Source organism: Lynx rufus, unplaced genomic scaffold (genome assembly GCF_022079265.1).
Source record: "Lynx rufus isolate CCGP_SWC_20201006 ecotype Redwood Valley unplaced genomic scaffold, mLynRuf1.p SCAF_2, whole genome shotgun sequence".
Taxonomy (NCBI): Eukaryota; Metazoa; Chordata; class Mammalia; order Carnivora; family Felidae; genus Lynx; species Lynx rufus.
Genome location: NW_025814834.1, coordinates 58065417 through 58137505, shown reverse-complemented (window position 1 = coordinate 58137505; position 72089 = coordinate 58065417). Strand labels below are relative to the sequence as shown.

Here is a 72089-nt window from a genome sequence, read left to right as displayed (position 1 = left end):
TGAACATATCAGCAGAACCTCACGGTTTATCTTCCTCAGGGTAACACAGGCAGTATCTTATTTAGATGCTCCCTTAAGACCTGCTATAGCTTCCTATGCCTAAGCCTCCCACAGCAGGCATTCAGGATTGGGGACCACTAGTTTACCAGTTTAAATCAGGTGTTTAGGTGAAACTGAGTTAGTTGGAGCTAAGGAGGGGCCACAGTTAACCACTGTGCGCTATTTTCTCCTGATGTCGGTGTGAACCCCAGTGGCCCCTGAACCACCACATGTGCACAAGACTGCTTCATCCTGGCCCACTTCACTCATGCCTGCCGCGCCCCACCCCGCCCCCGCCCCCCAGTCCCCACTCCACCCTAGACATCTGCTCCTTGAGCACATAAGAGCACGGACTAGGGCTTTCTTGTGGAGATCTCAACCCAATATGTAATGTCTGATCAATGATTACCAGGAATGTAAGGGAGCAGGATGACATAAATAGAAGAATTATCAACCCATTGAAACGGACCCAGAATTGACCTAGATGTTAGAATTCGCATAATAAAACATTAAAACAGTCATAACTGCCTTTCAGACATTTAAAAAGTAAGTAGAGGCAGGGTAGATACAAAAAGGATGCAAACTGAACTTCTAGAGAGGAAAGGTACAATGTCTGAAATGGAAAATATGTTGGAAGCAATAACAGCAGATTAGAGATTGTTGAAGAAAAGAGGAGCGAACTTGAAGGCATAGCTATAAAAACTAGCCCAAGTGAAACTTGCAGAACAAAGAGGACCCAGAAAAATTAAAAGAGCAACGGTGAGCTGTGGGACGACTTCAAGCTACTAAAAGTGTAGTGCCCAAGGGAGAGAAGAAAGGAGGAGAGAAAGAAAAAGAAAAATATTTGAAGAAAACATGGCTAGAAAATGTCCAGATTTGATGAAAAAAGACTCACACACCTAGGAAGCTCAATGGACAACAAGCGCAAGAAACATGAAGAAAACCACACCAAGTCACACCACAATAAAATCGCTCGAAATTAGTGATAAAGAGAAAATCTTCAAAGCAGCCAGAAAGTCTTAAAAACACTTTATGCGTAGAGGAATAAATACAAGACTTAGAGTAGCTTTCTTGTCAGAAAGAATGCAAACAGGAAGACAGCAGTGCAGTGTTTTTAAATTTCTGAAACACACACACACTCACACACATGTGCGTGCACACACACACACACACACACACACAGGTCAGCAAAAACTAAACCCAGTGAAAAATCTTTTAAAAAATGAAAGTGAAATGAGGAACTTTTAGACATACCAAAGCTGAACTATTTCATCACCAGCAGACCAATTAAGAAATGTTAAAGAGACTCCTTTAGGCAGAGAGAAAACGATGCCAGGTGGAAGTATCGACCTAGATGAAGCATTGGAGGGTGCCAGAAAGGATGTCTACACGGACAAATAGGGAAGATGCTTTCCTTATTAGTGAAATCGCTTTCAAAGACAATTGACCGTTTAAGTAAGAGATAATACAATACACTGTGCAGTTTATAACAAATGCATAAATAAAACACATGGCAAAAACAGCATAAAGATTGGGAGGGTGAATCTTGAAAACTTTACTGTAGTGTATGATTCTACTCTCGTGAGTTGTCCAGAATAGGCAAATCTACAGAGACAGAAAGGAGATTAGTGGTTGCCTAGGGTCGGCAGGGATGTGGGGATCGGATAATGGCTAAGGGGTATAGGCTTCTCTTAGGGATAATAAAAATGATCTTAATTTGAGTATGGTGATGGGTATACAACTCTATGAATACACTAAAAGCCATTGAGCTGTGCAATTCAAATGAGTGACGTGTATAGTATGTGAATTATATCTCGATGAAGCTGTTTCAAAAATATTTAAGAAATAATAGCAATTCCATGTAAGTAATGAAAACCCCGTGAGGTCATTATCTCTCACAAGCATAGATGAAAAAATTCTGAACAAAATGTTAGCAAATCAATTCAATAATATACAAAAGGATAATACATCATGATTGGGTTTATCCCAGGAATGCAGGGTTGGTTTAACATTAGAAAACCAATCACCATATAAGAAACAAAAACAAAACAAAAACAAAACTCACATGATCATCTTAATAGACATAAAAAAAATCATCTGACAAAATCCAACTTTCATTTCACACAAGAACTTTAAGCAAACTAGTAAGGGAAGGGAACTTCCTTAACCTGATAAAAGGCATGTACAAAAAACCTACAGCAAACATATATTTACTGGTAAAGACTTAATCCTCTCCCCTTAAGGTCAAAAACAAGACTGGAATATCTTTGTTTGCCACTTGTATTCAATATTGTAGTCAAAGTTTTAGTGCAGTCAGTCAAGGCAAAGAGATAAAAGGCATCCCAACTGAAAAAATAAGAAATAAAATTACCCTCATTTACAAGCCATGTAATTGTTTACAAAGAAAATCTAATAGAATCTACAAAAAGCTGTTAGAACTAATAACTGAACTTGGCAATATTGCAAGATATAAGACCGACATATAAAAATTAGTAGTATTTTATGTACTAACCACAAAGATTCAGAAATCTAAATATAAAGCAATAACAATAATTTAATTCATTGATGTTAAAAATCAGTACAATTTTTGGGTGCCTGTGCCTCAGTTGGTTGAGCAACCAACTCTTGGTTTCAGCTCAGGTCATGATCTCACGGTTTGTGAGTTCAAGCCCCACAATGGGCTCTGTGCTGACAGTGAGGAGCCTGCCTGAGAGTCTCTCTCCCTCTCTCTGCCCCTCCTCTGTGCGTGCTCTCTCTCTCAAAATAAGTAAATAAACTTTTTCAGAAAGCATTTTAAAAATCAATAACATTTTAAATGGATACAATTTATAATTGGTATATTTAGGGATAAATATGAAAAGATGCAAGATCTGTACACTGAAAACTACAAAATGTTACTGAGAGAAAACAAAGAAGACCTAAATAACCGAAGGAAGTTACCTTGCTCATGGGTTGGAAGGCTCAATATTGTTACAATGTTACTTCTTTCCAAATCGGTCCATATATTCAACAGAACCCCAATAAAAATATCAGCTTGCTTTCTTATAGATAGTGGCAAAAAGAGTCTAACATTTGTATGGGGCTAGAAATGACCTAGAATAGGCAAAGTACATTTGAAAAAGGAACAGAGTTGGAGGGCTAGTGGTGTCAGTTATCAAGACCTACAGTTATAGGGTTACAGGAATCAGACAGGGTGGTATTGACGTAAAGTAGACAAATGGATCAATGGAACAGGACAGAGAGTCCGAAATAGACCTAGCGGTATATAGAGAACAGATTTTTGACAACTGGGCAGAATACTTGAACAAACACCTCACTGAAGAAGATATATGGATGGCAAATAAGCACATGAAAAGATGCTCAATATCATCACTAGTCATTAGGGGAATGAAAATTAAAACCCCAGAGAGATATTGCTATACGTCTATTAAAATGGCTAAAATGAAAACCACTGACCATATCAGGTGTTGGTCAGGATGTGGAGGAACTGGAATGTTCGTACACTGTTGGCAGGAGTGTAAAAAGATAGGACAGCTTTGGAAAACACTTTGGCGTGTACTCCAGTCATTGTATTCCTAGGTGTTTATCCAGTAGAAAGAACGGATATGTCCATACCAAGTCATGTGTGAACGTTTGTAGCAGTTTCATCTGTAATTGCCAAAACCTGAAAACAGGCCAAATGACCATCAGCAGGTGACTTGGATAAATAAACCATGGTATATACCTACCATGGAATGTTCCTTGATAACAAAAGGGAGCGAGTTACTGATAAACGCAAAAACATGGATGAATCTCAACATCATACTTTGCAAAAGAAGCCAGATACACAAAAAAAGAATACACAATGAATGCACCTACTCATATAAAACTCTAGAAAATGGAAACCAATCTATGGCGACAGAAAACATTGCAGTGGTTTCCTGGGAAGGAGGAGCAGGGAGGTTGGGAGGAAGGGCTTACACAGGGGCATTAGGAAATGTGGGGGCCATAGATACGGCCTCGATGATTAAGATGGCTTCACAGGTGCGTACATAAGTCAAACTCAAATTGTATACTTTAAATGGTGCAGTTTTCTGTATCTCAGTTATAGCTGCTTTAAAAAAGTGATAACAAAGTTGGTAGAATAAGGAAAGACTGAAAAGAAATGCATCTCTTATCCTGATTTTCATGATAGGCGTCGGGGTTTTCCTGGATCCCAGCTGTGCAACATCACAGGGGACCCTGGTCCCCATGCCCTCCTGTCGCTCCTACCTGTGCTGCTCCATTCCTGCTCCCTCTGCACTTACATGTCTGACATTTAAAGAATTTTATAAGGAACTGTGAATGAACAGCCCATTAAGTGGCTCATAAAAGTGATTTGTATAAGAATAGCTTTTCCTGTAACCGGAAGGTGGGGAGTGGCGAACTGATAAGTTTCTCGCTCCTGGTCTCAGCTGGGAAGGTCTTGGCCCTTTTGGGGGTAGCCTAAGGAAAGCCAGGAAGTATCATGTCAACTTAACCCAAGCTAGGTCATGTTTACACCCTTTTATGGTAAATTCACGATCAGGTGATCAACTGTTACAGACTTGCGAAGAAAGTTCTAGTTGCCCCGTGTGCCCTGCCTACCATGTGTGAATGTCAGACATTCTCCTAGTGGTAGTCTTTTTAAAAAATACATCGTAAGCACTGACGCTGCATCCGATCCAAATGGGAATGCTGTGCTCTCATTTCAGAGAGTTTTCCATATCATACCATTCCATTGCCTTGCAGCCATGACTGTTGGTCTTCAGAGAAGGCCAACCCACTGTGCTCCACAAATAGCCAGCCACCTTTGCCGAGGAGCCTCTAACGCGAAAGACACGAAAGCAACGTTAACTTACAAAATAAAGAACTACTTAACAGCATGGAACGGTGCATAAAAAAGGATGGACTGGTTTGAAAGTAGAGTTAATTACGGAACACCAATGGCGACCAATATATGCCAGGCTTTCTTGAACGTACGTTTTATTTTTAGCTAAGAACAAACCCCAAGTGTCCTCATGATATGCATACTATTTCTGCTAAGCATCTAATCTGCATTTTCTTTTTTCCTCTTTTTTTTTTTTTTTTTTTTTTTTTTTTTTAACTAACACGAGAATGTCACAACTGTTCCTATTCTGCACCAGGCTCTGCTTTCGCAGCAGAAACAGGTTTTATGCCGGAGCAAGTATTGATGTCTGTGAGAGCGTGCTGCCTGCTGCAGTGTTTACCTTCGCTGGGGCTGCCTGGCTATTGTCGAGCCAGTTGAAATGATTCATGGGTCTGACAGATGTCTGGTACAGCTGGATGTGTCCTTGATTATCCCAAAAGTCTGGACAGCACTGTCATTCACCATTGCCCAAATTATCTTTGTATTGACTGTGGAACCCTCTGTGACAGTACTGTAATGGCTAATTACCCAAGATACCTTTGGTACTCACTTCCTAATGGTTTCGTGGAAGAAGAAAAAGACCGTAGGAAAATGAGAAAAAACATACCGAGAAAATAACATCCTGTTCTTTGCAAAGCACGCGGACTCTGGCGGGACACAGAATATATATTTATTTGCTATCATGCAGTTTATGCTAATGAAATCCAGGGCCACAATAGTGAAAGCATAGATTTCTCAGGAAACACATAAGGAGGAAATAAAATGTAAAGAACCTTGACAGTGATAAATTATGGACAATAGAAGGAGCTATTAGCTGTGAGAGAATTGTATGTATAACATACTTGAAAAAGGAATGACGAGTGGCCATTTGCCTACCTCATATGTTGCAGGGGAAAAAAGAACATGTTCTGTTTAGCAAATAACCTCCCCAGAAATAGAGAAGAGGGAGGGAGAAAGGAGGGGATCCTTAGCAAAGCTGCCCGAAGGAACAAGAATTGAAAGCTGAGGTTTCATTTTTTTCCCCATAATGCCATAAATTAGCACATTTTGACAAACATAGCTCCCACAAAGCAGATATATATTAGGGGGAAAAAAGATAAGGGAATAGAGGGTGCAAAATCCCATTTTGACTTTTAGTGGAGATGATGAGATCCCAGGAGGGCAGACAAAGCAGACTGGGAACAGCTTTTCACACAAAGAATACAGTAATTTGCCACGTCCTGTCCAGGCTGTGTTTGAATGTCACTCCTGTCTTAATTACCAGACTAACAAAGCTATTCTGTTATTCTGGAATCTCTGCCACGGTCCCTGCAATGCAAGACAGCGGTCGGGAAGCATTGCTCATGGATCATTACTAAGAGAGTAGGCGAGGCAGGAGGCTTCCAAGGCAGTGGGAACAGTGGGGCCACCGGGGGGTAGGGAACAGTACTCTTCACGGAGGACTGTACTCTCGCTCTCGGGTTTTGGAGTGCGTAGGTGGGCACAGCTGGATGCGTCAGCTTGTGCCGAAGTCTGGGACCAAGTCTGGGACCGTAGTGCTTCTGCCCCACGTGCCCTTTGGGTGAGATGAAGCGTCCCACTTCTCCCCTCCCTGTCAACCTCATGCCAGGTACCCATAACACCTAAGACGTAATCCACCTGACCGCGAAGCCTTGGTTACTGAAATTCTAACTCAACCAAACTGTCCTTTTAACTGAAGATAAAGAAGAAAGCCCTTCTCGTTTCAACCCGTTGCTGAAAGCAGTACATAGACATCATGGCACCCTTCTGGGTATTCCTTGGGCTAGTCTTCCGTGTTTCGGAGACACCTCAATCATTCTCACCGAGGACCACGGGGGTGGTTTAGGTGAGGAAGGTGCAGAAGTTTGCGCTGTATGTGCCCTGAGCTCTGGGCTGATGAACATCCCGGGTGGTGATTGTTTAGACACAGCCTAACAATTCTGTACCCTGTTGGCACCCATCACATCTTCCTCCTTGAAAACAACTTAGAGTGAGACAATTTAGCGCATCGTAGGCTGGTTAATTGAAGTGTTTTGGACTTAAAAAGAAGCTTGCTGCCTTTTGAAAACATCCAGATGATGTATTTACGTTTCTTTTTTCATTAGGATTGGGGAGTAATACAATGATGACACATTATAGAAAAAGAGAGGGAAGTGAAACATAAATCTTTGGTTCTACGCCCATCCCCAGGGAATAGTTCTCTGTCTTTTACACTCACTAAAGTTATTATTTTTTAAAAAATTTCTAACGTTTATTCATTTTTTTGATAGAGACACAGCGTGAGTGAGGGGGGCAGAGAGAGAGGGAGGCACAGAATCCGAAGCAGGTTCCAGGCTCTGAGCTGTCAGCACAGGGTCCCAAGCGGGGCTCGAACTCACAAACCGCGAGATCATGACCTGAGCCGAAGTCGGACGCTTAACCAACTGAGCCCCCCAGGTGCCCCTATATTCACTAAAATTATTAAACACAGACAATTTCCTGATCACATTTGATCTATAATCATTAGGACTTTACTTGGAGAAGCTGGACATTGACCCAAAAATATTCTACAAAGTATCAGAATGATTATTTTGTCAACCTTTAGTAAGTAAAGCTTACTAAAAAAGTAAATCATTCTTATTTCTTCTCTGTACTTTTAAAAGAGTCTAAGAAAGGGAAGATTTCAAGGCTACAAAACCTGGCTTGTCTTTCATACAAAGGTGCCATCCGTCCTAAGACAAGGCATGACAAACGTAGCTAGAATGGCAAATTCTAGGTATAGTGTGGAGCTTGTGTGGAAGTTACTTCTCAAAAGGAAATAATGGTTTCAGGCTCCTAAAACCCCTGCTTATCTGAATAGGATTTAGGGAAGAAATGAAAGGAGGGTCTGAAAATAAAGCAGGTTGCCAAAGCTTGGAGAGAGGCCTATCTCATTATAAGCAGATAATAGAACTTCTCTGTTACGTTGGGCTTTGAATTATTTCATAACTATATTAAAAACATGTCATGTAGTCACCTGTTTCTGTTTCCGTCTCTCCTTACAGATGTGATACACAAGTTAAAGTTAAAAGTATAATCTCTTAAAATGCCTTCGGTTATAATGACTTCTCTGAAAGATGGAAAACTCAAAAGTGAAACCAGAAAAAGGCAGAAAAAACATACTGATGCATTGTTACGAAATAAAAGTACTGTCTTATGAATAAAGCTGTAAAAATGTATATTTATAATGGTCAGCCTAGAACTAATTATTGTGGATGTAAGGCACACATGTTGTATTCACTAACTCACTCAGTGACAGCGAGAGACCAAAATTCTAGAGGGGGAGAAAGACCGTTATAAAAGGAAGAAAATAAAAGAGAGAGAGAGAGAGAAGAAAAAGGCAGCTCTGTGTGCTGACTTAAGAATTTGCCATTGAAGATCTGAAAGCATTTCCTGGGTGCGATTATTAATCAGTTATGTTACAAATAAAAACCTGTGTGACGGAAACATCTAGGAGGAGATGCAAACTCAGATACTTACAGGGGCCAGGCGCCAGGCAGGAACGTAATGGGCTGGCTGGTGGAGGTGTGACAAACGAGTGTGCCCAAACTAATGAGAGTATTTCCACCAAGTATCGCCATGTGGGAACGTAAGCCTAATTTTGCCGGATCTCTGACCTTTTCAGGAAAACCTGAAAGTCCAAATGTTTCGAGGTTATGAGCCCCTGTGGCCCCACAAGCTCCTAGTCTGCACGAACTAGCCAAGTTCAGGGGAAGAGAGCTGGGTTGGGGGGCGCTTACTGTGTTCAGTGGATTATTATTATTATTCAATAGGTAGTGAGAACCATAGAGAACAGACGCTGTTTGATATTAAGTCCTACATGGTTGATTGCAACAGGGTGCTTACATGCAGATACTTTAATTCCGTTAGTAGCACTTGTCGTATCATACCATCTAATTCACATGGTCACAGAGATGAAGGTCTGTCTACACTGCCCACTTTATAGGTTCCTCCTGTCACAGTGGTCTTTGCCTAGGCTCTCCTTCCCGATCTTCGTCATCTAGAAGACCCAACTCATTCTTTTCAAAAAAATTTTTAACAATGTTTATTTATATTTGGGGGGGGGGGAGGAGGGAGAGAGAGACAGTGGGCGAGCAGGGGAGGGGCAGAGAGAGACAGAAAGACAGAATGTGAAGCAGGATCCAGGCTCTGAGCTTTCAGCACAGATGTGGGGCTTGAACTCACGAGCCATGAGATCATGACCTGAGCCAAAGCCGGATGCTTACCCGACTGAGCCACCCAGGCGCCCCAGCCCCAGCTCATTCTTCAGGGCTCTGAGGAAGCTTTCGTCATGTCTTTAGCTGGGCTGGGGCCTTGTGTCACTACCCCTGGACCTCTCCTCTGCTGCACTATGACATATACGAATATGTAATTTTTATTGTTGGTATTCCCTCCTAGACTCTAGGCATCGTGAGGACAGGGAACGACGTCTTTACTCTCAGCACCTGCTTCAACGTCCAGTTGTATTTATGGTTTGCAGAAAGAGAGACATTTCAATGAGTCACGTAAAAATGTACATAGGTGCCCATGGGGCGCCTGGGTGGCGCAGTCGGTTAAGTGTCCGACTTCAGCCAGGTCACGATCTCACGGTCCGTGGGTTCGAGCCCCGCGTCGGGCTCTGGGCTGATGGCTCAGAGCCTGGAGCCTGTTTCCGATTCTGTGTCTCCCTCTCTCTCTGCCCCTCCCCCGTTCATGCTCTGTCTCTCTCTGTCCCAAAAATAAATAAACGTTGAAAAAAAAAATTAAAAAAAAAATAAATAAGAAAAAAATGATTTAAAAAAAAAAAATGTACATAGGTGCCCAAAGATTATTCTTGTCATTCAGAATCTTCTCTGCAGACCCTAAATGAAAACTATATTTTATCTACTGTCAGGTGAACTTGTTACATATTTCTGAGAGCTCTTCTGAATCTCTGTTCAGCTGGAGACTCCTTAATCTTTCTGGGGTTCCCGTTTCTCTTTTTCTGATATGTATACATCATGGAGGTTTCCTTAAAATGTCCTTTTAGAACACATGCTCTGCTTTGTCCAGATGACAGGAAGGAAGAAAAACACTAATTGCGGTAAATTGTAAAAATAGCCACAAATTGTTTCCCTCTCTGTATCCGTGCTCTCAGATGGTCCCCTCACACAAGACTTGGCTATGTGGCTTGTTTTGGCCAATGTGACAACTCAAATACGATGCAAGCAGAGACTTAGGCACTGGGAGATCTTCTCGCTGGCTGTTCTTGGAAACCCTGTGACCGCCATCATGTAAATAGGCTGGGCTACTGAGGATATGTAGGCCAATTATCTTCATTACTGCAGCCAGTAGCCTGTAGACAGACAGGTCAGTGAGGTCATTAGACTAACCAGTCTCCAGGCGACCTGCTTGTCCGACTGCAGTCTGTATGAGTAAACCCAGGCAAGCCCCGCCTCTGTTGCTGGACCACAGAATTGCGAGTTAATAAATAACTGTTGTTTCAAGCCACAGAGTTTTGGGGTGGTTTGTTATGTAGCAAAAACTAACCGATACACCATTTTTCAGGGTTGTGGCGCCGTTTCCACAAGACCAGACTGGAAAATCTGGATCCCAATTCTCCCTCCCCCTCCCCACTCCACCTATGCACGATTACGGTTAGCTTCAAAACTGCAGAAGCCATTCAACGTGGGAGAGCAGCTGATAGAGATAGGGAATGTGAGCGGAAGGGACAGAGTTCAATGCTGTTCTCCCAACAGCCCCTCTCCAGGGCTCATTAACACCAGAATGTGAGCAGCCAGCGATCTGACAGTGTGGAAAGAAGAGGAAGAAGAGAGTGGGAGGTAGAGAGAGTCAAGCCGCCTGCTGCTAAAATCTTACACAGAGAAAATAAAAGAACCTAGTGTTCTGGCATTGGATCACAATGTCCTTATTATATTTAAAAAATCCAGTTAAAATTTCTAGCCCCTGAAGGCTAAAGAATAAAGCCAAGCAAATATGGGGACTATGCAGTGTATCATTTTAATGTAGAGAAAACATACCCATTAGATGTGTAAGCCTGCCTTTGTGTGAGGCCCTTAAGCCTTTCTTAGCATTTTTAGGAAAACTCGTTGAAAGTAAACATTTGTTACTTTCTAAAATGCTGCTCTGGAATTTTTGTTTTTGTGCTGAATCTTGACATAGTCATTTAGCAAAGCAAGAACCACACAGAATGTAGCATGTTGTTGCAGAGTTAGGGTAGAAGAGGGTGAGTGTTTACTGAGTGCTCGCTATTTGCCAGGACTTTAGCTCATGTAATCTTTGCAACCACCCTATGGAGATTCTGTTTTATCTTTTATTAAAGAGATGAGGTTCCAAGAGGCCTCTTGGAGGTAACTTGGCCAAGAGGTAACTTGGCCAAGGGCGCACAGTAGTTGGTAAGGTTATAAATTATAGACACAGACGTCAGTTGGAATCCACTGGCCATGTTACCTCAGCAATAATATGGTACTTAATCATTAGCAATAATAATAATAATGATTATTTTTGTCAAGCCCTTAATTATAGAACATTTTTCATTAAAAAAATAATAGCTGAAAATTATCGAGAGTTTACATGTCAGCAATGTTCTAAGCACATTACGCATAATAAATAGTTTAATCGTCACAAAAACCCTATGAGGTAGGTGTATATATTGTCTCCATTTTCGAGATAATGAAACCGAGGCACAAAGAGCTCAATTTGCCGGAAGTTGCATAATAAGCGAGGGATGACGCGGATACTGAATTTAGATCTGTCAAAGCCCAACACTTTCTATTAAACCATGCATCTTCACTTTTATGTTTTCCCCCAAATAACTGTGATATATTTTCAGCTCATTGCTGTAACATCTGCTGGGACTCTGGGTCTCCAAAAGAAAGGGTGAGTGGTCACTACTTAGAAAGTCTCAAAGAAAGCCAGCCCCCTGGAATATACCCTCAATGAGATTACCCGCCCCCCCCTCCCCCAAATCTTGTTCCAAGAATCGAATCCCTCTCCTGGAGCACAGTGTCTGACAAGTGGTAGGAGCTCAATTCACATGTGCTGCATGGATTCAGTTCTCCTCTACAAGTAGTCGTAGAAGGGACAGAGGACGTAATGCTAGACGGCCCTTTGGGCTTTTGGTAAGCAGATACTATATTCGTGTCCTGGGACTTCTGTAACAAAGTACCGCGGTCTGGGTGGTTTAAAACATCAGAAATGTATCCTCCCCTGGTTCTGGAGGCTTAGAAATCTTGACATCAAGGGTCTGGCAGGGCCATTCGCTCTCCGAAAGCTTTAGGGAAGGAACCTTCCATACCTTCTCCTTTGCCTCTTCCACAAACCAAAGAATGCCACACAATGTGGCTTATGGCGCCATAATTCCAACCTCTGCCCCTGGCTGTATTCCCTCTGTGTGTGTCCTTGTCCGAATTTCCCTCTTTTTAGAAGCACACCAGTCATGTCAGGTTCAGGGCCAACCTTGAATCTAGTATGACCTCATCTTAACTTGTTCACATCTGCAAAGACCCTATTTCCAAATAAAGTCACATTCACAGGTTCCAGGTGAGTGAATTTGGAGGAGAGGGAATAATTCAACCCAGTATGGTTTATAAATGTAAAATATGTTGATGTTTGCAGGGCTAAACATAAGAAGAGGCAGGACCAAGCATACCTGGTCAAGGCTGGGAATGGCCTCACCCACCCCCAACAAACAACAGCCCCAAACTCCTTTTGGCATAGGTTTGATTTTTTTTTTTAATGTTTATTCATTTATTATGAGAGAGAGAGAGAGAGAGAGAGAGAGGGAGAATCTCAAGAAGGCTCCACACCCAGCCCAGAGCTCGACATGGGGCTCAATCCCACGTCCCTGGGATCGTGACCTGAGCTGAAATGAAGAGTCAGGCACTTACCCGACTGAGCCTCCCAGGAGCCCGTAGGCTTGATTTTTAATTTCAAACACCCATGAAAGCGACACATGGCAGACTGTATCGGCTAACTGATATCTAACCGCAAATAAATCTCTCTGAGAGCCAATCTGGGTGACAGAGAAAGAAAGAGAAAAAAAAAGCCCAGAAACTAAGGTAGGGAAGTAGGGAAATGCCACTGGACACGAAAGAGACCATAGCCTTCGAACAAAAGGCAGCTGAAAGAAGAGAGCTTTCTGCTGGTCACTGGCAGAGGCATCTGATTAGAGGCACCAAGGCTAATCACTTTCCAGGAGGGGGTATAGAGGGAAGACTCTGAAATGTTACAGAAAAAGCAAGGAAGCCACTGGGAATGAGTACCCTAGAATTCAGGACCTAAGGCAGGATGATAGGAGTCTACAAAATGCGTGCGTTTCCCGAGAAAAGATACCATGTGTTACGTGTTTTCCTATTTCTTTCCACTCATGCCTGGCACCCATCGGAGGGTCTGCATCCCTAGCAGACCTGTACTTACTTGGGAAGGCAAAAAGGGAATGTGAAATAATCCTTCTCCGAAGCTCTGCCAGTCAGCGTGAAGAATGTCTACATGGTGAGTGTATCTGGGCCAGTGCCATGGCCCCGGGGGGGCCAGGTGGGAGGAAAGAGGGCTCGCCTGGCCCCCAGGGGAGCCTGCGAGGGACAACTTCTCTTGGTTGGTGGTCTCGGCACGTCTCTCCAGGGGGTCACAACAAGAACATGGGGAGGAGTTGGACTAGCTGTGTGGCCTTGGGTAAGTTACTCGCCCTGTCTGAGTTTTCACTAAAACAACTAAGTGAAATACTCATGTAGCGCCCACCATTCTGGGCGCACAGGATAAGCTCAAAAATTGTTGTCCTGCTTTCTTTCCCTGATCATTGAATTCCTTCTTCAGATAAACCCGTTCTGTGATCTAAGTTTCCTTAGCTGAGTTCAGAAATGTTAATCTTAATCATAACTTCATTTGCTTTGTAAGAACCCCCTAGTCATCTGGGGCCTGAAGTTTCATTAGGATTTTAATGCCAGGACCTAAATTGAGTTCCTGGCAGAGGTGGAGTGAAACATGCACGCGTTCTACACCTGACTGAATGGAATGCTGCTAGGGTTTAAATTTTGATAAATGCATAGCTTTCTATGTGCTTCCCAGTTCAATTTTGCTCTGTTGTGTATTGTAGGATTTATTTTAAACGCTCCATTTTAAAGGAGAGTTTCTCTTTTGCTGCAGGGGAATGGGGCAGGGCTCTGGGTGTAGGCTGTGAGGCAATCCCCTAGGTAAATTTGGTGATACTGTTAATGAAGAGTTTTAAAAAAATGCTAATTAAGCTCTTTATTTAAGCACTCCAAACTTTCCTCAGAATGGTTACCATCCCAATGATTCAAAGTTGCAAAGGTATTGTAAACTTCTCTGGAGGGTATTCTTTTCAATAATGCAAATGATCTCTCCAGCTCTTGTAACATCATTTAAAAATGAATTTTGATTACTTCTGAGCTTGTAAAAAACCGGAATCATAAATGTGCTCATTTCCCACAATGAAGGGGGACAGGGAAAGAGAAAAGCAAAAGAATACATCACATTTCTAAGTAAGCAGTCACAAAAGACCTTTAAATAACTCAACTTCCTACCATATTTTATTATCTTCTCTCAGTTTTACAGCATTATCTACCATAGAAATGCAGGGAGATTTGTAAAACACTATAGCATTTAAGTCATTACATTTTATAGCTAATTTCTAATGTGGATTTGATTTTTTATGAGCAGAAAAAGAATCTAATTTGCATTAGTGACAGTAACTAGAGAAATTTAACACCTGGCCCTGGTTGTACTAGAAATTGAATATTAGGTACTTGGGTGCTAAAAACCCATTCAGATCTTCAAGGGGGATTTTTCATTTATTTATGTGCTGCTCTCATGTTTGTCATTATAAAACTGTTCATATTATGATGGCAAAAAAATCTCAGTGCCTACAAAAATTCTGGATATGCATTTTTCATCCTCTGTAGGAGAACAGAATTATTTCCCCATTAGCAAGAACACACCCTGCAAAAAGCACCACCATTCCCCTCATCTAAAAAATACCACAGCAGCCTGCGTGAGAAGCGCTTTGATTCCTCCTGGCCTTTCCCGTCTCCCCCCCGCCCCTCCCCAGCTCTGCTCCCCCAAGCTGCCCTCTGTTTTCTCTTCCTCACTTCTCCTCCCAAGCCCCCTCCATGTCGCCGTTGCCCAGGGAGAAGCTTGGGTGCAGTGTATCCAAGCAAAATTAAACCTCTGCTAAGAAGATCACATTGTTGTTACACGAGCAATCCATATGTTTGTAAAGTGTAGAAAATTAGGAACTGCAAAAGAGGCGAAGCTGGTGTTAAATGATATGGGAAGTGACACTTTACATAGCCAGTTACAATTAACACATTGATGGCATTTTGCTGGCTCCTTGCAGTGATAATGCTGTTGTCAAATGTGTTTAGTGCACCAAATCTCCTGGAGCCTTCAGCCAGGCAGCGAGCTTTTGACAGATTGAAGGTTCGGAGATAGGCTATCATGACAGATGGAAACTGGCACCGATGTTCAGCTTTCGCCGATCACAGGGGACCTGCCCCCCTTATTCTGCAGGGCTCGGCTCTGCAACCTTCCCCCTTCTGATGAAAGCAGGGGATGGCATTGTTAAATAGTGCATCTGTGTGAGTTAGACTCCTCTGATGAAAGCATAAGGCAGACGCGCCGTGAAGCAAAAGACAGCCTCTGCTCTAACTGCATTTTAGATAGACTTGAGGAAGACCCCAGGGAGCTGGGAGAAAACTTTGGTAAATTTCAGACAAAAATGGAAAAAGGACCACCTATTAATCTCTTCTCTTCAAACGATATTAAAAATGCACCTCTGACGGTAAAATCCCAATTAATGACTGCCATAAATGGTTCCCCAAGCTAGCAATCTTTATGGAGTTGGGTTGGATGCGCATTTCTTCTCTTACGGTCCTTTTCTTGTTACTCATCAATTAATTCCCAACCAACCCAAGGAAATCTGTAAGGAGGTGCCCAGGGGCAGTTGTGAATAGTCAACTTGTCGGAAACTAATTCAATTACTCCAAGTCACTCTTCTTGAGATCGGGCTGGGTTCTTGAATCTAGGTTTTAAAATCCAGGGTAGGGGCGGACAGAGCTTTACACAGCTGGGTATAAACGGGCAGATAATATAGTTAATTAACCTTTCACCCTCTCCCACCAACCCCCTTTTAAAGAAAAGCATTCGTCATTTTATTTCCAACGCCCATCTACTTTAAAGGCTTTCCCTCCAGCTCCTGCAGTTCTTTCTCCCTCTCGCTGACAAATTCCTCTTTAATTTTCCTAAACTGCCTGAAGAGCCCTCTTTCTTTCAGTCTTAATCTTCGATTCTGCTCTTGCCCGTACAGGTTGGGAGCAGCAAGTACTGCAGCCCATTTGAGGTATGATAATCAGCTGATTAGCTAGTGGAGTCGTTTTCCCTGAGGCTCTTTTGTGTGAAAAATCCTCACGCTCAATTGACGTGTGGACATCATAAAGCTGATGAAATGCAATTGTAATGAACAAGAGGGAGCGGCATCTGCAGCCATCTAAATGAAGGACCCTTCCCTCGCGCCATGCTAATTCAGAAAATCTGCTCTTAACGTGTACTCCCCGTGGATTCCAAATCGAGGCACATCTCCATGAATGCATATTCAAGAAGTGAATTAGCCTCCGTGGCAAGTGAGTGCCTAGCCTGGCCAGACTGATTCTAATTTCAAGACAGATTATACCGTATCAACTGTGGTAATGATCTGACAGTTCATTTGTGACGAGCGTCCTACAGTCAGGTTTACTGCACAGACAGACACAGGTGCATAGACAGAGCCAGCAAAACCTCTCAGACAAGACCAAAGGTTACTTTACTGTCAAATTATTTCAGCCAAAATAGCCCGATGAAGGAGAAAAGAGGCAATGCATTGAAAAAACCCACTCTCTTGCCCTCATATTTAAACCCCGGTTGTAATGGTGGCCAGTGGATGTTCCCTGCCCTATTATAGGGTCATGTCATTAAATCAGGAAGAGAGAGGTGAGATTTTCCTCCCACACCCCTTTTCAGAAAACTACGTTACTTGCTAAGAAATTTCCAAGCGAATGAAACTTGGCATACAAGTTTTTTTTTTTTTTCCTAAATTGAATTTCACATGAATCAGTTTGTAGGAAGAAAAACTCTGCAGTATTAGGGAGAGAGGCTGTTCATTTCCACTGCTGGCTCTGTGACAGTTGCTAATATAATATGACAGGTTTGTTCATCACGATTTTGGCTCACCTTTGGGTTTTCTGTGCTATTCTTTCTATTAATACATGTTAATTAATGATGGTAAGGAGTGCCTGCCTTTACATCGACAAGCTCAAAGCACTTTTCAGACATTGATTTATCTTTGAGAGTTGGAAAGAGGGCAGGCATTAGCATGTTATTTTTACAGAGGTGGAAATGGAAGGGCGGTGACGAAGTGACTCGTACAAGGTCACACTGCAAGCCGGTCCCGGAGCTCTGCCTTGAACTCCCTCTCACCCCTCTCCACAGCCTCAGACACAGCAAATACTCCAGGGAGAGGTGTTGCTAATCCAACATTAAGGAGACTCCTTCATAAGCATTGCTAATAAACACGGCACATGCCTTAAAAGCAAATGAACAAGACAAGCTTAATCAGGACTGTTGTTACCACCGGGCAAGCTACCCGGCATCCGCACGGTTCACACGGAGGTCCTTGTCAAGGAGCCACGTTTCCGAGATTACAAGGACCACTCCTTGGTCTCTTTCTGCTTCTCTTTGGCGCTCACGTGGACCCTGATCTGTAGCCTTTCAATTCAGTGTAGCTCAATAACAGTGCTGCACGTGCCCGTAGACACGAGCGTAGATTACTTTGCTTCCTCCGGTACGTTTGGAGGCAAAATTTGGGGAGGCTGATGAGAGCCGTCATTGTCCAGCCCTGTGCTCCAGGGCTCAGGAGTTAACCAGCGGATCGCTGGCTGTCCACCGTGGGCAAAGCAGTATAGCGGGCCCTTCAGGGAGCCGAGCGGAGCGACAGAAGTCCGTACCCAAAGGCCAGAGCGCCTAACACTCAGCTACAGGAAAGACAGAGTTGCATGGAAGCAAACAAACCAAAAAGCATGAACCTCGTTCTGACTGTGTCGAGACACGTATGCAGACACCAATTAATTCACCAACTAGCTGTTTTCCAAAAGCTGCTTGCAAATCAGTTGTTTCAAACTCACGACCCATTTTCCCACTGGAAGCTGACTTCTAAGTGGCGGCTAGGCGCCCGGGCCAGCTGTTAAAGCCCTGTGTAACTTATAACATAGCTGACTGCATTATTAATAATAGTACACATGCAAATATGGCTGAAAAAGTGCACTGCACGAAAGGTCACAGTTGGGCTCTGAGATCAGGTGGCTTGAGTTCAACTACCAACCCTGCTACTTGCCATCCTGGGGCCCTCCACAAGCTACCTAAGCCTCCATTTTCTCATCTGTGAAAGGGGCTGCCGACAGTACTCACTTCACAAAATTGTGTTAGAAGGATTAAATGGGATAAGACAGAGAGTAAAATACCTGACCAGATATATAGTAAGTGCCCAGTAAGTGCCAGGTAGGAATAATGGAATCATTGACATCATCTTGAGCTCTCGTTTCTCAAGTTCACGGCTAACATTCCTCACGCCCCATTCCAACGATATGAAGAGAGTTGCGCGTATGTGCGTTTCTTTGTTCAAGAAGGAATCTTTCTCATTTGTTTAAGAGAAGGTATTATATGGGGCACCTGGATAGCTCGGTCGGTTAAGTGTCCAACTCTTGATTTTGGCTCAGGTCATGATCCCACAGTTTGTGGGATCGAGCCTCAGGTCAGGCTCTGCGCTGACAGGACGGAGCCTGCTTGGGATTCTCTCTCTCCTGTCTCTCTCTCTGCACCTCCCCCACTTGTGTGTACATGCATGTGTTCTCACTCTCAAAAATAAATAAACATTTAAAAAAAGAGAGAGAGCGAGAGCGAGAGAGAGAGAGAGAGAATGTATTATAACCTAAAGGTTAAGAGTCGGATTCGGAATCCAGGATGAGTTCAGGTTTTGCCCCTGCTATTTACTCAACTGAGTGACCTCGGGCACATTACCTAATCTCTTCATTCCTCATCTGTAAAATGGGGATATTGTTAGGATATACGTCACGGGGCTGTTGTAAGGATTAAGTAATTTAGCATATGCAAAGTGCCATGCTTATAAGCATAATACAATGTGGCTATAATGAGGATACCATCCTGTTGTTGGCAATGACAAATGATCCGGAAACCGTGGCCCAGTTGGAGATTAATGACTGTCTTCGGGTGACTGTTAGTAAGTAATGATTTGGGACTCCAGGTTGGTCTTCTAATCCCTCGTCTCATGCTCTCTCCAGATCACAGTTTTCCCTTCACCACGTACCTACAAGGCACCCCGGAGTGTTAGCTAACATTTATTGAGTACCCAGTGGGTGCACAGCACCGGGCTGATTCCTATAGAGTTCCCTTAGAAAAAGCAAGTTATGCTCTAGACTCTAAACCAAGGGTTGGCAAACTGTGGGCCAAATCAGACTGCTACCCGTTTTCGTATGGCCTGTGACCTAAGACGGGCTTTTGTGTTTTTAAACGGTCGAAAGCCGTTCAAAAGAAGAATAGTGTTTTGTGACACATGAAAATTACATGCAATTTGCATCAGTCTCTGTAAATGAGGTTTTACTGTAACAGAGTCATACGTATTGTCTGTTGGTGCTTTTGCCCTAGAGCAGCAGCAATGACTAATTGTATCAAAGACCATGTGGCCACCAAGCCTAAATTATTTACTACCTGACCCTTGATGATAAAGTTTGCCACCCCCTGTCTGGTCCCAAGATCGATTCTGCCCGGCTGTTGCTGAGAGGGGTTAGGAGGTCCGATGATCTAACTCAAGGCATATACACCAAGCCTCGAACTGGCTGAGATGAGATTATAATTGCCTTCCATGGCCTAAATGAGGTTTTAAACGTTATGTTCTGCAGTGCATTGGAGGCAGAGCCCCGGGGTGGTGGAACTCACAGACCCAGGAACCAGGCTGCCTGGATCCAAATCCGGTTCGACGACTTGCCAGTTGTGTGACCTTAGTCAAACTACTGAATTTTTCTTGTGTCACTGCTTCCTCACCTACACAGCGGGATCGCGTTAAGGATTATACGAGTTTTGACACCGAAACCACTTTGAAGAGTGCTTTGCGTGTTGCCGGCACTATGCGCATATCCGCCATTATTATTTTTGAAATCTCACGGTTCGGAGGACGAGAGACGGATGCCTCCCTCAGAGCAGTGGGCGAGTGTCTGCTCCAGCTCCCTGTCCCCACTGTCTCTCTGGGCCAGCACCCACTCATTCGTTAGGCCAGTGCAAATGGCAGCATTTTTCCTGCTATACTTGCCTTGAGTTGTTTACTTCTTCCTGCTTTCGTAGAACATTGTACCTCCCTCCTTTAAGGCTTATGCTGAATTAAAAAAAAAAAAAATTGTATACATTTTTGCGCATGCTAGATGGTGAGCTCCCGGAAGGAAAAGTTTCTCATCTTTGTCTCACAGTGCCCGGTACGTGGAATATAGGAAATGTAGGAGCATCAGTAAATATTTGCTGAATTAGAGAAGGAATAATAGGCCAGAAAACTGCAAGGTTGAGGTGCCTCTAAGTTTTGTTTTATTTTGTTGGTTTGTTTGTTTACCGTGTGAAAGCCTTCGAAGTGTGGCAATTATTTTATCCCTTCAAGGTGCAAGCTCGTGATGCAATTAAATGAGAAATTTTGAGGCTTAAAATCAAAGGCACAAGGATGCCTCTATTCACTAAATTTAGAGATCACAGGACAGAAATTTGGGGTTTTGGAGAAGCTTTGTATGCGTGGGCTAAGACACCTAAGTGACTCTTTGATCTTAGGCAGGGTACTCACTGACTTTGGACTGTCAAATATCATTGGACAACAGGGAAAATGCACAACAGATCATCACGAAGTCGTCTTCCCCTCCCCAAACTATGATGTCTGCCTCTCCCAGATGATATACCCAATTCTGCTCATCTGTGAGCGGGGCTTCTAGATAATGCTGATAGGTAAGCTACTTAACTTTACTGACCTGAGCTTGGCAAATAAAGAGCGATGTGATCACTGAAGTAGACACATAAGGATGAGAGGCAAAACATGAACATACAAAGGAGGCTGGGGCTGCACCATGACAGGCTTCAGGTGCCGTGCTGGGGGATCTGGGCTTGAAGGACAGTGGACAATAGGAGGCTACGGCTGGCGTTAAGAAGTGGAGAGATGCTTTGTGTTTTAGCTTAAGAACTCCGGCCACAGTGTGGAAACTGGGTTGGAAAGGAGAAGGAGAGCCAACGTACAAGAGTGCTCGAGGAGGGATGGGCTAAGAGGGGTGTTGGAGAGGTTGGATTTTGGATTTGGGAAGGTAGAGAAAGCTGTGTACCTGTGCAGACAAAGTGCCATTTATGTGACAGGCAGCAGGAGAGATAATGCTGATGGTCAGCTTTGATTTCTTGGGACATATTCTTAATTAAGAAAAAGTCCTGGATTTATATATGTGTGCACTCACATTGGAGCCAATCTAGGGTAGTGGCTGAGAGCTCAGGCTCCACATTTCACTCTAAATTCTTAATTAGCTCTGAGATCTTGGGTAGCTCATTTTACCTCTTTAAGCCTTAATTTCCTTGGCTGTACCTCCCAAGGTCATGGTGAGGATTAATGGCACGACACATGTGAGGGTGCACATCCTGGGGCTTCGTAAGCAGCAAGGAGTAGATTAGCATTGGCTATTATCACCAGAGAGCTTTGGGTTTGCTCCAGCGGCCATCTCCTCAAACCTTACGACTACATTTTCATTCTAGAAAGATACATTTAGAAGACTCAGGCTTAGACTCTTTGGCCAGAGCTGGATTTTTAAAAAAGCTAGATGACGAAAATAAAAGTTAAAAGCCACTATTATAATAAGAGTTTAATCCTTAGAAACCCAGAAACAATTAAATGAAGCTATTTGGTTAAGTTAAATGCAGTTCTTTGAAATGAGCTTCAATGCACGGCTCACTACTCAAAGGTTCCAGAGAACTCCACTTGCCTGCTTGAGAAGCCGCAAACAAGGTCAGTATTGATAGCTCACGCTTCAGTGAGTGTATCAATTTAAAGCTTCATCAGTGATTCTCACTCATCTGCAGCCCTGCGTGGCTGTTGTCTTGTAAGAACGGGGTGACTTACGAACCTATTAAGTAACTTCTTCACTTGTGCTCTAATGAGCTTATTGTTTCCCTGGAAGAACACAAACACCTGAGAACAAGCCACAAATAAGAGGGCACAGACTTCCGTGCGCCTTACCGAGAGGCAGTGTGTGTTTTGATTCTCTGTCCTTCCAAGTTGCTTTGCCAGCCTCGCCCGGTCGGTAGGAGTTTTGTAACAGGTCCTGAGAAGGGCTGTCAGGGTCCCGCTGTCCACTTCAAAGGGCTTGGATCATAGCTGACTCATCTACCGTGTAGGGCACACGTGTGGAATTTGAATATTGGACACTTGCTTATCTACTGTTCCCCCTGCCGCTGGCAGAAAGCCCACCCACAAGGAGGGCATCCTGGGCACGTCAGCCAAGAAGTTCTCCTCCACAGCCCTTCTCAAGTAGGAAGGCTCTGGCCCTGTTTCTCTGCTACCATAATTCAAATTGAGTGTCCCGGGTCCTCTCTACACAGTATCATTGGCAAGAGATGAAGGATTGAAAATCAGACCCTTAAGGTTTGGGCCCAGCACTCTCCAGGGAGGGACAGTGGGTAAAGAAAATATTATATATATTGATACTTGGCACTCTTTGTTTAGGGAACAAACCTGATCAGGTTTGAGGGCCGGGGGTTGGAAGACGACAGAGAGCAGCGAGCTAAACAGTTCTATTTCGGAAATGCAGAGGAAGCTGGGGGGCGGAAAAGGGCAGATAGGAAGGGGTAGAGAGCCAGACACGGGAGGAGCCTGGCGCCTACTCAGAAAGAGGGTCGTTGAGAAGCCTTTTGAGGTTATCGGAGGATTTTTAGGAATATCTAATGCTCAACTTCAAGTGTCCTCCCTAGCTCACGTTTCCAACGTTTCAGAAGTTACTTGCCTGAGTTCAATAACGAAGGCGATGGGCGGGAGTACCCAGAGTCTGGGGAAGGGGAGAAGAAGCAGATGGAAGAGAAGAGCCCAAAAAGACAAGGAGTGAGGGCCGTCAAGAGGACCCAAAAGTGGCCATGGGAACATAAACCCTTGGGAATTTTCAGAAATCATGGGAAGGATCTAGACCTTCCAGAGGATGTGGGATAGAAAGCTAGAAGGACTTTCATTTAGTGTACAGAGTAGCCTCAGCTGAGACACGGGTCCATACGCTGCAGGGAACGACAGCCATCTGTCACTAACGTCCTCCAACTCGTTGATTCTCTGTGTAGGTTTTCACATATCTCGTCTTCGGTGAGTTTCCTTTGTGAAGATCGACCCCTCCGTGGGCCTTGAAAGAGAAACCGGGTCAACGGAACACTGGGAAAGTAGGAATTCGAACAGTCAGGGCTTCTTACGCTTATTGGAACTCATTTCCTGCTTTGTATCCTCCATATGGCCATTATAGGGGCGGGAATGGGAACTGCCCCTGGGGGGGTAATGAGACCCCTCCCCATTACTGGAGGGCTTGCGCGGCGCCTGAGTGACCAGTTGACCCAGAGCTGTGCAGGGGATTCACGTCTCAGGTAGAAGCTGGACAGATAGGCCTTCAGGCCCTTTAAACACTGAGCTTCCACCAGGGGGAGGACTTAAAACTTTCAGAGGAGTTTGAAATATTCCAAATGTCTGTGGCCGTTTCTAAAGAATGTATATTTAGCCCTTTCTACGGCTCCAGGTTAATCCGTTCCAGCTTATGCTAATTATGTTCTCATTATTTGGAGGAAGGAAAGGAGACTTGGACCCTCTCCAAGGGGTGGGGGTGGCAAGCAGCTCATGCTATACGCCGGCAAAAGGGAACATTTGGCATGCTGGGGGGGACCCTCTGAGTGCCCACGGGACTGGGGAGCTGCAAGGGACCTTTTGGTCCATGCGCGGATCCCATGGCAATGTGGGCGATTCTGAAGGCACATTACACCTGTTTGCAGAGGTTTAGAAGGCGGTGGCTGGGGCTGAACCACAGCCATCAACCCCCGTAGGGTTTCTTCTGTGGGGTCTCAGGAACTCTGGAGCCTGAGGAGCTAGGAGGAGGGAGACAGGAGAGTGTGGCTTCACCAGTAGGAGCCGTCATAGTGTCTCTTGATAACCTACTATTCTCTCTTCTGTTGAAAAGTCGCTGCAGGCAGGTACGAGGTGGGGAATCACAGCTCGCTCACGTTGCAACCGAGCCGGGCAGAGAAAATGCACGTTTACAATTTGGCCCTTCAACTGATTTCTTTTCTCCGCGAGCCCCCGCTCATAGTGTCAGGGGGAAAGACGTTTTTCACTCAGTCCAGTTTAAGGCTTAGTCTGATCCAATCATTTGCACATAGGTCGTTCTATCTGCTTCTTCCCTAATGTGGCTTCTCGGTGAGTATACGTGACCCCAGGGCACCGGGGAAGACAGGCGCTCAGTGTCACGCGGTGGCGGGGGCAGGGGGGCGCCCCATCCACTGGCTGGGCCACAGCGGCATCCGCTTCCGCCCGTCTGTGTGAATCTTGTTGGCATTTGCAGTTACAGCCCTTGGGGGTGTGGCCCATCATGTGGGCACGCTCCCAGTCCCGGTCTGGGCAGGAGTATGGAGGTACCCCTGCCTTCCGACTCTGCCTCTCCTGGGCCTAACTTGCTTCAGGACTCTCTGCAGCCTGGTGCCAGCTCTTGGTCAGGCCCAGGGACGGTTGCCGAATTTAGTCAATAAAAATACAGGGCATCTCCTTAAACCCGAATTTCAGATAAACAGCGAGTAATTCTTCTAGCGCAGAGTATGTCCCAAGTATGACATGTAATATTATTTGTTGTCTACCTGATGTTCAGATAGAACTGGACATCGTGCATTTTTACCCAGCTACCCTTCTCCCGGGTCCAGTATCCTTGGCCACAAGGACTGTGGCTCCTGACGAGGGAGTCCTTTTGGCCCACACACCAGCTACACCTTCAGGAACCTCCTGTGTCCTTCGCAAGGCAGAGGCTAACGCCGAGATACGTCTTGCGCCCAAAGGAGTCAGGGATTCCCTGGGGGAGCTGAACCCAGGCCTTTCTGGCTAAATAACTACTCTAGGCTGTCATTTCTCCCCGAGGTGGCCACCCAGCCTGATGCCAGGGAAGTCTGTGAGCACCATGGGTGTGGGTCAGCCCTTGGTGTGACTGCCCTCCCCACCCCTCCCCCGCCCTCCCCATCTCTCTCCTTCTCTTCACCATATTTCCCCCCATGTCATATCCTTCCTACCATAGTGTGGCATTCGTGCCTCATGCCCGGCTGCCATAGCAGAGAAAACATTTTCTTTGTGCTAAAGGAGGGCTCAGTGACTTCCATTCTCCAGTCTTGGTTCCCGTTTTGTTCAAAGCAGAAACGAAGGAAATGTAGAAAGCACCCACTCGAGGTCACAACCTGGCTTGCATGGTTGTCCTTTTGCCACCTGGAACGTCTGATGTTTCTGCTCTTTTTTCTTGCATTCCTTCCGTATCAATCCTGTTCCCCGCCCTGGGTCAAAGGACACCCCTCGCCGATTGCGGAGATCATGAGCTCCGGAAGGCTCCAGAAAAAAGAGCGCGGTATCTCCTCACTGTATTCACTTCCTAAGGTACTGGCCGACACAGATGCCTCTCCCTTGAGCTGGGCACCCTGCCTCCTCCCGCTACCGAGAGGCTTCTTGTCGTATGAACTTCCGTTACGGGAGAAGTGGACTTTGTCTCCTGAAATCTCCAGGAGATGAATTAATTTCTGGGCAAGAAAATATTTAAGTTTTGCATTGGATTATGAAATTTCCCAAAGACCCAGAAAGGTAAATGAAATAAAATAGTAGCGTGCAGGAACTGCCACCTAGATAAGATTCTTTAGACGGGATCTTATAAACTTCAAGTTTATAAAGACAGCAATCAATTTTAAAAGAGATGAGAAAATTATCTGCCGCCTTTTGCTCTCTGTCAAAACATTTTCTCTGTATTTTCTGCCAGTATTTTAGGCTGCAAGCTCTGCCTCTCTGAAGTAGATAATCTAGCTCCAAGGATGAAATTACATTATTGGAGAGGACACAATTGGGAGATGTAAAGAAGGGCAATTGTGTACACAGGATGAATTCCGTTTTTGACTTGCTGAAATGCCGTTGGTAGGTTGAGCACTGGGGAGAAGAATATGCACTTCTGTTAGTTTGAAAATGAAATCATTGCTGGCCCCAGGTAATCTGTGTCTCCGCTGGCCTCCCCGGCTTCCTTCTGCTCTAAGTGGACCCGTTGCTCCAGTCCGTGTGATGACACGGAGCGGACTCGGTAAGACTGCTCACACAACCCATCAGTCCTGTATTCTCAAGTCCGTGCTTGGAAGCGGCCCGTGCCTCGCACTTTTTCTTCTTTAGTTCAGAAAATCTTTCAGGTTGGAGGGCAAAGGGAGAGGATCCGGGGCGATCTCCGCATACACTGGCTTCACAAAGACGTGGAGCGATCCGGCCTTCGGCCAGCGGGGGGCAGAGCTGTGTCCGGACCTGGGCAGCCCGCGCTCTCTCGCATCACCTGCGGCACCACACCGCCTTCCTTCTGCTGATTAACAACAACAACCCACCCTACGTTCTGGGATCAAGAATGTCGTAAAGTTTAAATTGGCCTATCTTGTAATTAACTACATTTTAAGGGTTTGGAGGTGGGCTAAGCACCCCGCTTCAGCATATTAACCGTTTCACAGGGAGGAAGGGGAATTGAAACAGAAGACAAAAAGGGGAAACATGTTCTTTATTTGGGGGCAATGAAAACGGTTTCAGTGCTATTGGATTATAATGGCCCAAGTTTTATCTAGAATCTGTGCCTCTGGAAACAAAACCCTTAAAAATGAGTCAAAATTATTTTCATGGACTTTTTAGGTGAACCTCAATTACGGGTATAGCAAAGTTACCTATTCATGGCTATTTTTATATGCACTGGGTTTTCTTTTCATAGTCTTTTCTGAGAAATACTTTCTGCATCACCGTTTGTTTCAGTAGAAGGAAGATCCAAACACTCTGTGTCCAGATTTAAACCCCTCCCTTATCTGATTGTATTTCTAAGAACATGGATTACTTCTTTTTTGCCTCCTGCTTCCAAATTGGACCACCTAACACAGCCTCACTGCTGTTGGTTTGGGCTTTTGTTTATGATTTACTGATTTTCAAAGCTTGACCCCTTTTTACAAAAGCGGCTCAAATGCTACTTGCTTCGCGAAGCTTTACCCCAGCTCAATTTCTACTCCGCCCTCTGCAAAACGGACCTTTACATCCTCAGTGTCCCCATGGAATGTTCTTTGTAGTCCTAATATACTTAATAAAGAGCCAGCATGTGGAAAAGTTGCCACTTTGTCAAATGCACTTCACTTCATTATTTCACTTAATTATAGCTCGTGTAACATTCTGCATTCTTCCTTGCCTTGGCATTTAGCGCTTTCATTGGAATGTAAGAACCTTAGCCGTGAACTTTAATTCCATATTTTGTTTTTGTGTGCTCCACTGTATTATGTTTTGCTCACGGTAAGTATCCCAAATGATATTTATTGGCACTGAATTGATAGCGTGGTCCACGCTGACCAGAATGGATTAAATTCCTAAATGTCAATAGATTGTTCCTTGTCCTCAGATGAAGGCTCTGGTCGTGACCCAGCAGGCACCGCTTGCCTCAAATTCCACCTCCGACTTTGAAGTCTGGCAGCCACCTCGGAGCATTAATAGGCAAAGCTGTGACTTGCTGGGTAATAACACACTGCCTTGGAATAATCATTTTCAAATGAATCAACAACAGCAGCTATTTGCCTGATCTAATTAGCATCACCTTTTTTTGAACAAGCAGAAAAAGGTTGGCATATTCTGTATGATGCAACATGCAGCAAATTATATAGACAAGGCAACATCACAGGGTCAGGCACTCACCTCCGTGGCTGAAGGCTTTCTGGCAGTCTCCCCCCGCCCCCCTTCCTACACTAACTCAATAAATGGCTTGTATCGTTTCAAGGATGAGAACCAGAAGGAAATCCTTAATTTGAAATGTAGTCCAAATATGCTTTCTGTATTTAAGGAGACTTGCTTCACAGGGGCATTGCAAGAACAAAGGTGAAATTCTCTTCACGGTCAAGAATATTCGGGAAGCAATTTAACCTGAGTGAGAAGTCAGACCCGCTTATTTAGCTGTCAGGAATGTCGAGACAGAACAGTGTTACCCTCTTGACCATCCTGAGAGTTAAGAGGGGAGGTTTTTGTTTCCAAAGTCTGGGCTGGAGACACCCCCCGGGGGACGGGCTCGAAGGGAAGACGGACAGAAGGGATGGCTCCATTTCGATGCAGAATGAGAACCTGAAGGAGGATGTGTGCACGGGGAGCACAGTCTGCTAATGGCTAAACATAGTGCCCTCCGTCACTTGGAAGGCGCAGTGGGACCTTGGGTTGAGGAAAGCTGACAAAGGTTTTGGGGAGGGAACTCCAAGGCAGTGGTATGCTACAGCCAGCTTGTCCAGGCACATCTCTCCCCAAAATGTCATCAAGGTAGACTGAGAACTGTCCTTTTCCCATGTCTTCGGGACCGTGTAAGCCCCCCCCCCCCAGACTCCTGGGAGACCGTAAGATGAGGAAGGGCCCTCCGTGCTGACCAAAGCTGAATGCTCTATCCACCCTGGTGGGCTTGAAGCCAGACATAATTTGGTTTCAAAGACCCAAACGTGGGCTTAGGAGGCAGACTCCTTGCATTCATAAACCTGAACCTGCCACTCGCTAGGTGGGCCAAGTGCCTAGCTGCCTCATCTTTCACCCGGGAAAACTGTAGTATCTGTGAAGTCGCTGTGAGGGACAAGGAGCTAACACACGTGAAGCCTTTAGAGCAGGGCTTGGCATAGATTAAGTACCATCCAAGTGTTCCTTCTCACCGTTGCTGCTGGGGGGGGGGGTGCTGAAGCATATTTGTATATGCTGGGTCGATCATTCTATTCCAGTCTTTCCATGCTGTTGATTTCGGATGGTTCATTCGTGGAGGGTTAAGTGTGTCTACATCTCTTTCTCTGTGCCTTCCCGTTACCTCTGTGCCCTCACAACACTTCCTGTTACAGCCAGTGGTGAATGTGTCCATTTCGTAAGTCCTCATTGCTGTACCCTCCCGCCCCCCCCACCCCCGGTTCCTGACACGTAGGATAGGCACGCCACAAACAGGTTTTAGGTTGAATTGAATTTAGATCTGTTGCATGGCGTTCGGCAGAGGATTCAGGCTTCGGTGAGGACTTTCTGATGAGGCTGACAGTGAACAAAACAAAGCCAGCCAACACACCAATCACGATGATCTGTTGAAGGGTTTGACACACTACGGCTCCTTGATCAAGAGGAAACAGGGCCGGAAGGAAGTTACTGCCAGAAGGTCAAATGGATCTTCAGAAGCAGAAATGGCTCCCTGCTCCCTTCTCCACGTTGGAGAACAGCTCGTGCTTTTCTCCGTAGAGGGAGCAACCCAAGCCCAGAAGACCTTTGTCAAAGCAAGAACTCAGAGAAACCCCGGGTTGCCTGTGGAACCAGATTTAGGGGGCAGGGGACAGCTGTCTCACAGTAAGAAGAGATTTCAGCGGGGACTGAAATTGTTAACTAGAGCAGCCGATGACCTTTTCTCTCCTCCTGTGGTTCGGGGAAAGCCCCTAGCCGAAAGACACGTTTCTTCAATTCAGACCCTTCCTATGAACTTCGTGCCTTAACAGTTAACCAAGGAGCTTTGACACAGCAAAGTCCTCTTTGCTTACCAAATAAAACCAAAATGCGTTTGGAAAGACAAAGGCTACATGGCAGGGGTTGGTTTTCTGAATTAATATTCCAGGATTAAGAGGAACAGTGATCGGACAGAAGATCCTGTGCTTGATTTTTTTTTTTTTAAAAATTGTTTTTTAACACTTATTTATTATCAAGAGACAGAGAGAACAGAGCATGAGCAGGGGAGGGGGAGAGAGAGAGGGAGACACGGAATCCAAAGCAGGCTCCAGGCTCTGAGCTGTCAGCACAGAGCCCAACGCGGGGCTCGAACTCACGGACAGTGAGATCATGACCTGAGCTGAAGTCGGTCGCCTAACCAACTGAGCCGCCCAGGCGCCCCATCCTGTGCTTGATTTTTACGTATGTCACCTTGTTCAATATTCACAGAAGGCTTAGGAGATACGCTACCGCTTTTTTTTCATTTTACAGAGGAAATGAGGATGAAAGAGACGCCAATGGGCTCGTCCGAGGACATACAGCCACAAGCACCCAGGCTTTGACTTCTTCTTTCAGACCCCAAGTGCCCTGGCATCCCCTCCAAATATTACAGTTTCAAAGCCAAAGAGTGAACCAACTTGGGCCACAAAGGAATAGGAGTAAATAAACACGATGACTGAGGCTGAAATGAATTCACTTAACTCTTAAATAACGGTCCCAGAAAGTAAGGAGTTCAAAATCCACACTCTGATTTTCAAACAGTTGAAAATTTCTGTCTATCAAGGTTAAAATTATGGCATTTAAAATGCCAGCGTTAAAAGGAAAAAAAGGAAAATGCTGCGTAAAATTAGCAAAAGAAAGAGGACCATTAAAACAGCAGGAAGGAATAAAACCCAGAAAGCATGAAACAAGATGAAATCAGCCAGTTGGCTTAAACTTACAGTTTTGACTGTGGGGAAAGGCCAGGCTCCCCTTCTCCCATTTAACTATCAATCTAGACCAAGGGACAGAGAAAGGTTAGAAGCAAAAGAGCAAGAAATTATCTTAAAACACAAGTAAAGGCGGCCAAGGACATGGCATCATTAATAGCAAATGCTGTAGAAATCAAAGGAAAAACAAAGCATGAAGCAGAGGACAACTTTTAAATGAAGGTTGGAGTCTCCATTGAAGATATAATAGAGGTGAGTCTTATGCACAATACTAGGGAAAGACATTAAAATGCCATCTTCAAAAACCTGACTTATCAAGTAGGCAAAAAACAAACTATAACGTAGTTTAGCCCAATCTCCCAAACCACAGATCCTGCTGGGTTAGCAACATTAGTTTAGACCCTTGGCCAACATATCCTCCTGCCCCGGGGGCCTAAGCCCTACAAACAGTTCCAAGGGGTTTCTTTATTTGCTTCCTTCCTTTCCCCTTCTTTGTGACGCCTGTAAACACACCGCACAATTACAAAGTCGCAGCCGCACGCAATATTGGAGCAGAGACACCCTGTTAAATCCGTTCCTGACAGCTGCGAGCCGCTTTTAAATTTCAATTATAAGATCAACAACTGTAACCGCTAGCAGACCGTTACCACCCAGGGTTCAGGGAGTTCTGGGGCTAGAGGAAGCCACCTGGAGAAAGGAGGCCTGGCTGGGAGGGCCTCCTGATCTCCCTACCTGGCCAAAGGATAGACTCGAGAGCGAACGCGCAAGGCCCACACCCCAAGCAACCTTAACGCTTGGGGCTGGAGCCTGTGCGAACAGTCAGACCAGATCCCTGACTGCTGCTTGGGTTTCATTTCACCTTGCTTGAACTTGGAAATCAGCCTCATGCTGGAAGTTGGGAAAGACAAAGACGCGGTATTCCCTGCTAGTTCTCAACTCGAGGAAGTACTCCAAAAATTCTGCTGTAAAGACCAGGCCTTGTTCTTTGCAAATGTGAGCATGATGCTGCCCCCCAGCAAGGGCAGCCGGCAAGGTCCCCCATTGCCCGAGGCTCTGGTTTGCAGTGGGAGGCCGCACGCACACAAAACTGCTGCCGGGCTCCCTGGGCCTTTACCCTTGACCACAGCAAGTGGGGGTATTACCTGGTTCACGCCAGTCTCCACCTGTGTTCATGCCTGCTGGGTCTTAGCCAGACCGAGCTCCTGACAGTTTTTAAGTTCCAGAGCTGAAAAGGCATGCTTCCGCCCTAGAATCTCTCCGCCCATCCCAATCCACGCCAGGTTCCTTCCGTTTAGGACTTAAATGAGACTGACTCCCATCTCGGGAAGGCTGGCCTGAGTTTTCCGGTGTAAAGTCCAATTAGCAAGTTTTTATTGAGCTTCTGCAGAGATCTGGATTCTTCAGGGTGCTTAGAAGTCATAGATAGAAAATTAATTACCCAGCGGCTCCTGGGTGGCTCCGTCGGTTAAGCGTCCGGCTTCGGCTCAGGTCATGATCTCACGGTTTGTGAGTTCAAGCCCCGCGTCAGGCTCTGCATTGACCGCTCAGAGCCTGGAGCCTGCTTCAGATTCTGTGTCTCCCTCTCTCGCTCTCTGCCCCTCCCCTGCTCATGCGCTGTCTCTCTCTGTCTCAAAAATAAATAAACATTAAAAAAAAAAAAAAGAAAATCAATTATCCATTCCCCTATTTTTTGGTCATAGTTATAACGTACAGATTCATTCCTCCCTTTCAGAAACCATACATTCAAAAGTGTTGCATTCCAAAATCTTTATACACCTTCCCCCAGAGCGGATTTGGCCATTTGCAGACCTTCCTCAAAGGAACAGCCTGTGACTGCCACATTCACATCAAACCCTGGCCACCCATATTCATCCCCTTGAGAACTCTGAAAAGCCACATTTCACAGATTCGGACTTTTATAAAGAAGTCCTACTAATTAGCCTGGCTCCCTAAGCCTCGGATTTAAAAAGGATCTGGTTTAAGAGGAGTGTAAAGGTACATGAAATGGTTTGAAATTTTCAGTTTTTCAGGCGTTCTTCTTGGCTCTACTCAAGCTCTTTGCCTGCAGAAACACCAGGAGACCAACGCTGGTTGCCATGGTTGAGATAAACTGAAGAGATTATAGTTGGGATGGGGGGTCTTTGAAATAAGCTTGTAGAGAGCACTCCAATGTTAGCCCTCAGATATTTTCTTGCTAAATTCATGTTTATGGCTAAATTTACGTTTATGGTTGCAGTGAGAACTTGCAAATTCCTGTGTGTATGTGTGCGTGTGTGTGTGTGTGTGTGTGTGTGTGTGTGTGTGTATGTGTCACATCGCAGCCAGATGTATTGTCACACAGCACTCCTCCAATGACCCAGGGAAGCCCTTTACTGTCTTTGTGAGAATATGCCTCGCACATTTTATATTACTCCAAGGATTTGCTTTTACAGGACCTAACCTTTGAAAGCAGTATCTTTCAGTGCCTAATTCACATTTGCCTGAAAATGCAGTGTAATATTCCACAAAAGATACCCTTATTGAGCTCTAGTCTACATGTCAATATTTTGATAACTAGGCCACATTTTTAAACTTTTTTTTTTTAACCGACAGAGGGAAAGAGAGCGTGTGCATACGCAGGAGAGTGGCAGAGGGAGAGAGAATCTCAAGCAGGTTCCACACCCAGAGTGGAGTCCGACGTGGGGTTCAATCCCAGGACCCTGGGATCATGACCCGAGCCGAAATCAAGAGTTGGTTACTTAACCAACTAAGACACCCAGGTGCCCCCCAAAATCTTCACCTGTGTCTGACCCACAACAGCTCATCTTAAATGTCATCTTATTAAAAAATTGTAGGGGCATCTGGGTGGCCCAGTCCGTGGAGCGTTCAACTCTTGATATTGACTCAGGTCATGATCTCATGGTTCCTCAGATCGAGACCCACGTCGGGCTCTGAGCCGACAGCATGGAGCCTGCCTGGGGTTCTCTGTCCCTCTCTCTGCCCCTACCCTGCTCACACACTCTCTCTCAAAATAAATACATAAACTTAAAAAAAAAAAACACAACAAAAAACTGTAAAGTAGTTTGGCAATAAAGATTTGAAATTCAAATGTGATAAAAATGGATTGATAAAGATTATCTTTCACAGTAAGCAGGAGTTATTAGATAAATAGCTATTAGTAACACAGGTATAACAATCTGTCATCTACAATTCGAGACTCCAAAACTCTAAAGTTTTGGAAAATTATTTAGCAGCAAAACCTGACCCAAATCAATACAAGGCTACTTACATCTTTATTTATTCTACTTCTTGTGAATATTCATATGTTTCCCCATGGAAGTATTAATGTGCTGATAACGGAGTGCTGCCCCATACCCTGTTAGGGATGTTATATAAGTGCGTGCACCACATTACCTTTCTTTTTTAAGTTTATTCATTTTGAGAGAGAGGGAGAGAGAGAGAGTATGTGTGCAAGAGAGAGTGGGGGAGAGGCAGAGAGAGGGAGAGAGAGAATCCCGAGCAGGCTCCACGCTGGCAGCGTGAAGCTGGTCTCAGGTCTTGAACTCATGAACCATGAGCTCATGATCTGAGTGGAAATGGAGTTGGACGCTTACCTGTCTAGATAATTTGAAATCCTGAAACATATCTTGTCCAAAGGTTTTACAATTTTTTTAATGTTTATTTATTTTTGAGAGGGGGAGGAGGGGCAGAGAGAGAGAGAGGGAGGCACAGAATCCGAAGCAGGCTCCAGGCTCTGAGCTGTCAACACAGCCCGACACGGGGCTCGAACTCACAAACTGTGAGATCGTGACTTGAGCCAAAGTCGGACGCTTAACGGACCGAGCCACCCAGGCGCCCCTCTTGCCCAAAGGTTTTAGATAAGGGATTTGGGGCCTGTAAAGTCATACCGTAGTGGATGCCGTTCCATTTTTCTTCAGGGCTCGACCTCACTGTTGGTTCTTACTGTGAGATCCCAGCCGTGCACAGAAAATTTTTGTATAACATCTGCACCCGCTTGCGGTGAGAACGGGGTCTATTCCCTGGAAAGAATTTTCTTGTCAGTTTCCGGTCGTTGCGACGACTGGGTGTTTCACCCGCATCCTCAATTCAGTCCGACACGCATTGCTTGCCGTTCTGTCCCGGCACTGTGCTGCTACCATGAGGGACACAGGAGTGAGCAAGACACTACCAGCCACTTACAGCAATCTCGCTGGGCTGTTTTGACATGTAAATACTACTCATCTATAATGACCCGTTGAATGCCATAAAGGGCAGAGTTAGAAACAAAATGCTAAGGGACCAAAGAGGAAGAGTAGTACATGTCCAGGGAGGCTTCCCAGAGGAGGTGACCTTTGAGCTTATGCATTTGTGCCTTTCCCAGGATGTTGAAATTTTCCCATGTGAAGAAGGGAGAGATGCTAGTTCAAAGATTTTCACTGGCCAGAAGAGCCTTGACCTTGACCTTTTTTTTTTTTTTTTTTAAAGATGCTACGCTAGGGGCGCCCGGGTGGCTCAGCCGGTTGAGCTTCCGACTGAGGCTCAGATCATGATCTCACGGTTCGTGAGTTCGAGCCCCGCGTCGGGCTCTGTGCTGACAGCTCAGAGCCTGGAGCCTGCTTGGGATTCTGTGTCTCCCTCTCTCTCTACTCCTCCCCCGCTCATGCTCTGTCTCTCTCTCTCCTTCAAAAATAAAAACATTAAAACACATTTTTTTTAAAAGATGCTACTGTATAACCAAAGAAAAAGTTTCAAAGCAGGATTACAAAAACTGAGGTATATTTTCATGTTTACTTTGAATGCCTTTTGCACAGAAAATCCCACGTCCTGAATTTGTAGTCATGGGCTGTGTTAGATTGCAAAAAATGTTTATATCTAGTCTTCTACAGGAGTGGTCTGGTTTAATGAGGTATAATGAACAGCATCCTGGAATCCCATCAGTCATCCCGTGACTGAATGTATTGACTTATTTGGAGAGGAGATAAATGTCTAAGCATAAGAGCCCATATGAAAGCGAGACCAGTATGAAATAAAAACTCTGGAGTCCCCTGGCATCTGTTGCCTGCCTTCCCCCCACCCCCAGCTTGTTAACCCTACGGTGGTTTGAAGGAAGCCAGGCAAGGGAAAAAGCACGGGCAGAGGTATGGATGTGTGCCGACGTAGATATGTTCTGGGCAAAGACGCACCAGCCATATAGCAAGCTACGCACGGCTTTGGAACATGTTTTGCTTTCTTTCACGTTTGTGCCTTTTCATATGCACACCACTCCTTGAAAACAAAACAAAACAAAACAATGTTTGACATCATTCTCAACATCATCCCAGAGAAGAATAAAGCGATCTCTCTCTTGTTCCTGTTAGACCCGAAGGTTAACTGTAGCAATTATCATGCTGTATTGTAACAACTCCAATGTGCGTATGTAGGTCCCATCGAGGGCGTGGGCCCTTCGTATTCCCAGGAACTATCGGAGTTGCCGGCACATCATACTCTCAGCAGGTTAAGTGAATGTGTAAAAGATAGGCCGAGGCCAGATGGTGGAGTGTCTTCAAGGTCCAGTTGAAGCAGCTTCGATTTTAATTTGTACACGTATCACTCAGGATATGCTGGATTATGCGGCAGCAACATGCAAGTCCCAAATTTCCGTGATTTAACACAAAGTTTATTATTCCCTGCTCACATCCCGTGTCCGCTGAAGGCCGGCAGGAGGGCTCTGCTCCTTGTAATCGCTTGGACATCCTGGCTGATGGAAGCTTCATCTTGATGTATGTTTCTAATGATCACCAGAGCAGAGGGGCAAATCACATGCCGCTTCTTAAAGAGTCTGCCCTTTGTCATTTCCACGCATGTTGATCGACCAAAGCGATTCACGTGACCATAGCTGGTTTCAAAGAGGGTGGGAAAGAACGATCCTGTTCTGGAAAATCAAGAGCCAGACTCCTGCGGTCAAGGGTGCTAATGGCAACGTCAGCGGATAACGGGGAGTCATACAAGGTTCTTAAGAACAAAAACAGGCACTATATGGTTGTGCTAATAAAGTGTGAAGTAACACGTAGCTTACCTGAAATTGGGTGCCTGGGGAAAGTGAGCTGGGAGACACATTGGACCAGCAGCGGGCTAGGAGGTTAGGGTTCTCTGAGCAGTCCTTGCACTGAACTGTGCATTCACATTAAGCAAGATACTTATTCTGGCTTCGCTTCAGTACCTCCAAGGGGAAAAGAGATACAGCGATGGTAATGTATACAGCCTTCCTGTTAGTCTGAGGGTTAATGAAAGTTGGGGGATGAGGCGCTTAACTCCCTGTTTTCTATTCAGTTCTGGAGAGAGCTGCCTCTCAAACAAAACGAACATTTTTCTGAGTTCACAGTACATTTCCACAGTGACAACTTTTGCCAAGCTCACCAAAATTTGAGCTAAACCTGAATAATAAGTTGACTATTTATTTTATGAATTGGATGCACATCCTGCCGGGTTTTCCAAGTGGTTCTGACAGCAGAATCTCTCATCTATAGCTCCCTTGTTGTTCTGAAGATAATATATCGACTGAGCCTCTTTCGACGGCGTTCTTTCCATGCTTCTCACATGAGGAAGAATTACTGCTGTTTTCCCCAGGGGACCTAAAACGACTGCATTTTTACACGTGTTATTTACTGTATACATTCTGATATCAAAACGGTCAATTCATTTATAATCTTTTTTAACGGGCCTTAGAGAATAAAGAGTCTGTCCCCTTTGTGCGGGGAGGTTCTTATTTTCTTTTGTACGTAAGTTTTACTTTGCAACCCATTAATGGATCTTGTGTCCGTTAATAGTTAGGATTAATTATGCACAATTAGCATATGATAATGTATGACACGTTTCAAGTGAATACCAGACAGCATAATGATACTGAATATTATTGTTCAGCTATGCAAGTCCCCTCAAAATATGATGGATGGTGTGTTTATCTCTACTGAATCCATTTACCTGACCTAGAGTGATGTTGTTTTTTTTTTTCCAACGTTTATTTATTTTTGGGACAGAGAGAGACAGAGCATGAACGGGGGAGGGGCAGAGAGAGAGAGGGAGACACAGAATCGGAAACAGGCTCCAGGCTCCGAGCCATCAGCCCAGAGCCTGACGCGGGGCTCGAACTCACGGAGCGCGAGATCGTGACCTGGCTGAAGTCGGACGCTTAACCGACTGCGCCACCCAGGCGCCCCGAGTGATGCTTTAAAAATAAACACAGAGGCAAATAAACGCACAGAAGTTAAATACTGTTAAGCACTAAGGAGTGTTTCCAAGTACTGAGAGCTGAAGGTCAGCTGACTGGTTCTTTTGCTTTTAGCAAGAAGATTATTTTAGGCGCATCTTGTAGGATTTTAGAGCTCAGCTTTAAAATCCTTCAGAACTCAAAGGCTGTTTTATGTAAAGTGTTCTGACAAGCAAAAACGATTCCTTTTTAAACATAATTCACCTCTGCTCCGCAGGCTTATTGTGGAGAACAAAAACACCTACCTACGCGTCGTAACAAACAACTATTTTTGGCAAGCGCAGAACTGGAAAGCGCTCAGGTAGAAGGGGAAGCCTACTGCATTGTACTGTTGGTCCAAAGACACCACACGAAATCCAGCAAGAGAAATTAGGCTTGGGTAAATCCTCTCACCCGCTAGAATTATTAACAAGTGTTTATCTGTCTTTTGAAATGTTCTTTCATTAGAGCTTTTGAGTTTTCTATTCAAGTAAAATAAGACAAACGAATAGGCTATGATTGAACTTTGGCTTTCTAGTGACGAATTCACTATTTGAAGTCTATTAGCCTCCAACAACGAGACTTCCTTTCAAAAGAACCACAAAAGCCTACAGTATAGATAACCTTCTGTTACCCATTGTGAGCACAGAAAATGAGTCTATTCTGAGTTGTCATACGAACCAGTTTCTGTACCTGGACTTGGTCCAGCTATTAGCGTAACTGGGAAAGGCTCCTTCTGCTCCCTGCCCTTCTTTCCCTTTGTGTCCTCACATTAACTTTGAGGGACCTATCTTGAGAGCTCTCGGCTGGTTTCTATTTTAAGAACCTAGTTCAGCCATTATAATTAGTCCCCAGTTTGTCTGGAATCCTCTCAGGCATTCAAAAAATTCCGAAGATCTTAAACAAGTACTTCTCAGATTTTTCCACTAAAACATCCCTAATGGCAGAAGAAAGTGAATTTATCTTTGGGTGTCTGGGGCCCTGACCCCAAATGGGAAATGTCTTTGAAGTATTTCCGTTGCCCTAAAGTTCTATCTACGTGTTGTTTTCCTCTGTATAACACACCTGACTTATTTTTTTTAATCAAAAATCTTGATATTCTAAACTATCCGTCATTGAGTAGAATGAATGTTCCCAGAAGACACACCGTGCCTATGGCTTCGCACATCAGTCGGCAAAAGTCACGGAATAGTGTGATTCCATTAATACATTTGCATAAAACCCTTGCAAATCTTTGCATGGAGTTGGGTTTGGGGAGATTTCACTTTCCACAGGAATGCATGATCTATTTTTTTTTGTTGTTGCACCAAATGTGAATTAGTGCAAATCTAAAACAATTAATACAATGCTATTTTGACAATAAGAAACAGGCTTTGCATGGGTTGCACGTGGTCAACCTGACCAAATGGAAACAGACCCTGTTTATTCAGTTGTTTAGTTGGAGATTTGTATAGCCTTTACACTAGAAGAAAAGATAGATTCTACTGTCCTGCACAAATCAGGAATTCTCTCTGTAGTACTCCTGATGAATGGTTTTATGGACTCATTTTGAATAATTCTATCTGATGCCTTGATATAATTCGTGGTAGAATGCTCAGGACATATAGAGGACAATTAAAAGGTAAACAAAGATATCCCCTATTCCCACGATCCAGAGAACTAGAGATTTTTTCTCAACTTGAGCTGAATCTACCTAATCGTTCTTTTTTCTAGACATGCACTTCTTTTTTTTATTTTAAAAAAATTTTTTTAACGTTTATTTATTTTTGAGACAGAGAGAGACAGAGCATGAACGGGGGAGGGGCAGAGAGAGAGAGGGAGACACAGAATCGGAAGCAGACTCCAGGCTCCGAGCCATCAACCCAGAGCCCGACACGGGGCTCGAACTCACAGACCGCGAGATTGTGACCTGAGCTGAAGTCGGACGCTTAACCGACTGAGCCACCCAGGCGCCCCTAGACATGCACTTCTAAGAATCCCTCTGTTCCCTTGTTCTGAGACAGCCTCAACCAAGTGAAGGCAGGGTTGACATTTCTCCTTAGTCTTTGCTAGATTAAGCAGAACTGTTACCTTCAGATATTCCTCAAAGCATACAGTTTCCTTTGGAGGCTCAGAAGTTTGACAGTGCCCATCTTAAAACTTGCCCCAGAATGATTGCAACCTTCTAAATAAGGTTGTATCTTGGCAGAGAAAAGCGATCGTCTCTCTGTATTTTGGGAATCTAACTCAAAATGGGAAATTTCTTGTAATGCCACCATACCCTCCTAAATGGTGCACTCTCAGAAGCAGCGGCCGAAGAATTGTTGCCATGTTGCCCTTAAAGTTCTCCAAGCACAGATGTGATTCTCTTAATCATCCAGACCCTTGATAAACACTCTCTATACAAGGTCCTAGGATACCTTGAGAGACTGACAAGCTCAGTTCCTGCCTTCCCAGAATTTACTGTCAAGAAAGGGATTTAGACAAGTAAACAGACAATTATGAGGCAGTGTCTGTGAAACTGTCATGGGCCATAGGATCCGACAGGGGCTCACCTAACAGGTGCATGGGGGTTAGAGGCGGCTTCCTGGAGGAAGTGATACCTAAGTTCAGATTTGAAGGACCAGCGAAAATTAGCCAGGCCATGGGGGAGGGCACGGAAGTGCATGAGCGTAATCTCGGGGACAAAAGCAAGCCCAAGGATGGAAGCAAGTGCTGCATCCTGCCAGGGCGATCGAGGTGAGGTGGAAGGTTTGAGAAGATAACTGGGGCCACATCACAAAGGCCCTTGAAAAACTTGGTAATAAGTTTAGACTTTGTTCTAAAGGCCAGGAGAAGCCACTAAAAGCTTTGAAGCCTGGAACAGATGGGAAGTGGTCCGCTAGACTGGAAGCAAGGAGGCCAGCCTTAGGCATTGATTTATTTTGAGTTTTCTGAGCTTCATTCGATTTCTCATCTTTGAAATGAGGACAATAGCACGTATCTCAAGGACTGCTAGGAGGTTTAAGTGGAATATTAGGAAAGAAAGAAGCTAGATCAGCATCTGGTATATATTAGGAGCCCAGTAACACAGGCTGATCCCTCAGAAGTCTGTGCTGTCGTGCTTATACTGGCATCTGACATATTTTCAACACGCTGATCACTGAACTGATACTGAAATACTGAATGATTCTTTAAGTAAAGCAAGGCCCATATGGCCATTCAGTGAATGACCGTGCTTATCAGCAAAAGGGCGATCCATATTCTCGTACAAATTATTAGACCTGTGAGCCACATAAGTTTCATGACTACTAGAAGCAACAGCATTGGGTGTTTTTCCTTAGTCTTTTGTCCTTTTAACTAAGCACATGTGCTACGTTTTCATATTTACTATTTTCTTTAGAGTTCATAGATGGTGTTTTTAAGATTGCTCAATTTTTGCTCACATATCAAGTCAGATCCACAGTAGAATGGAGAAAAAGGGGGGGAAGAGGAGGAGAGGGGGAGAGAGAGGGGGAGAACAAGCAGGGGAGGGAGGTGGCTGGGCAAACACAACTGAAGAACGACATTTTGTTTTGGTTCATGCAATGTAAGATCAAACTTTTGACTATGGAACACCTTATGCCAATCAAAAGTAGTGACGCGAAACACTAACCTATCGATAGTTGAAACCATGTCAGCAATAGGCATGCTTCAAAGGGACGTTTTAAAGGAAATCATCTTTGGGAGTGCGACTTTCCCCAGAGCTGTACAAGCACATTCATATTTTTCTTCATTATTTTGCCAAGTAAATTTGTTTAGTGAAACCAGGCAATAGTGACTCTATTAATCCTGATATTACTTAAAAAAAAAAAATAATCTGGCTAGGGAACAGAGTCTGGAATCCAATGGCAAAATCTTACCAGCCAGGGATTCTTATAAGGGACCTCACGCCGAAGGTAACTCTGAAGTTGTACCAAGATGGAAGGAACAGAATAGCTTCTATCCAGTACCAGTGGGGACGTGGAGAAAAAAAACAGGGACACAAAATCCTGGGATTTTTTTTCCCTCCCAGGAATAGGCAAGTGGTTTCATAGAGGTCTAGAGCTTTATTTAGCACCTGGCCCTTAAAACAGAGACTGATGCATAGAGAAAACCATTATATTCTGCGTAGTTACAAGGTTAGTGATTGTGAGTCAAGATTTGACATTTACTTTATTTTTCACATTCCTTCAGCAGAATTGGTACCATATGGCAACTAACCATTGGGAGGTTAAAAAAAAATCACAAGATGATCAATTTCTGCTTTTAAAATATAAGTGGATTAAAATGCTTTAGGCCTCTCTTTGTTTTTATACTATTCTACCTTCTTCTTTCTTTTACTTTCCCTGGGAAGTTCACCATACAGTACCAATCACGTAGAAGGCACTTAGTAATAAATTGGTGATGACGAATATTACACGTATACGTAAGATAGCGTCTGTCCGAGCTTGGGTTTCCTAGCGGAAGTGGAGAGGCCTTCACTGAAAATACTTCTTGGGGCGCCTGGGTGGCTCAGGCAGTGACGTCTCTAACTCTTGATATCAGCTCAGGTCATGATCTGATGGTTTTTGGGTTCAAGCTCTGCACGGGCTCTGCACGGACCGTGCGGAACCTGCTTGAGATTCCTCCTCTTTCTCTGCCCCTCCCCCGTCTCAAAATAAATAAACTTAAAAAAAAAAAAAAGAAAATACTTCTTTATAAGAGATCACTCATTTTTTTTCTCATTCTCCTGAAACTTCAGCTAAGGAAAGCCAAGCATTCTCTTTCTTTCAATTTTTAACTAGTATTTTCTTCACCATTTGCTTAAAAATTACTATTTTTTTTAATTTTTTAAAATTGATTTTTTTTAAATTTTTTTCAACGTTTTTTATTTATTTTTGGGACAGAGAGAGACAGAGCATGAACGGGGGAGGGGCAGAGAGAGAGGGAGACACAGAATCGGAAACAGGCTCCAGGCTCCGAGCCATCAGCCCAGAGCCCAACGCGGGGCTCGAACTCACGGACCGCGAGATCGTGACCTGGCTGAAGTCGGACACTTAACCGACTGCGCCACCCAGGCGCCCCTTAAAATTGATTTTGAGAAAGAGACAGATCATAATTGTGGGAGGGACAGAGAGAGAGGGGGAAGCACGGAATCTGAAGCAGGCTCCAGGCTCCAAGCTGTCAGCACAGAGCCCCACGTGGGGCTTGAACTCATGACCCATGAGATCACGACCTGAGCCGAAGTTGGACGCTTAACCGACTGAGCCACCCAGGCGCCCCTAAAAATTACTATTTCTACTTAAAGGTGCTCCAAATATCCCCCATCCCTTAGTGCCCCAATTATACTATTAGAGTTTTATTCCTTTAGCTGAAAGCTAAACGGCTTGCTATAATACAAATACCCCACAAAAGTGTTAGCAGTTAGTTTTTTGCACTACCCAGGGACTCGTGGATCTAATGTAATCACAAAGAAGAAATCGGGTGCTCCAAATTATTAGGCACATCATTGCCGAAGGGGAACGATTTGAGCTACAGAGAAGCAGAATAGGGAGACTGCACCTGCCAACATATAAGCTCCCACCCAGGGGTCTGGCTGAGCTCAGCTGCAGGTGGTTCCAGGCAGGTGGTTCCTTTTATCTCCATGGTGTGAATATTTGCAGGCAACAATGCTGGAGGATCCAGTAGGATCAGCAACCAGTGGGAAAGCTTTTCCTGGCTGACCCCAAACAGACCCAGGGCGTAGTCACAGGCAATCCAGAAAAGTCCTGCAGGTTCGCTCCTTGAATGGGTTTCTGCAGAAGGGAGCGAGGACAGAAACGGAAATGGCGGTAGCGAGAGCAAAGTTACTGAATTTGTACCGGAAGCCTAGTGTTCAAGGCCGGAGACTGCAACTTTGACGATGGAGCTGAGGAGCTCTTTGTAATTAGAATAGCGACCCAAACCAAGAAGTGACAAGAGAATCCAGGGGCAAACCTGAGTGGGGACATTAGCCAGCCAGCCCAAGCTGAACACCCGTCTAACCCCAGCCAGGTGGGCTCCAGAGTTAACACCCCAAGTGCATTTTCGTTACTTGTAAGTGAATATTCCCAGTGATACCCGACATTTATTGAGCACTGCAGCTGGTACTGTATTAAGCTTCTCTCAGTTGATTTTCATAGTAACCTGGATATAATTATCCTCATTTTACAGAAGAGGACACGGGGGCTTAGAGCTAACTCGTTAACCCCAAATTTCAGAGACAAGCAATTGTATTCCGTGTATTTACTAGTGTTAGTAAGCGACAGACAGGGAGGCTTGAACGATGGAAGCTGATTGCCTCGTTGTTCTAGAAGCTAAAGGTCCAAGATCAAGGTGTCAGCAAGGTTGGTTTCTTCTGAGGCCTCTCGCCTTGGCTTCTAGATGGTCTGTCGGACGGCCATGTTCCCTCTGTGTCTGTGTCCTAATCTCTTCTGAGGACACCTCAGGATGAGATTAGGCCCCACCCTGATAAACTTGTTTGACCTTAATAGCCTTTCTAAAGATCACGTCTCCAAATACAGTCACCGAATCTGAGGTATTGGGGGTTAGGGCTTCAACACATGAATTTTAAGGGGACACAATTCTGCCCGGAACAGCGATTAATTCTTCAGTTTGTATGTAGATACAGATTTAGCACAGAGAAGCACGACTGAGTTACAACAGTAAACTGTTACAGCGGCCAATGAAACAGAAACCACTCCGGGTACCTCAAAATAAGAAACTTGTCACAAGGAGACGGTCACATAGGTGAGAGAAGACCGAAGAAGTCCAACAGAAAGAAGCTAGTGATAAATACGCACAGGAAAATGTTCGTCCTCCTCGACTGGCGGGACAAAGGAAGGAGGCGGTGTCGCTGGAGCGGCTTGAGATCTGGGGCCACCCAGTGGATGTGAACCTCCGTGGGCCTGACCAGGAGGAGCTGGGATTACAGAGGCAGGTCTGACTGGCCAGCGATGATGTCATCTGAAACAGACAGGAGGAGACATGGCCTCACTTCTCCTCTGGGCCAGTGCCTGCCTCCGGCTGGCCTCCCCACTCCCAGGCTGGAGGGCATGAGAAACTCAGAGATGTAGCCCCCTTAATTGCCCACAGTGCGTAGAGCAGAGCAGGAGACGGGCAAGGAAGAGCTCCGAGAGCAGCAAGCCAAGTCCCCACACAGCTATGCAGGGCGTACAGTCCTTCGCAAGTCGGACGTGATGCGTCTCAAGTACTGGCTGTGTGGGCCTTATGATGTCACCAGTGACATTCCTCCAACGACTGTGAAGCAGCACTCCCTGAATTGTTTAGACCTGGTTTCAGGCCAGGATGCCGGCCTTTGCTTGTAGAGATCAGAAAAGCCCCCCACGCTCTGCACCAATGGACGGTCTCCTTCCCAGTTTGGTCTGGGTTGGGCTTTGCCTATGAGATTGTTCTCCAAATGAGCAAATGCTGGCCAAGAGCTTTGCGGCTGTAAAAATGTGACTTGTCTGACAATTGCTTGGTTCACTTGCTACCTGTCTCTTGCATATCCTTCCTTTCGACTGCGGTTCTTTGGGAGAGGGACAGATCTTTGCAGAGATCTGTGGCTCCCAGCAGCATTAGGATTGATCATAACATCCATGTGGAGCCCTCTGTGGGGAGGGGACCTGGAGGAGGGCGGGATGCACGGTTCGTGTGGCCAGACTTCTCTGCGGCAGTGAACAGGAGAGAGCGAACAGGAGAGAGGCAAGGGATGTCAGACGTGTTAACAGAATCATTTAGAGCCCCTTGTTTTCTACGCGGAGACTTTTTCAAGACCTGGGCTGTTTTGCCTGCTTAATGTACTCGGCATTTGCTGCAGTCAGACCCCGCGGCACGGTTAATGACACAAGTTCGAGGAAGCTTGGGGATCGTGTCAGTAGACACCAGACACTAACCTTGTCAACGCGGAAAGAGACGACATACTTATGGCACCGGGAGACACTCGGCTCCTCAGCCCCTAAAGCACCAGGGAAGCAAGAGATTTGATGTGGGCACACTTACCTCGTGGTTGGATTTCTCCGAAGGCAACAGCAATCGATCATAAAAGTGCAGATCAACAGAGGACTAATTCTGAGTCGTTCAATGGGGTGATGGTGGTAATTTCCTAGGGGTGGTAGTTTCTTAGCGGCCACGCGCATGGTCGGGCACAGACCAAGTCACCTCTCTGAAGCCGGCACTGCCACGTAGAAAAGGTACATGTGCCAGAGGGGTAGCTGATGACACCACTTCAGATGGAGGTACATCCGTTAGTAAATAGAATTCAGCTGTCTGTCGGGACACTGCCACGCGCCCAAGCAACACCGTACTCGTGAGATCGGTACTGATGGCCCAGAAAACATAAGGATTTAACACAGGTGACTCCATCTTTTATAGGTGTCACTCTGGCTTCTTGGTGGGCCTCGGCTGGTCAGGTGCCCAGCCTATGGCTAGCAACCTCCCCTGCTCACTCTCCCGATCATCCCCGACTCCAAGCGACCATTTTGGCACGACGTGGATCTACATTTATAACTGTTTTAGCCCCAGCATCCAGCCCGGTGCCTGGCATGTGGTGGGACAAACTGATCTCTAGGATGCTCTCGGGGTTTGCCCATAAAATGTTTGAAGCGGTTGGGGTGCCTGGGTGGCTCAGTCCGTTGAGCATCCGGCTTGGGCTCAGGTCACAATCTCATGGTTCGTGAGTTCGAGCCCCGCGTCGGGCTCTGTGCTGACCGCTCAGAGCCTGGAGCCTGCCTCGGATTCTGTGTCTCCCTCTCTCTCTGACCCTTCCCTGTTCATGATCTGTCTGTCTCTGTCTCAAAAATTAAAAAAAAAAAAATGTTTGAAGCGGTTGGCCATCCTATTTAATGACTGCTGTGGTTGAAATCATTTTACTTTCTTAGCAAATAAAATCGTAATGTGACGAGTCAGCGGCACTGAATCCATTCTCAAATTCTGTCCCAGAGTTTTTAGAGAAGGCGGCGTTTAATTATAAATAGAAATTTGGGCATGAGGCTCAGGTTTGGAGTGTTCCAGAGCTCCGTGGAGGCCACGCCACCTTATTCTTCAATTTAGGGCATCTGGGAATGGTGAGATTTAAAATGGTTTTCAAATGTGGCTGCTCGCTGGCGTTATCTGGGGAGCTTTAACGGTTCTGATGCCTCGGTCCTGGGATTCTAGTAGAATTAGTTTGAGGTACCGCTGGGGCATGGGGGGGGCAGGGTTTAAAATTTTCCCAGATGATTCTAATATGCAGCCAGGCTACCGACCAATGTAAGACTCTTCTCTTTTGCAGGTACGGATACTTAACGTTACTGATGATTTGTCTCAAGTGACTTCATCTGTTTATTTTCTGCTCTTAAGTTACCAATAAAGGGAGATGTGTCCCATCCTCCGTGGGAGTCACTGTTCCTCATGAACACAGTGTTTGGCAGATTGATGGCATAGATCACACAGCCTACTTTCTTTTCCTCTTTATAATGGACACCTCCCACCTTTACTCTGGCTTCTCTCCATCATCCACCTCCCCCGCCCCACGTATCCCTACCCGTCTCCTAGCTTTAAAGTGGAATATAATCCCCCATTCATCCCTCTGCCTTGTGGGCTCCCAAGAGCATTTGGTTTTTAAGGAGTTTCGTACTATTCACCATGAGGAGACTGGTATAGAGCAATGAAACATAAGGAAGTTACCAAGGTTCCAGAATTTCTAACCATCTTGACAGTGGCCGTCTCTTCTTTTTTTTTTTTTTTTTTTTTTTAACGTTTATTTATTTTTGGGACAGAGAGAGACAGAGCATGAACGGGGGAGGGGCAGAGAGAGAGGGAGACACAGAATCGGAAACAGGCTCCAGGCTCCGAGCCATCAGCCCAGAGCCTGACGCGGGGCTCGAACTCACGGACCGTGAGATCATGACCTGAGCTGAAGTCGGACGCTTAACCGACTGAGCCACCCAGGCACCCCCCTTTTTTTTTAATTTTTTTTAACGTTTATTTATTTTTGGGACAGAGAGAGACAGAGCATGAATGGGGAGGGGCAGAGAGAGAGGGAGACACAGAATCAGATGGCCGTCTCTTCTATAGCTCATGCCCTTCCCCTCTGTCATGGTGACTAGAGGCGGGGCCTACCAAACCTCTCCCCTGACTTCCAACTTCTTTCCCTCTCAGATAAAGAACATGCTAAGCTTTAGCCATCACTCCCCATGTCCCCTGTCCCCACCAACCACCTCCTCAGTGTCCAGGCAGATGAACAGATAGATCCTGGCCCTAAGTGAGCTGTTGTGATTGTCTGAGACCCTCCAGCCTCCAGGCTGGATGCCCACTTTACTGCCCTTTTAAAATTATTATTATGAAATTTAATGTCAAATTGGTTTCCATACAACACCCAGTGCTCATCCCAACAGGTGCCCTCCTCAATGCCCATCACCCACTTTCCCCTCCCTCCCACCCCCATCAACCCTCAGTTTATTCTCAGTTTTCAAGAGTCTCTTATGGTTTGCCTCCCTCCCTCTCTTTTTTTTTTTTCCTTCCCCTCCCCCATGGTCTTCTGTTAAGTTTCTCAGGATCCACATAAGAGTGAAAACATACGGTATCTGTTTTTGTGTATGACTTATTTCACTTAGCGTAACACTCTCCAGTTCCATCCATGTTGCTACAAAAGGCCAGATTTCATTCTTTCTCATTGCCACGTAGTATTCCATTGTATATATAAACCACATATTCTTTATCCATTCGTCAGTTGATGGACATTTAGGCTCTTTCCGTAATTTGGCTATTGTTGAAAGTGCTGCTATAAACATTGGGGTACCACTGCTCCTATGCATCAGCACTCCCGTATCCCTTGGGTAAATTCCTAGCAGTGCTATTGCTGGGTCATAGGGTAGGTCTATTTTTAAGTTTTTGAGGAACCTCCACACTCTTTTCCAGAGCGGCTGCACCGGTTTGCATTCCCATCAACAGTGAGAGAGGGTTCCCGTTTCTCCACATCCTCTCCAGCATCTGTAGTCTCCTGATTTGTTCATTTTAGCCATTCTGGTGACCACTTTACTGCCTTTAATGTGTCAGCCTGGGCACTGACCTCTTTTAAAACATTGCCTCTATGGAAAATGTGTTTCAAATTGTAAACAATTCACATACAAATAAACTTTTTGGAATTCAACCTGTTTGTAAGTTGGAGACAGCTGATACTTATAATGCAGCAAATATTATTCAAAGGAAAGAACTCAGAATATGAATTAACCCATTGTTTCAGCCTTAAGCGATAAATAATGCTAGCAATAAAACCAAGGTGCTGGAAAGTTTCAGGTCAATTGGGAGCATAGTGTGTGGCGTTCTTGTGTTCTAGCATAAGCTACAGCTCGCTATGGAGGTAATTCCCAAGACCTGAGGGGGTGCCTGGTCCTTAGAATTAGCATCAGTTTGGAATACAGGGATAGAGCCCTTACTAGGAGTCAAATACATATTGAATATAATTTGATCTTCACAACAACCCCATGGATTAGGGTCTATTATTACCCCCATTTTATTTTATTTCATTTCATTTTGAGAGAGAGCGAGAGAGTGAGAGCATGCGCGGGGGTGGGGCAGAGGAAGAGGGTGAGGGAATCTTAAGCAGGCTCCGTTCTCAGCGTGGAGCCTGACATGGGGCTCGATCTCATGAGCTGTGAGACCATGACTTGAGCTGAAATCAAGAGTCAGTCACTTAATCAACTGAGCCACCAGGTGCCCCACCTACATTTTGCAGATGGGTAAACTGAGACACAGAGAAGTGAAAGAACTTCCTTATAGCATAGGGCTTGTAAAGGGCTAAGCTATGATTTTCACCAATGTGGCCACTGAGTCAGCACACTTCACGACGCCCAGGTCGCAAGAGTTGGGTAAAGGATGTCATCTGAGTCATACCTTATACCTAAAGATGAAAGAGAAAGAAGAAAGAAAGAAAGAAAGAAAGAAAGAAAGAAAGAAAGAAAGAAAGAAAGAAAGAAAGAAAGAAAAAGAAAGAAAACAGACACTGCCTTAGCCTGGGCAGTTCCCTGTGCTAATGCTACCAGGGGAGGAAGAATTTCGTGTGTGCATGTGTGTGTGCATTTGGAAGTTCAGAGCTGCACCCTCAGCATGTTTAAACTTAAATGTACTGAAGGCTTGGACTTCGGGTGACTGATTTCTACAACACTATTCTTGCTCACGCCTCAGGGCCATGACAGGGACTCCTCTAGAGTCTAGACCTTCTCCTGGTCTTAAAAACAACTGATTTGTTCTATTTAGGTCTCCATAAAATACAGTGAGCTTTGACTTTTAGGACTTTCCAATATCAGTTTTAAAACTTGCTTCCTTCTCGGAGGACACCCCCCCTTTTTTTTTAGAAAAGATATTCAAAACTTTACCAGATAAAAATTATGTTTTGGAAGTATTACTAATTTTACCCCCCCCCCCAAATTGTGAATAAATACTTTATAAGTCTCTTGAATGAATCCCAGTTCTTAATTTTTGGAATAGTTTTTATTATTTGTTAGGATTCAGCTATGCCTCTCCTAGGAATAGGTTGTACATTTCCCTGGCCTCAGGGCAATGGGATAATCACTGGCCCATTAAAATAAGTGTCAATGCACCATAAACTAGTATAGTTTTTCTTGGAGAGCAAGGAATGAAGTATGAGTAAGATGTACCATAGTGTGAATAAAATATATTAGGGACCAAGGGGTTAGGGCTTTAAATTTACACAATTTTAACCCATAGTCTACAGAGCAACAATCTGGGAAGACAGGTGTTTCTATAACTGTTGGTAGAAGGTTTAACCTGAACCAATGTGATGCTGTTTGTGGTCTCGGAAAGCCCCTTCCTGAGTGCCTATACCCATGCTTTGCTTCAGAAATTTTAATGTGCTTTATTATTAAGTGGTGCCCAGGTCCTGCTGTAGATGTCATATAATAGACAGTATACATACAGTGTTAATTTTTTTAATGGAAAAATTCTAAATTCTGAAAAACATCAGGCTTCAAGGACTTGAGATAAAACACTGTAGGCTTTTCAATTTTTTCATTAAAATTTTTTTTTCGGGGCACCAGGGTGGCTCAGTCGGTTAGGCGTCTGACTTGGGCTCGGGTCATGATCTCATGGTTTGTGGGTTCGAGCCCCGCATTGGGCTCTGTGCTGACAGCTTGGAGCCCGGAGCCTGCTTTGGAGTCTGTGTCTCCTTCTCTCTCTGCCCCTCCCCTGCTTGTGCTCTGTCGCTCTGTCTCTCAAAAACAAACAAATGTAAAAAAAAAAAAATTAAAAAAAATTTTGTTCATGTTTATTTTTAAGAGAGAGACAAGACTGTGAGCGGGGGAGGGGGAGAGAGAGGGAGACACAGAACCTGAAGCAGGTTCCAGGCTCCCAGCTGTCAGCACAGAGCCCTATGCAGGGCTTGAATCCACGAGCCTTGTGATCATGACCTGAGCCAAAGTCGGACACTTAACCGACTGAGCCACGCAGGCACCCCGAAACACCATAGACCTTTTTACAAAGGACCATTTGACTGACATATAAATTCAGCAAAACACATCGCTTAATCTGCTTTTAAAATTCATTGATTGATTGATTTAATTAACAAGTATTTATTAAATTAAGGGTGAGGATGCAATTGTGATAAAAATGAGAAACCAATCTAACGAGGCAGACAAAACATTTAATTGTCACATATAGAAATAGAGACACACAAGCTCAGTTAAAGACTATAAAGGATTTTTTTTTTTTTTTAACTAAACTCCACGCCCAGCTCAGAGCCTGGGTTGCAGGGTTGTAACTCACGACTCAGAGATCAAGACCTGAGCTGAAATCAAGGGTTAGGCGCTTAACTAACTGAGCCACCCGAGTGCCACTAAAAATGACTTTTGATATCACCCAGTCTAGAAAATGCATGTTTAACATTGTTTTTTAAAACTGATTGTGCTGAAATCAAATTTGCACAGTGCTGGAGCAAAGATGAGAATACTTCAATGTAAATGCATATGAAACAAGAATGGGTTTGCCAGCCCACAATTTGCTGGAATGAAAGAGGGCAGATAAACTGAATTCTACCTTTCACAGCTGGAATTTTGAGTGTTTATTTCAATGTCTACTTAATAGCGTGTGTGTGTGTGTGTGTGTGTGTGAACTTGTTTAATATTTTCAACCTAATGCAATATGTACATATCAGTCTTGTAATATAGGTTCTAATATTATTGCTGTATTACAGATGTGATAACTAAGGCTCAGAGAGGTCAAGGGATTTGCCCACGTCACATAACCAACAAGTGGCCGATACCTAAATTGAGCATGATACTGCTCCTGGATGCTCACTGTACTTATGACTGTGGGGCATGAGTCAATGGGGACTAAGGTGACGGGGACGGTGCAGAACAGTGAAAGAGTTCTGGATTTATAGGCTGGGGAATTGGGTTCAAGTTCCGATTTTATTACTGACCGGTTCTGTGATTTTGAGCCTTACCCGTATAATATAGATAATAATTACTGCTTCTCTGGGTGGCCGTGAAGCCTGAATGTATGTGCAGTAGACTGGCAAAATTAAAAGTCTGAAAGTAGTCAGTGTTGATAAGGATGCAGAATAATGGGAATGTTCTTCATTCACTACCAGTAGGAGTGTAAATTGGTTAACCTTTGGAAAACAGTTTGGCATTATCTTGTTAAGCTGAATATGGCCACTACTCCGTGACCCAGAAAATCCACACATGGGGACACTCGTGCATACATACGCCAGCACCTATGTGTAAGAATGTTCTTTGTAGCATTATTTGTAATAGCCCCAAACCGGAAATAAGCCAAATGTCTACCAACAGGAGAATGGATACATCAGTTGTGGGATATTCACACTGTGGAACGTAAGAGAATAGTGAAACCGAATGAACTTCAGCCATATATAAAAGCATGGTTAACTTTTAAATCCATTGTTGGGGGGGGGGGAAGCAATTCTTAGGAGAATACTTACAGTGTGATTCCATTTTTGTAAAGGAATAACATAGGCAAATTAAAAATATCTTGCTTAGATATAGAGCCATGTGGGGTCAAATTATCTTTGAATAATAAGGGGATGATACACTCAGAATTCAGAGTGTAGTCACCTTTGTGGGTGTGGGGGATGGTGTTGGGAGATGAGCACCTCCGTAGATTTAACAAAATTAACCATGTTCTGGTTCCTCTATTGGATGGTGGGGTCACAGATGTCAATTATTAAACAGTTTTCCCCCTAACATGTATATTACATAGAATCTTTTTGTGAGCATCAATTGCTATACAATGCCCATTAAAAAGCCCTAGATAGTGCAACTCTAAGCCTTTTGAGGAATTCTAGCCTTTGCTCCCTCTGTCCACAGCATCTTGTCCAGAAGTAGACACATAATAGATGCCCAGGAAGGATTAATTAAACTAATAACATTTGGCTAAAAAGAAACTGAAAAGACACAATATCCACGATGTGCTTTACAAACGAAAACTGCTATACAAACAATAGGTATTATTAAAAAGAGAAACTTACAGTAATATCATTTAGGTCCTACTCCCTCAAGACTGAATTGCTTTAATGGATGATCTTGTGATGAAATGTCCGTCAACACTTCCATTGTGGATGCATAATGCATTGAATCGGTGGCCTCGAACCCACTAGTTTCCGAGGGAACACCAAAGTAAGTTTATTTCCAACCTGTTTCTTCTCTTCATTTTATTTTATTTTTTTAGAGAGAGAGAGAGAGCGCGCACAAGTAGGGGAGAGGGGCAGAAGGATAGAGAGAGAATCTTAAGCAGACTCCGTGCTCAGCGCGGCACCCGATGCAGACCCCATCCCACCACCCTGGGATCATGACCTGAGCCAAAATCAAGAGACGGATGCACAACCAACTGAGCCACCCAGGCGCCCCAACCTGTTTCTTCTCTTGGATTTTAAGAGCAGAGCAAGTGTTTTCTTTCGTAGCAGATGGGGGTGCAAAGAATACTTGTCAGTTTGAAAATACTGAAAATGACTAGGAAGGAAGAAACGTGCACTCTTCTTGAAAAACGCTTTCCTGCAATCCTACGGGAATAACCCAAGGTGGCTGTTCAGGCGATCCACATTATTCAGAGACAAGGAGGGAAGAGCTAAGCGTGCAGTAGGCAAAGGCAAATGGCATCTGTTTACAGTATGTGTTTTGTACCTAAACTTTGTCGGTCACCCACTAGGCAAAGCATGGGAAGGTGGCTCTTCGTTCTTCCCACTAATGGCCCACTCTTTACGACCTGATTATTTCCTCTGTCTGTTACTTAGATTTCAAATAGATCCTCAGTGCAACCTCTTTATTTTCGACGATCCCTTTTCCTTGTGCCTCTGGGCGTCACTCCTTTCTCAAGAATAAAGAGGAAGAGCTAAGACAGAAATTCTTGGTACGATTACCAAACAACAATTAGAGTTTATTGTGCGTGTGCCTTACAATGCTGTACTGCGTCTCCCTTCCTCCAAACAGAGGCAGCCCTGAAGTGTGGTTCTGAGTCTGTTTACACCACCCAGATATCAAATTGACTTGCTAATGGTAACTCTTCCTTGGTATCCATGGGTTACTGTGTCATGTGATTTGACATCAAGTACAGACAGTGCTGATTAGGAGCATCCAGCTCTGTCCATCTCCGTGCATCACTGAACCATCTGGTCATTTATTCACTAATAAGCCCCTAATGGCCCAAATATTCACCGGCCTGTCATTGTGACATGGCATAAAATGCCTACATCTTTCAACTCGCTTTGACATGTTGCTTGTTTCACATCAAAACCCGTCATTTACAGGAAAAGAGCTCAGAGGGGTAAAAACTTGACCTAATCTGCAGTGTTAACACAAAGACAGAGGCTTGGTATCTGGTAGCCTGACGAAAAGCATGTAAATGGGCAGGAATTCATTTTGTACATTTTTTTTTTCCCATTCCCATTTTACAACGTTCTTTAAGTTTGGTATCATTCCTAATATGGGATTTTATGGGGGCTCTGTGTCGAAATATCTATCCTGTATCTGCTTAAATAGTAAAGAGTGCTTTCAGAGGAAAGAGCTTTCTGGAGGCAGGAAGCTTGCCTGTTTACATTTAAATGGTAAGGAAAAAAACCTGCACAATCTGGATCCAAAAAGCAAGTGTCTGCAATTCTCAGAAGACTATGGTTTGTGATTTTAACGCTCTTACTCTCTGTCCTTCTTTTCTAGCTTAATGTGCCGTTTTTACACATTAGATCTGAGTATCGCAGGGAATGTGAGATTATCCGCATTTGGAGCATTTGATATTATCACCAGAGCAATAATGAAAGGTTGTGATCTTTGCTTTCAGTCGTGACCAGTAGGAAAGAGAGGCCCAAAATGCTACAAACAGACCGGCAGAGGCGGAGGGAAAGGGATAAAAATTAGCAGGGGTTCAGGAGGGGAAATGCAGCATTCTATCACATTCAGTGCTGTTAAAATCTTGGTCCTTGAGTGGAACGAAAACACCTTGTAACTGAAGTTCACTAGCTGTTTTTGGGTGGTTCATAGTTTACAGATGTTATTAAAATGAACATCTTCCTCAGAAATCTCCCCATCCCATGTCTCTCTTTTATTGTCTCGTTTTTTCTTTTTCCTTTTTTTTTTTTTTAATTTTTTTTTTCAACGTTTATTTATTTTTGGGACAGAGAGAGACAGAGCATGAGCGGGGGAGGGGCAGAGAGAGAGGGAGACACAGAATCGGAAACAGGCTCCAGGCTCTGAGCCATCAGCCCAGAGCCCGACGCGGGGCTCGAACTCCCGGACCGCGAGATCGTGACCTGGCTGAAGTTGGACGCTTAACCGACTGCGCCACCCAGGCGGCCCTTGTTTTTTCTTTTTAAAAAATACGTTTCTAAACACCACAGGCTGCCACGGTTTCGGTTTAGAGCATCTTTTTCCCCATCGTCTTCCCTCACCCTTCGCCGAGGCCCCGTACCCTCTCTGTCCTTCACATCAGTAGGCAGAGAGAAGACGGCACCTTTCCGCAGATCTCTCACGGCCCGTACCAAAGGAACTGAACCAAAGGGGGTGCCGGTGGTGGTACAGAAGGCAGAGTTAGGGCTTTCCGATTGGCACAAAAGGTGGAAAGGGCACCCTGGTTTATTTGCAGCTGGCTGGCTTTGTGGGCATAGCAGAGTCTGGATGTAGTGCTGTTGGTCCCACCAAACCCATTTGAGGGTCAGCTCCCACACCTGTTGGGCCCAGCTGACCTAGAGTTGAGCCCAGACCAGCACCCCTCTGCTCCCCTTTCCTTCCCACGGGAGGAAGCCAGACCAGAGACGCCTCAAGGGTGACAAAGGGGGGCAAGCTCACCAATGAGCCTTCCCAAGTGCTCTCTTCACTCGGGTGTTCTGATTTATTGATGCAGACCTTTTCAAAAAGAGCAGCTTTCAATGCTGATTTGAAGAGAACCCAAATGTCCTACTGCCTCCGCAGCAGCTTTGCAAATTCTAATTTTCTTTTCCCCTATATTTAGAAGAAGTCTACTACGTTGGTCATGAACTCCCTCATCCTCTTGTGATCACTCGCTCTTGTGTAGCTTTATGAAAGCCTCGGCACAAATAATGCTCAGTCTTTATCACTCTACGGACTGCAGCGAAAACTTCCCTCCTCGTCAGACTGTGAGCCCACATCACCAAACCGAAGGGAAACTCAAAAGTCCCCTTTTTCTTTGGGGAGCTAATATTCTTGATTTCCTAGGATACTCCTCATTTAAAATATTCCTTCCTGTCATGCCCTAGTCAGCCTTGCATGAAACCAACCACAAGGCTTAGCGCTGTGCTCAGACAACTCGCATTTACTTGTTTACCCATTCAGTCGACAGATATGAGTTGAGCATCCAGCATTTTTCTAGATACCAGGGATACGAAGATGACTAACATGACGCTCCAGCCCTTAAGGAGGTTACAGGGCAGTAGTTTTTTCCGGAATGTGGGATTTGGGTGCAGGTGGGCAGAAATCAATAAATGAGGGCATTGGGGAAGACAACGTTGGGAATTACCGAGGCTTGGTCGTGCAGAAGCAAGTAACCATAAGATAAGAAGAGAGAAAAGTTGGAGGTTGTATGGGAATAGAGGGGAGAGTGGAATACCTGTGTGCTCTTGAATTTTCATCCTCTTGTAAACAAAGACCCACACACCCTCCCTACTTCCTCTCCCTCCTATTCATACCCTTTCCTCTCAGCACCAGTAAGGGAAAAGTCTCTTCAGAGTATAAAAGTACTCTAGCATGGAATGGAAAAAGAAGGGAGGAGGGAGGGGGGAAAAGAGGGGGGAAGGAGAAGGGTAAGGAGGACAACAACAGAGCGGTAAGGGGGGAGGGAAACTCTTGGAGGAGTGCCAAGCCCTCTGAACCCCAAAGCCGCTGAATTAAAAATCCGAAAGACCCTTACCTTACAACAATAATCCGTGGTTTTTCCCACCAAGCGCTCATTGCCCAGCCCTATGCTGTGTTCACCAGGACGGGAGGAAGGCCTGCACAGGAGACTAGCTCCTCCCTTCTCTGTCTCATCATAGGCACACCTCTTCACCTCTTCTCAGTCCTTTCTGATATGAAGGATTGTCTTCATGTGCCTTTTCTGTGGCTTCTCTTGTTCTCCCATCCATGTTTTCCTCCATGATGTGTCCTTCATGCTTTTCTGAAAAGTGGAGGAAGGGCGGGGTAGGTGCCATCAGGACTGGCACTTGTCCTTGTCTCTGTTCTTCCAGCCAGGGGGAAGGACTAAAGAGTTATTCATCGCCGGGCCTCCAAGATTCTCATAAGATTGCCGGGGTTACAAAAGTGATTCCTAGAATGCACTATCTTGCTTGTTCGTTTGTTATTCCTGATATGTAGGACAATAAGTGACTGGGAGACCTATTTTTTGTTCATCTAAGTGTGTGCTTGTGAGAAGCTGGGCATTGTCTTCACATCCACGGCATGGTGCCTGGAGGGCCACTAATAGAACATTCCTGTTCTACAGGAATTCACATTTTACATTTCAAAAAACTTACAGAACCAGAGAAACTGAAATCACGGGTACACACAATAAGGTTATCTAGGTAAACAAAACAATCCAATTTCCCTATTTTTTTTTTACTTAGGTAAATAGATAGTATAAAATTTGCCATTTCTACAATTTTTAATGTACAGCTTAGTGACATTGATTATAATCACAAGGTTGTGCGGTCATCACTATCAATTTCTAAAACCTTTTCATCACCTGAAACAGAAACTGCATCCATTAAGCAATAGCTCCCCATTATTGCCTCCCCCTACCCCCTAATAACCTCTAATCTACTTTTTGTCTCTATAAATTTGCCTATTCTTGGTATTTCACGTAAGTGGAGTCATACATTGGTCCTTTTGCATCGGGTTTATTTCACTCCGCGTAATGTTTTCAAGATCGATCCATGTTATGTGTATCAGAACATCATTCCTTTCTTTGTGGTCTAATAATATTCCATTGTAAGTATAGATCACATTTGTTTACTAATTTATCTGCTGATACTTGGGATACTTGGGTTATGTCCACCACATTTCTTTGATTTTGTTTAGAAGGTTATCAAATGATTCTACTCAAAACTTGGGAGAAAGGGGCATTACCTAATTAGAAAGGCAGTAGAGGATATAGATAAAGAACCTGAGTCTTAGCGTTAGACTTGGGTTCAAATCCTGTGACCTTCCTATCAAATGCTCAGTCTTACACTCACCTTGGGTAAGTCAACATCACCTCTCTGCACCTTAATTTCCTCATTTTTTTAAAAAAAATGTTATTTATTGGGGCGCCTGGGTGGCTCGGTCGGTTAAGCGTCCGACTTCGGCTCAGGTCATGATCTCACGGTCCGTGGGTTCGAGCCCCGCGTCGGGCTCTGTGCTGACAGCTCAGAGCCTGGAGCCTGTTTCAGATTCTGTGTCTCCCTCTCTCTGTGACCCTCCCCCGTTCATGCTCTGTCTCTCTCTGTCTCAAAAATAAATAAGCGTTAAAAAAAATTTTTAAAAAATGTTATTTATTTTAGAGAGAGAGAGAGCGAACACAAGTGGGGGAGGGACGGGGGGGGGGACAGAGGAGCTGAAGCAGACCCTGTGATGACAGCAGAGAGCCCGATATGGGGCCCAAACCCACGAACCATGAGATCATTACCTGAGCCGAAGTTGGACACTTAACTGACCAAACCACCCAGGTGCCCCAATTTCTTCACTTTTAAAATGGGAATCATAACCTCTATTCCACTGACTTCTTGTGAGACTGATAGACAATAACATACTTTGTACATTTTTGGCATGTAGTTGGCAGTCAATAAATAGAAGCCATTTTTCTTCCTTAAATGAAATCCAAAAGGCAAGCGTCTCTCACAATATGGAGTTTAGAGGAGGTAATTAAAGAACAATAAAGGAGGGCCTCAGTGATGAAAAGTTTGGGAACTATGGAGGCTTAGTGGTCTCTAAGGTTATTTCTAAGCTCTAAAGTTCTATAATTTGGTTAAATTTTCAGCTTGCCTCCCATGACTTAGAGGAAAGAAATAAAATGCCTTAAAAATCAGACAGGCAAGTTCTACTGCATCATTGACTCCTCTGCTCCTGCCTTTAGCATACGATTTAGAGGCAGTGAACAAGGATATTGCCTTAAGATTAACATCATTAAAACAAATTTGTGAATGCCCATCTATTTGGGTGGTACTTACCAAAGTACGAAAGATCCAATTTGTTTACTCTGTGTTAATTATTGAAAGGTAGCTCAAAGTCTCTCTTCTAAAGGGACTAGTCCCCCCCCCCGCCCCCCGCCCGCCCTTTGGGTGAAAACCTTATGAAAAGTTAAGGAGTCACACAAACTAAAATATGATGAAAACAAAATAAGAAGAAAAGGAAATAATTCCTCTAGGATCTCAGAGAAAGACTGGTTTACTGGAAAAAGATCTGTGAAGGATGCCAGACTTTAGGAGTACCTTGAAAACAAGGTAGGAAAGACAGAGATGACTGTATGGATATTCAAAATGGAACAAGGGTAAAACATACATGAAAATAGAAATGAATACAAATATATTTAAAGGACTATAAGAGTAAGGAGTTGCAACAGTTAGGAGGATGGAATTTAAAATTTACTTCATATCTATTAAAAAGATTTCTTAGTCGTGTAGGTCAAGTACTGAGTTAAGCACTGCATAGTAGAAACAGTGTTTACTTTCATCGAATTTGCGGTCTCTACCTATTGGCATAAACAGATCTATACACAACTTGTACCTCCACCCATTACTGGCTGTTGCAACAGGAGCAAGTCACTTAACTTTTGGTAATTCTTGGTTTCATCGTCTACATAATGAGGATGATAATAGCCCTACAAGGTCGTTGTGAGGATTAAATGAGATGATGAATTTGAAGCATTTAACATGGTGCCTAACGCACAGTAAATCTTCAATAAATGTTAGCTGCTGTTGCTTGGGAGCGATGGTGGTGGTGACAGCAGCAGGACTGCTCGGAGAGGAGGAGAGAGAGATTGTGTTGCCGAGAGTGGGGTTTGAGACGGGAAATGGTATTTTGGCCAAATCCATGAAGTCTCTTGAACGTCAGACCAAAGACTTCGGGTTTTATCTTTAGGCACCGGACAACGGGTGAGGATTTTTGAGCAAGGAAGTAAAACGGGAACCCTAAGGAGAAGGGACCTGGATTGGGGGTATGGAAAAGGAACAAAGGTAAAGAAGTCTGTTAGGATATCATTGCGACCAAAGCTGTAATGCAAGGAGTCGTGAAAACGGAAATGGATAGAGCGTTCCTAAGTTTTCCAAGTTTGGTCAAATGAAAAGGGATGCTGGCATGATGGGCGAGGGCAGGAGAAAGACATCAAAAAAAAAAAAAAAAAAGATTGACTTGAGTTATAAATAGAAGTGATTATACTGAGTGCGTGAACTTAAGATTTTCTTACCTAAGGTGTATTTGTTGTGTTTGCCACCCTTGCGGGGGTGCTCAGGGAAAATAAACCGTACATTCAAGGATCCACGTGGTCTAACCTGTACCACCTGGCAGCCAGCGCTGTATGAAAGGAAAGCCATAGCCAGAAATGATAGAGCTTTTGGGAATTGGCTTGGCTTAGGAGCAGCAGGGGAGCTTGCTGTCTGGATTGCTCTCTCTACCTCTCGCTGTGACAGAGAAGGTCCAGCTTACCAAAGCAAATTAGCTTAGGACAGTGGTTCTTAAACTTCAGGGGGCGTCAGAACCACCTGGAGTGCTTATTCAAACACAGATTGCTGAGTCCCACCCACCGGAGTTTCTGACATAGTAGGTGTGCGGTAAGGCCCAAGGGTTTACATTCCTAACATGGCCCTAGGTGATGCTGTTGCTGCCGGTCCTGGGATCACACTTTGGGAACCACTGACTTAGGTAGAAGAAGGAAGTCACATTTACGACTGCAAAAAAGTCAGGGAAAATGACACCTAAGAAAGAGCCACACTTTGGCTTTAATATTTGCATTTTGGTAACTTTTGAGACGGAGCTTATTAAGAGCTATGAAAATTACAAAGAGCTTCTAGTGTCCCGCTGGTAAAGAAATAGAAGCAACACACATATAACATTGGGTACAATAAGTCAGTTTCACATTGGGTACATAATCTTAGTGGGAAATAAAAAAAATGTTATCCATTGAGCTAAACTTAAAAAAAATGTGGGGCGCCTGGGTGGCTCAGTCGGTTAAACGGCCGACTTCAGCTCAGGTCACGATCTCGCGGTCTGTGAGTTCGAGCCCCACGTCGGGCTCTGGGCTGATGGCTCAGAGCCCGGAGCCTGCTTCCGGTTCTGTGTCTCCCTCTCTCTCTGCCCCTCCCCCGTTCATGCTCTGTCTCTCTCTGTCTCAAAAATAAATAAAAGTTAAAAACAAAAACAAAACAAAAACAAAAAAAATGTTATCCATTGAACTAAACTTGAATATGTTTATTAATTCATTCATTTGTCCAACTTATTCATTTATTTATGTGGTAGGCATGGTGTTAAGACTCTGAGTGATCTCACTAGACATTGTGCCCGACATTTTACTGAACTTCTAGTTACAAGGAATTTAGAAAAACAAATTAAGTAAATGCAAACTTACATGATAAGGTACAGGCTTCAGGGAGCTTAAATAGAGAGCATCCAAATAGCATGATTTAGGGAAGCTTCCTAGAGTAAGTAATAATTAAGTGGAGCATTGAAGATGTGTGGGATCACCCAGTAGAAAGTTGGGCGGGGGGTAGGTCCAGGGAGGACAGCAGAGGAGACAAGTGCAATAATCCAGAGGCAAGCAAGAGAATGCCAGGTTTAAGGGACCCAACACAATTCAACATGGTTAAAGTATGTAGTCATAGGGTATAAATAAGGCTGGTGGCTGACAGTAAACCATTTAGAGCATCACAGACTGTGTCAAAAATCTCAGAATTTAGGCGAAGAGCATTCGGGAGCCATTACAAAGTTGTGGTTTTTTTAAACAGTGTTTTGAAGACTTAATTCCCATACTATATGATTCGCCTATTTATTAACTACGCAGTTAATGGTTTTTAGTATATCCAGAGTTGTCCAGCTACCAACACAAGCAATTTTAGAATATTTTCATCATCCCCCAGAGAAACCCCATACCCACTCGTCGTCACTCCCATTTCCCTCCAATCCTCCTAATCCTCCGCAGCCACTAATCTATGTTCTGCCTCTATAAATAGAATCCCACAGCATGTGGTCTTTCATGGAAGAGCCTTAAGCCAGGGAGTGGCACGCTTAGACTGGCCGTATAGAAAGGTAAATCTGGCTGGCATATGTGGCCTAGGTTGGATGGTGAGGCTAGAGGCAGAGACATCCATTAGGGAGTTGTAGAAGGAGTCAGATGAGAGAATCTGGTGGCCTGGACCAGGGCCGTGTTGAAGAGACGGAGAAAAGGTAGTATTGGCCGGGCTTGGTAATCAGAAGGATGTGGCATGTGAGGAGGAGTGAGCAGAAAGACACGGCCCTCAAGTGTCATCCGTGACAGTGGGCTTGTCCCCGAGATGGGATCCCTCACGGGAAGATCAGGTCTGTGATGAGCCGGGGAAGATGATGGGTCAGAATTCACTATGATACACCACTGTCCACACTTCGGATGGCCTCAGCATGTCATAACCGGGGTGACACGGATCCTTAGGAAAAGGGGAGGACGGTATTTTTTTACAGTCTTGCGTAAGATCCCAGAAAGACCAAAGCAACTTATATGCAGATTTCATCCTGATTCAATAAAATTAAAAGTTTATTTAAATTTTAATGGAAGTATATTGGTATCAAAGGGGAAAAATTAACCACTTTGCTCTGAATAATTTTGCTGTGTCAATAATTTGTTGCCTTTCAAAATCATCACCAAAGGTCCATCAGGCCCCACGGGCTTTGGGAGGCCACAGAGTGCATTCCCTCAGCCCTGGTGAGGAATTCACCTGAATTAAATCAAAGAAATGGGGATTGATTACAGAGTCAATTTTCAATTACCTGTACTAATAGAGCAGTGGTGTGGGTAATCCCAAACTGTGGTTAACCAAAAATCATTTATATTTGCTTTGGGATGGCATTATTTAAACTATTTACAGCAGCTGGGATCCTAACTACATTTTTCTTTTGTGATTACTGGAATTAATTTGCACCCCCAGACTTCACGTTAAGTTTTGGCAAATGGAAGCAGCCCAATATGATAAGTGAGAAGGATATAGCATTTGGGGAGTTTATACATCCCACACATCATCTACAAATTTAATAATTCACATATATGGATTTTTTTAAAGGTCTGCAAGGGTAGAGATTACAAATCTCCCTTGATAACCCGTTTCTCCATTTAAGAACATTTGCCATTGGGAAATGATTTTCCAATGCTAATCTTGATCCTTCTGCTGAAATACAAACTGATCTTTCCTTCTTTCCTCAATGGGGAAAAAAATGAATAAACAGGCCCCGTCCTCCACGGACTTAACTCCGATAATGCTGAAAACTCCTCTTGACTCGTCTCTTTTTCAAGAGGGACCAGGGCCGTTCTATTTGTTGTCCTTATTTCCCGGCCCGTCATTAGCTGCTCTCAGAAATGAAAGATCATTAAAAACCACGAGGAACATGACATTTTCTAAGAAACAAAATAATAAAAACCAAAAAAGATCCTGTAATAAGAAATCAGTGAAGAATTTTTACCTGGGTTTTTTTTTTTTTAATTAAGAAGTATATATGTTTACTAGAGAAAATAAGAATAAAGAAACAGAGAGGAGAAAATTGCAGGCACCTGTGTTCCAGCAGCTGGAGGTAACCACTGGATCTCTGACTCATCTCACTCCCACCACAGCCTTCAGTTACTGGGGGAGCTCTGTAGGGCAGGCATTCTAGGCAAAACCACGCCAGCCAGTATCGTAATGCTTAAAAGCTACACCCTCATTTAGAACCTGATGACTTAAGACAGAATCGCATGGAAACCACAAAGACCACTTTTGTGCCTTTAGTGAAAGATCTACGCTAAAAGCGGGTGAGACGGCCTCCGTGGCCCATCTCCCGTGCGCACACATCCTGATCTCACTCCTTACGCCTTGGGACGAGGGGTTAGCCATAGACGAGTGGCGCTGGCATCATCTGGAAGCTTGTTGAAATTGCACAAGCCCAGGCCCCACGTCAGACCTACCAAATTGGAATTTGTGCCAGATTCTGACTCACTGGTCCCACCGCTTGGCTGAGAAGCCTTGCTGGATGGAGCTCATCAATCGGCTGGTGAGTAAAGGCAAGCGGGGGCAAAAAAGAGCACCGGGAAGGACACAACAAAGAAGAGAAATTCTTCACGAGGTCTAGAGCTGAGCTGCTCCGGGAGGCTCTGCCCTGGGCCCTCCTGGGTAGGAGGTGTTTCTCATCTTACTGTGCCAACTGCGTGTCAAAAATTGAGAAATGATTTCAAGATTGAGTCAGGGTTCACAGAAACTGGTCGAAACTCCTCCTTCCTTATGTTGAACAACAGCCCTTAGCACCAGGGCTCAGTATACCTCGTCCTGCCTCTAAGTGAGACTCCTTATGGGGGAGGAAGGGCATTAGGGTATGAGGGTCTTGGGCTCCCCCTGGAGACTAACAAAGGGGCCTGTATGCTCAGTCTTTTCTGTTCAGATGCCACCCTTAGTGCTTCTGTCAGGGGTCTGTAATAAAGAAGCAGACCGTCAGCGTGTTCTTGTCTACCGTTAGCCCACTTCTCTGTTACTGTTTCTCTCCCCTCCCTCCTTCCCCATTATGCAAGTTAAATGACTCTCTTTGCTAATTCTTTCCCCTCTTCCTGTGTTCTTTCCTGCATTTCTCTGTTTTCTGACAGTAGTAACCACAACGGTTGCGACAAGACTCACCTGGGCAGGAAATGGAACGAAACCATGTACTGGGGGGACAGGAAGGCTGGAAAGAGGGAAGGCCAGGAAAACTCACTCACACATACACACATATCCCAGCATACGCACACATGGGCACACAATTATACTTGTTTTCCTTCAAAACTTGGACCCTACCAAATGGTTTTAGATCCTTTTTTTTTTTTTTTTTTTACTTAAAGCATTTCTCCAGCTCAGTAAATATTCCTATAAGACATGTTTAATAGTCTCATAGTATTCCACTGTGTGACCATATCACAAATCATTCAGCGAGTCCCCTGATGTTGGGCATTTAGGTTGTCTCCCATCTTTTTTCATGTTTGTAAGTAATGCCGCAATGAACATCCTTGTACATAAATCTGTTCTGATATCTCTGGTTACTCTTTGAGGGTAAATTTTGTTTGACTTTGATAACAGCAATAAACAACCTGACCTTGGATTGAAAAATCTTTGTTTGTCCAGCACTCAATTATATTGTGGCTTTTCTCCAAAAGAAAACACAGGGTCTGAATGTCAGGTTTTTAATAAGCAGGTTCCACAAGATTGACTCTCTTGCACCTACCTGAAATTTCAGCCACAGTGAATTGCAGTAAAAAAAAATGCCTGCCTGCATTCTGCAACTCACCTAGGACAAATTTACTCCAGAGTACATCTGGATTGGGACATACTGCAGGATGGGGATTCTCAACTCAAAAGGTGACATTCTATCTTATGGACTTCCATAGAGTCCGCTCTTTGAGAAGGCATAATGTTCACTGTTTAGGCTGAAACATTGTCCACAAATGTGAAAGTTTCTTGGCGATCCCAAACCTTCTTTATTTGGAAGCATAGAGGGAATTATCAGGGTGTAATCTTCATGTGCACAACAATAATAGCCATCCTGTATAGAGACTGTATTATGTGCCAAGTACTACACAGAACACTTTACAACATGTATTAGTTATCTAATGCTGCGTAACAAAATGCTCCAAAATTTAACAGCTTAACACAACAAACACTCATTGTCCCACAGTTTGGGTGGGCCAGAACTTTTCGTGTGACTTAGTGCCCCTTAGAGGCTAAAATCAAGGTATCCACTCTCTACTACCTTACAGCTCAACTGGGAATATATACATGTAAGCTCACTCATGTGGTTGTTGGCACGACCCCATCCATCCTGGACTGCTGGACCAATGGCCTCGGTTCCTTGCCGGTTGTTGGCTGGAGGCCTCCCTCCGTTGCTTGCACTTAGGTCTCTCGCGGCAGTTCCCAACATGAGAGATGGCTTTCGTCAAAGTGAGAGAGAGGATGCACGAGACAGTAGTAAGAGTTTTTTTTGTAAACACATCTTGGAAGCGTCACCACTTCCGCAATATTTTGCACACAAGGAGTCACTTGGTTCGGTCCATACCCAAGAGGTGGGGATCACTGGGAACTAGTCCTAGAGGCTGCTACCACACAACCATTATCTCATTAATTCAAACAACACCTCTTTGAAGTAGAGGTTGCTAATCCCCATTTATAGATAAGAAAACAGACACTCACAGCCAGGAAGTGAAGAGTTTGAGATGTAAACTTCTTTCTCTGGCTTCGGCGCACACGTGCTTGTTCCCTGAACTATGTCCTCGGTAGGACACTTCATCTGTAAAGGTCATATGGTCCTAGAAATATCTCAGTAGGGATTTGGGTCCACTCTTAGCTTCTTTGGTTTACTCCGGCACTCTTGATTTATTTTCTCACTGTCTTCCAACGTTTACATGAAACTGCTTAGCTTACGCTAATAAGAGAGGGTAGCATACCCCAGGGGTGTTAGGTTAGCGATGGAAGAGCCAGAGTTGTTCAGTTGTCTGCCTTTTTGGGAGGTTCTGGTGAAAGCTAACTGGCTTCTAAATCTCTACCCAGAAGTCTTGTACATCGTTCTCATTCTCGGTTTACATTGCGTATTAGCATTGAAGATGATTTGTAAGATAAACATCATTGGGGAGAAATCCCTGTGGTCAAGAATTAAACACATATGCGTGGTTCTCAACACGTTCTCTAGGAGTTGTCGATTTATTTTCCCTAACCAGTGGAGCTATAAATCTGGCCTGTGCTCAGCACACTGTATGTGTTTTGCTTTATGAAGGCATAAATCACCAAGATACAATTTGTGTTTGATTTTTTGGACACTTAATTTGCTTAAATGTTCAGCAGTTCATAGACGTAAATTGTACTGGGCATAGCTCCAAGTGGAGTAAGCTGAGAGCAAGAAGCTATACATATTAGGATGTAATTCAGAAGAAAAATCATCTTGGCTGGTCAAGTAAGTCCTCTTTATAAGTTATTTATAAATAATTTTTCTCCATAGGCAATATAAACATTTAGTAAACACTTCTAGAGGAGGGAGCATTGTAGTAAATTTCAAGAAACCTCACACATAATACGCTTCTCCACTGTTGGTGAGGGAGTGGCGCGCAGGGGATGTGCCCATTTGGCAGATCATGGTTTAGCGTAGAAGCATGTCTTCTCGAGAATTAAGACGTGGATTTTCACACCGTCTGCCACGAACTAAATGTGTGGAACTTGAGCACATCACTTAACTTCTTTGTGCCTCAGTTTTCTCATTTGGAAATGAAGGGTTGGACTAAATAATTTCTGAATTCCCTTCCACTTCTAAAGTGCTGTGGTTCTAAATACTTACTGGGCACCCACAAAACCTCCCCCTTCCGTGCCATGGGAAGGACAGTGGAAAACAGGAAGGAGCTGCGGGACAAAAATACAAGGAGGTTTTGAAAATCAGGGAGGGCTGCTTAATAGTTTGAGCCATAATACCACAGAGAAGTCTGTATAACTTTATAGAGGCTGGTGTTTTCCCAAGTGTGCACAGCATTGTCTCTGGTACAGTGCACTGGGAAGGGGTACCTAAAAGTGGCCCTGGGAACTGCCTCAGAATGGCCCCCACAGTAAGCCAGCTGGGATTGTGGAGTGGCTCCTTCTATTCAAGGATGAGGCTGCACGTGAACTTCTCAACTACCCATGGGATTGATGGCTTCTTTTCCCTGGGAGGAACGGATGCAACTTCCCACGTATGCTGGGCCGCTGGCTTTCCCAGGCAACTCCCGGAAACAGCTGGTGCCCAAACCTTAGCCTGACAGGTCTGCTCTCAGGCTCGCCTTTTAAGAAGGAGGAGCAAAAAGGGGAAGGGTCCCTCCACGAGCCACAGACACACCGGGCAGCACCTGCCCCAGCACCTCTGTGGGTAGCAGGGAACCAGTGTTTCTTGCTGACCCTTAGATCTCAATTTCCCCAATAAGACCTATCTCTTAACCCAGTGGTTCTCAGACTTTTGCACACCTAGAATGGAGGACTGAACACATCAACTGCAGGGGTCTGCCCCTAGAATTTCTGAGTCAGCATGCCTAGCGTGGGCCTAAGAGTTTGCATTTTTAACAAGTCTCCAATGCTGTTTCTCCGGGGCCCACACTTCGAGAATCCATGCCATACGACATTATAGAATTTGTCCTAAACTCCATTGCAAGGCAAGTGGTAACAGGAAAGATCATTTAAAGTGCTCTTGGATAAAAACAAAAATTTAACTTAAATAGTTATATGTTCATATGTATTAATATGTTTCTAACAGGTGCTGATTTTCCATTTGTAATATCAATATCCAGTTAACTTCAAATACATTTATTTTAGCAAAAAGGGAATCAAATTAAAGAATATATTTAAGTATTCATGTAAATCATAAAACAAGGTGGCAGATCATAACAAAATTCATAAAGGTGGTAACATAAAGTTGGGTGAAATTTGGGAAACACACAAGCAATGAATGCGATAGAAGTTGTTAAAGTGGAACCATGGGATCAGACTACCAGCAAAGAGTGGTTCCGCAGGGGACGGGTACTTGAGGTGAGTCTTAATGTGGACGGATTTAGATAAGCCAAGAGGCAGTGAGAATGTGAGCAGGTGGATGGAGAGGGTCTGGAAAGAGCCACAGGACACGAGTACGAGTGCCAATGTCAAACGGTGAGTTGAAAAGAAAAAATCTTTGCTCAGCCTGAGGTTTGGTGTACAAGACAACAAACAACCATCATAGCAGATTTCCATTTTTGACTCGTTATTCTGGTAATGGACGTTGGCCGTAACGGGTCTCAGTAATCAGCCTTCTCTGAGAGTCTAGGCTCTCATTTTGCTGCCTTTGTTTTCCCCTGCCATTTGCTTATCTTTTTCTGGCAAGTCTACCGAGGCAAGGTTTATGGCTCTAGGTTCCTTACGTATCGGATCATCTTTAGAGGTCAGCAGCCCAAACGAAGACACTCTTAGACTGATAGCTCTGTAGGGCCATTATTGTAAACCATCAGAAGCTACTTCAAAGATCTCTTTGGAAGATAACTGTTTCTGTTTTCAATTAGCTGAGCTTGCTTATTGAAAAATTGCCACTGGAAGAGGATGCCATGAAGAAGTGACCATGTAGCCCATTTCATTTTGCTAGCCTGTAATTTAATCTTTGGAAATAATAAGTTGTTGTTACAGCTGAATATAAACTAAAAGTGTTATTTGCCATTTTCCACAAACTTGTCATATAAAGAGCCATAAAACCATTCTACCATTTATGCATCATGCAAATTCATTTTCTTCCCATAATGTCCTACAACGAGAGGGCATTTTTGGGCCCCATGCAGGTCACAAACAGAGGTTTGGAAACCATTTGTCCTGCTGTGCCTTATAAATGGTCATTGAATTGCTACTTTCAAAAACAAACCCTGAAGACTAACAATTTGGTAAAAGACTTACGAAATTGCTTTTAAGAAAATTCCATTGTCCTGACAATCTAAGATCGTTTGCTCTACTTAGGCAACGGTGTAGGGAGAAAACAAACAAACGTGTAGAGCCTTCTGCGACTCTCCTGACTACTTATGACCTGAGACCACTGGTTCCCAGTCAGACTCATCCCAATCCCAGGGGGATTGTTAACCTATAGATCACTGGGCCCTACCCCAGAGTTTCTGATTGAGTAGGTGTTGGAAGGGATCAAGTATTGCATATCTATGAGGTTCCTAGATGATGTTAATGCTGGTCGAGGGACGCTTTGGAAACCACTGACTTAGAGGCTGTCTCTGGTTTGCCCTATCTCCTTCCCTCTTTATACCATCTGAAATGACCGTGAAAAATTTGTAGGTCCTCATCAGCACCATAGTTCATGATCCTTCTACTTGACTGTCTGCCTCATCTTTATCTGCATGTCAGAATCCTACTCATTCTTCCAGGCTTATTGTCATCTCTTTTGAGAAACCTCTTCGGACCTCCAGGGAGAACTGACCATCCCCCGCTTCTGTGGTTTACATATCTAGCATGACGGGTCTACCATAGCATTGCAATTATTCCTTTACAATTGTAGATTTTCTGCTATCATGAGCTAGGAGCTCCTTGAGGACTCTTACCTCAATTTTTTAAATCCCCAGTTCCTTGCACACACTAGACACTCAGTAAAGTTTCCTGGATAAATAAATTAAAATTGTTAATAACATTTGATATTTATAACCATTTTTTTTATCGCTTCTCAGCCTTTCGGCTGAGATCAAATGTAACCATTTTTTTAATGTTTATTTTTGAGAGAGAGGCAGGGTGCAAGTGGGGGAAAGGCAGAGAGAGAGAGAGACAGACAGAATCTGAAGCAGGCTCCAGGCTCCTAGCTGTCAGCACAGAGCCCAACGCGGGGCTTGAACTCACGGACTGCGAGTTCATGACCTGAGCCAAAGTCGAATGCTTAACCGACTGAGTCACCCAGGTGCCCCAGTAACATATGATATTTAATGCAAATCCAATTTAGAGGAAGTACAGCACTGTGCTTAAGCACATAAGCATTTGGGGTCAGACAGACCTGGGTAGGTATCAGAGATGTGGGACACAGTGCAAATCACTGAACCACTGTGAGTCACAATTTTCTCATCTGTAAATTGATGACAACTCATGTGTTCATCAGGTGGATTAAGTGAGATTATATAGGTGAAGCACTTAGCATAATGGATCACAGACATGCTAAAAGAATTATCATAATTATTATTCATGGTTAGTCATATAAATCAAATTTACATGTTGAATTTCAGAGGAAACAAGATTTTAGTTATTATTTTATTCATTAATAGGGTACTTTGCATGTGCAGAGATTTTTGTATGATGTTTCTGGTAATTTAGATAACGGAATAGCTATTTAAACATGAAAGTGCTTACTATTCCCATTCTGGCCACTATTCCCATTTAGGCCAGAATTATTCATTCAGTGGATATTTTTTTAATGCCTGAAGTGTGCCCAACACACTGCTAGGTTAAAAGAAATGCCTAGTCCCTGCCCTCATGAAGCTCAGAGCGCAGCAGGGAGCCTGACATTAAACATAATTAATGAATTAACAAAATTCAACTATGATCGATGCTGATGCAAAGGTGGTAAATGTGTAATTTGTATGTTCCCTTCCTGCGGAACTCACTCCTCCTCAACAGGGCTCTGATGCTTTTTCTATAACAATCCACACAGGTCAAGTTCATCACGTGACTCTCCCAAATCATGGAGGCTGAATCTAGGAAGCCTTTCCTCACTAAATACTAAAAAGCCCATTTGACTCCGTAAACGAATGACACGTTGTGGGCAAGGCTTTCCCTGGCATGGGCTGGGCATATCTGGGTCTAGTGACTGTGTAAGGGAGACTTCCATGGGAAGAAGTCCCAAAAGGCCGCACAGAAAGGAAGAAGTGGGGAAGAATGAACTCATTGGTGTGTCTAAAGAACGGGAGGCATTTTTTTTTTTTTTGGCCTGGTTTTATTTTGTTTGTTTGTTTTGATTTGGTTTTGGTGGATAAGAACCAAAGAAAAGATCTCTCTCCTTGTTGCTTTGCAAGGTCTCTGCTCGGCACCAAGAAGATGTGCAGACCACTCACTCTAAGAGCAGACCTGTGGCTGTCACGTGACTCTTCTGTAGCTGG

At 44.3% G+C, this 72089-nt stretch overlaps 1 long non-coding RNA gene across 1 annotated transcript; it reads right to left on the bottom strand.

The window, feature by feature from the left end:
* Nucleotides 1-35299: 35299 nt before the first annotated feature.
* Nucleotides 35300-64633, bottom strand: LOC124516009 (uncharacterized). The gene is made up of 4 exons (XR_006962955.1): nucleotides 64044-64633; nucleotides 57213-57458; nucleotides 36696-36839; nucleotides 35300-36551 (listed from the first exon to the last, which is right to left on the bottom strand). It is a non-coding gene; the product is annotated as an uncharacterized LOC124516009 (long non-coding RNA).
* Nucleotides 64634-72089: the final 7456 nt, after the last annotated feature.